Consider the following 70,808-nt stretch of genomic DNA (forward strand, 5'->3'; position numbering starts at 1 on the left):
GAACATTATTATCTTTTTACCTAAATTTTAAATTATATTGAGACCTTAAGAGACCTAATTGTGATTTTTGAATCTTATGAGACTAAATGAGTGTTTTATATGTCACAATAATAACTATTCAATTTAATCAAATAGTTATTAAGATTTTGCTAAATATAATATTAAAAAAGTATCAAATCTAAATTTTTTTAAGAAGACAATGTAAGCAATGAGTGTTTTGATTGTGAGTATTGTTTTAAATTTTTTAAAAAATATATTTTAATAATTTTTAAATATTCATAAAATCTAATAATTATGATCAAAATATTCATTTAAATGAGTAACCTTTTTAGTTTACTTGAAATTAAATGAGTGACTTGAACTTGTCAAATTCAAATCTATCAATTTTTTATTTATTTTAGGGGTAGAATATATAGATCCCGCTAATTAGGTGGAAAGCGGGATAAAAGTGTTGTTACATCAAAACATGCAGCATGATTGACCCTGCTCCACATCGTTTATCTATCTCATATATATATATATATATATATATATATATATATTCTAATTTCCTGTAGACCCGAAGGCCAAGCCAATATATCATTAACTAATATATTTGCAGTTGTCTCTAGAAAAAAATGTTTGCTGTCAATTCAAGTACTGTGATTAAATGAATAAAAAAAATGTAAGTAGTTGTAGAATGGATTTCATATCATTAAATGTATAACCCTTTTTTTTGGCCAGAAATTAAATATATAGCTCGAGATATGTGTGTATACCCAATTTCTATATTTTTTTGGGTCAAATTAAGTTAATTTTGTTAATCAACAAAAAGAATTACAATCACAAATAGCTGAAGCCAAAATAAACACTCAAAAAACCTAACATATAACTTAACACACAAACTCATCAAAAAAAGAAAACAAACAAGCAATAGGCAACAATTAACCAATCCCTATTAAACATTAAATATATTTTTTGAAATCAACTGTTATCATTTACGAGAGATTTTTTGAGAATGGATTTCATACCATTAAATATAGATTTACCATTTTTGAAAGCCACCCTCAAATGAGAGAGGTGGCAGGTTCGAATTCAGGTCTGGCGTGTGAGTGGGGAGCTTTTCTTTGAGAGAGTGAACTGTATGAGTAAAGCAACCAAAAAAAAAAAAAAAAAACTTCTACCATTCATGTATTATAAATTGTTAACCTAAATAGCAACTTTTTTGAAAATTTTTTGTATAGACCCAATATATTATGTCATCAATATTCTATTTAATAAAATAATATCAATTTAATTAAATAAGGTTTTATGTGCCATTAATTTTAATAATTTTATTTTTAAATAGACTGCCTTCTAATTTCTTCTATCTTCCCTCCATATTATTGTTACATCAGAATCAATTTATATTTAAAATTATTTATTTTATATATTTTTATTAAATAGAGAATAAAAGACGTGGTAGATTGAATCCTTACTGGAATTTCTTGTCTCATCCTAGTGTCATATATAGGATTTGTTTGAGTTTCTCTCAAAAGTTTATTTAAATTATATTTGAAATATATTTTTGCCAAATTTAATAAATTTTTGAGGATATAAACCAAAAACCAGTGCCCATATATTTTTTTTTTCCATGGCGGCAGCGCGCAACATAATTGAAAAATAGCGCCCTGAAAAAAACATAATAATAAAGGCCATGGTGTTGGGCAAGCAGGAGCATGGCTCCACCACTCCGATTAAGATCAAATAAATAATAAACTCCACTTAGACCCAACTTGTTTTTGTTTACTCTCTTATGCACGAATCACTGTAATGAAGATGCAGACGCAACATACAAGATGCAAGACGAACTTCCCAATATGGATTCTTCATTCTTGAACCTTGATTAACTTGGGACTCTGCCAACACAAGAAGAAGAATCGTGTGTTTCATATTAGCAGTTTATCATGGCAATCAAGATCCTGGAGCAGTGTCAAGTTTCAGCACCGCCAGGTTCCGTTCCTTCTGCCTCTCTTGCTCGCACTTTTTGGGACATCCCATGGCTTTATTGCCACCCTATTCAACGTCTCCTCTTCGACTTGCCACATCCCACCACCACTTCCTCCATACCCTCCTTCCCAGTCTCAAGCCCTCTCTCTTCCTCTCTCTCCAACACTTCTTCCCCTTTGCCACCAGCCTCGTTCTCCCTCCCGACCCTCTTTATCTCCACCTTTACATCCTCTACCGCGACGGCGACTCCCTCCTCTTCACCGTTGCCGAGTCCTCTGTTGATTTCTCACGCCTCGTATCAGACTCCCCTGTGAACATTACGGAGCTGCACCATCTCGTTCCGATGTTGCCCTCACCATCTACCTTGGAAAACGGCACGCGTTTGATCCCTCTCATGACCATTTTGGTCACGATTCTACCCAACTCTGGGCTGGCCATCGGGATCACTTTCACCCATGTCACCGGGGACGGCAGAGCGTTTCACCATTTCATGAAGTTTTGGGCCTCTATTTGCAGGGCGAGAAGGGATTTGTAAACAGACAAAACTACCTCATATGTACGTATGCATGTATATATTCTTCTAACAACAATTCCCCGTTCCTGAAAAAAAGTCGTACTTTTATTTTAATAACAATCAATTCTCACATTAACAATTCTAAAAAAATTAATTTAATAATAGATAGAAATAAATATTATAATTTAGTAAATAAGTTCCTATTAAAAAAAATAAGTGATATTTTCATTTTAGTAATAATCAATTTCTCCATCAACAACTCCAAAATATGAAATTGGTGGCAGAGAGAAAGTGTTGCTTGTCTTGTCTTGGTGAAAGTCGGTGAAAGTCAGTTTGTCACTAGTGCTACAATCTTAGTTGGCTTTGACTATTTGATTTGGTAGAAATTAGCTATTCGGACTGTCGACTTTGATTAGTCTTTCAAGTTTTTTTTTTAAATTTAAATATAGAATTTAAAATTTAAAATTTTACTTTAGATTCAAACAGAGGATTTTAATATTGTAATTTAAAATTTTTTATATAATTTTAAAAAAATTGACAACACATAAATTTTAAATATAAAATTTTAAATTTAAATTTATCCATTCAAACGCAACCCTGAAGAATTTTGATCTTTCTTTCAAATAATTTAATTTCACGGTCTTTCTTCCCAATCTCCCTCATACCGTTTCTTCTTTTTTCCGGCCAAAGTCAGCGTCAAGGGTACGAACACATCCGAAAAATTGGCTCGTGCATATTTTGTCAAGGTCCATGGTTCAAAAATTAACTTGGAAATGACACAAAGGCCTTTAGATCTGAGCCTTTACGGGCTATCAGCAGGTTTAGCTTCAAATGATTATCCAGATCAAAGAAAAGTAGAAAAGCTTCAAAAGACTAGAGACGACCTGTTTTAACTTTTATTTTTTAATATTAAATAAATTTATTTTAAAATAATAATATCATTAAAATTTGTGTTAAAAGTTTGTATTGTAATTTTTTTATTTGAGTTTGGTGTTCTTTAAACAAATTGAAGTTTATTTATGTTATTACGTTTTCTTAATTTATATGATGACAATTTAAACCTGAATCTCAAACTTTACAATATTTATATTTATTTATATTTTTATTCATCGTTAAATAATTGAAAATTTGGACTTTAAATGTTATAATTTATTTTGTATTGACTCATTTATTCTTTCAACATTCAATTATCTTATTTTGGATGATGATCAAGATTAAGGAAGATGATTATAATTTTAATTTTCATTATGATATTGTATCACTTCTGGTTAAAGTGGTTGGATTGTGCAATTTGAAATTTAAAACATTTGTATTCGATCCTTTAATTTGGATTTGTCAAAAATAAATGAAAATTGAAAAAAAAAGCATCCACCAAATTAAAGAAAAAGGCAATTGAGCTTATGAGCTCAAAAAATGAAAATGTCAGGCTTCACAAAATTAGTGAAATTAAAAAATAGTTCTTAAAAAATATTTGATCATGTTAATTTAAAAATAGCTTTAGAATTAAAAAAATTACTGAAGATTAACAGTGATAGCCTCTAGTAACGATTGACCATGGCTTACAATGACTGCTATCTTAAATGACAATGATAACCAATGGTAACAACTAGCTAGCCAATGGTGGTGACTAGGGTTGTCAACAATATATAGTTAGTAATAGTAGTGGTCAACTGTGATAACAAATGGATGGTGATAGCCCGTGATCATCATGGTTGTTGGTGGTAGCCAATAATGATTAATGATCATGATCAATAATATTAGTTGATAATAATCAATGATGGTTAGCTAGTGACAACAATAGATGTCACTAGTTGATTGTAGTGGCAATAACAAGTATCGACAAGCAACATAATAGCATAAAACTCGTGATAAAGGTTGACTTTGGTGGGCAACAACAAGCAGAGGCAATGGAGGTTGGTGCTTGGTGGTGATAATTTGTATTAGTTAAATGTGATGTATTTAATAACAGAAAACATATCTAAAATATTTTTATTTTCTTATTTTTAATTAACAATAAAAAAGAACAACATTGGAAATCACTTAAATTCAGAACACTTATTCCAATGAGTTTTTTTTAAATGAAAATAATTTTTTAAAATAGAAATCAATCATGCCCATGTACAAATTATGATTTGTTTTCTTCTTCTTGCCGCTCACATGGGCTTGTGTTTTGTCCTCCATGTCTTTCCCATACTTCCATGCACATACACACATACATACATACACGGTGCAGAGCCACGCATATCTGGCCAGCATCGCAAATGTCATGGGGGTTAAAATCCCGCGATCGACACGTCGAAGGAAATTGTTGGCGAGGGAGGGAAGAGGCAGTTTGCTTGCAGCGTGGACGCGGTAAAATAGAAGTCTCAATTCCTCGTACGCCATCACGGCATCACGCTGCCACCACGTGTTCCCTTCACCTTCCCTCTCTCCGGCTAACACCGCTTCCGTGCCGCTTTCTGATCGCTGTAATTTCCACTGGTTAGATTATTTTTTAGATTTAAAATTTTTGTTTCTTAAAAAATAAATATCGACGAGATATCTTATTATCTTTAAATTCTACGTCTTCTAAAGTAAAATAAGTATTCATAATGAGCAATTGAGCATTGGGTACGGAATGCCGTTATCCCGGCCGCCTCTACTTTTGGTAGCACCGTCTCATCCATTTGTCTCGCTTGGTAAAGTTGAAACAAAAATGTAGCTTTCACATTCAAAGCAATTCTTGACTGTTCCAATTTGATTTATAATGGTGTGTGATCGTGCTATAAAAATTCTTATTCTCATAATATTGAATATTCTTAATAATCACTAAACCTAAAGCATGGTACTTATCAAAAATCATTTTAATTCTTAATATTATTAAAATCTAACAAAAGAATATTAGTTTTGATGTGATCCATTTAACACACATGGATTGATGCACTCAGTCCATAAATTGTTTTTAAGTTAACATAATACCAAAATTATATATATATATATATATATAAACGAATGAACTATAGAGTCAATATATAATCTTTTAATGAATCAAGTAGGCTGGATTTATGATGCATTAATTTTAACATCTATCCCAGAACATTCTCATCAATCAATCCTGCAATGAACTGAGATTCAAAGTTTGTTGAAGTTTTGGACACCACACAACAATCACATACAGCAAAAAGCGCAGAACACATTATGGTACCAGGTGGTCAGCTCTGGGGATGACGATAGCTCACCGTTTAATTTAAGTCATTTCCTCCTGCCTTCATTCTTTGCCACTAATATAACGTGTAAACTTCCATGCAATGATTGTTATTTCGTTTAGAGAAAGGGTTTAAAAAATATATAAATTGCGATACGCTGACGCACTGCAGATATCCGGATAGAAACGAGTGGCTGATGTGGAATTTGAAGAATGAAGCCGGCAAGTCAAAGCAGCTACCTTGGGATATACTTTTTTGGATATGTTTGCTGGGAAATCTGGTGTGACAGGTATCATAATATTTTTGCACAAGAAGATGTAGACAGAACAAGATCTACCTTTGCAACCAACTCTTCAAAAGGCACAATCGGACTTGAACATGCTACAGACTTACGGAACCTCAGGGAGACGTTGATGCTTCTGAATGTTAAGGCATAAGTAAATGCGGAGGGGTAATCAGGGGCAATAACGCCAACTGGGTCTTTGGATTTAATTCTTGTATAGGCATGTTCCCTGTTGCTATGACTGGGCTGTTTGGTATTGCGTGGTCTTCAAATTTGTTGGGAGAGGGGCTTCCGACAAGTACGTGTTCATACGGATTGTGTGGAGCTTAGGATTATCATCTACAGGACTGACTGCGCCAACCATCCTTACAACTTACAAGGATCTCTATTATATAGAGATTGGAATATTTTGGTTAGCTTTACGTTTACACAGGCAAACCATTGTGCCCACTATTTAGCTAGAAATGTTGATGACTTGATAGGTAATTTCTATACTTTTGAGCAACCAACATCGTGCTATGTTATGACAGTAGATGACGAGAGGGAAACATCTTTTGAAACTATTTAATATTGTACTTCTTGGCACTGTGAATGCTCATCTTTATTTAAAAAAAAAAAAGAAAAGAAAAAAAGAAATCTGGCACTCCCCAACTAAGTAAGAGTAAGACGTGTTCCAAACAGACGGAAGATTTCCATTAGTTCAGACACGAAACGCAAAAGAAAGCTACACAAACACACACACACACACGCTTATTAAAAGTCAGGCTTCCATATGTTTAAATGCTTGGAAAATCACAGCTACTACATCTTTTCAAATCGCTGATTATCTGTATAGTGTATACACCAAACAAAAGAGGGGCAACACGATATCAATTGTGGCTGTATATATAGTATGTGGACTCAACAGAACTTTTTTTTTTTAAAAAATATCGTATCTTATAGATGCTCCTGTGTTTTGCAGATATATAACTGGGCCAACACAGCATACACGTATAGTTGAAAGCATTGAGACCTTACAATGAACTATAGGAAATACTTCTATAAAAAAAAAAATTATATGAAATAATACTGACACCAGTATTAGGAAGCAATTATCCAGCAGGCTACACAACTTTACAAACACCACTCTACATGTCCCTGCAATATATGTATAAACGTATTTCTTAATTCGTGGGAAGATGCAGCAAACTAAGAAGAAGAAAAAAAAAATTTTTTCTTGTAAAAAAAAGTGTATGTTTGACTTAATCCTACGGTGTTAGATGAAGGGTTGATGAATTGTGGCACCTGATTTTCAGTGACTCTTGAAAATTTTGGCCACGGGTGCTACAGCAGATTAAGCAACCACCTTTGCTTGATGCAGACGACATTTCTGGGGGCAGATTAGAGCATCGTTGACCGCACTCCTGGAACAACACACGACACCTGTCACTCTTGCTGCTTCCTTTTCTAGAAAGTCCCCACCTAGAAAAACCAGCCGCTTGCACGTAGACACGTCTTCAGGATGGTGACACCTCATCATCGATCTCTCTTTTCGTCATTTTGTGTGAGGGACAGAGCCGGGGCACATTGTGTATAATATATTGTTGGCTTTATATTTTTAAATAAATATTTCATTAAAATAATTTTACAATCTACAAAATTATATGATAACAATACTTTAAAAATACATAATTATATTTTGGTATATGTTCATATGTGTATATATATAATATAAATTTTAAAAATAATAGTTGAGGTTGATTTCCAAATTTTGTGAAAAAAAAACCTAACACATTAAATAAGCTGAAATGTAATTTTGGTCTTCTAATTTAATATAAAGATTTAGTTTTGTTTCTCTATCTTATAGAGTATCTTTTAAGTTTTCTAACATTAACACTATTTTTTTTTGGTCAAGTAACTTTGTTAATTTTAAATGATAATTTTTTATGTCAATTATTATTATCTTATAAAATTAAACTTAATAGGTTAGCCATTTGAAAATGTTTTGTTAGAATTTAAAAGTTTAATGTAAGAATTTTTTTAATGAAACTAACAGTGTTAGAAGATTAAAAACACAAATTTTTATTTTGAAAAGATTAACAGTGCCAGGGCTCCACTTTCCGCCCCTGTGTGAACCATGTTGTTAAAAATTAATGTAAACACCAAAGTCTGTTTGAACTTTGAATTGAGTACAGCGCCATTTTTCAGGTTTCGTTTCTCTTAAAGATAAATACATATTAAGAGTGCGTAAAACTTGAGTTTAATATATATATATATATGGCTAGATTAATTCGAAAAGAATTCATATAGTTAAAGTATTATAGAGCATAACATAACAACATCATGATTTTTTCCACAAGAACATGCAACTTAATTTGTTATAACCATTTGATCATCAGCAAAGCTTTAATTTGCTAATATATACCATGCTTGAAAACTTATTTTTACACAGATGGTAAGCATTACAAATCCTTGAATATTTCGTGACCTCGAATGTCAAACATATATATAATCTTAATTCCTCGTTTGTGGCGAAATTCAAAATGAGAGCCAAAAGCAAAGGGAAAAGAGAAAAAGAAAACCAATAAAACTGAAAAAGTGATAATTATTTTCTATGGTAGTTGATAAAGGGGAACTGTCAACCCTTACCGCCAATCATCTAAAATCAAGGTCAAACTGAAGTTTTAATCAACATTTTCTCTCTTTGATCCTACTGCAGGTTTTACAATTTAAAAAGTCAGCTCCGTCTTTACTCTTAACACATGTTCTTCTAATCACCGGCTATCGTATACGTAGAATTGCACTATAATCAATCATATATATGCACCTATCGATTAATAATCTGCGGAGTGAGATGAGGCCACCGATTCATAATGCAGCGTAAACGTCAATTGTTCATGCAATGCGCCGTATATAAATGTATATATGTACATACTGCATGCGTACATTATGTCAATCCTAGTCAAATACGGAATACGGTATTGCAGTCACACCGTGGTTGAGATTTGAGAAAGACGTGGTGTAATTATACAAGCTGGCCGGCGCCAAATCCTTTTGACTTGAAATATGTAACCCCTATTTTCATAACCCTCGGCTATAAAAACTGTGGAAGTGTTTGCCATCAGAAGCAACAAAGTTTCAGTTTCCAACTTCAGAGCCATCATCAATTCCATCTCAATTGGTAAGAAAACACTAGCCAGTTTCCTCTATCCTTCTGGAAAAATTATCCACGTCGATACTATCTGCTTCAATAATGGGAAGAGCACCTTGCTGTGACCAAAACGGACTCAAGAAGGGTCCATGGACCCCCGAGGAAGATCTAAAGCTTATCAACTACATCGAGGCTCATGGACCAGGCAACTGGCGAACCCTCCCCAAGAAAGCAGGTACCATTTCTTCTCTTCTCAGATTTCTTTTTACTTATTGACAATCATTTGGTTTTGGTTTTGGTTTTCTCGCTGATTAGCACATTGTTTAATTTGACATAAAGGTCTGCAAAGATGTGGCAAAAGTTGCCGCCTTCGATGGACAAATTACTTGAGACCCGATATCAAGAGAGGGAGATTCTCCTTTGAGGAAGAAGAGACTATCATTCAGTTGCACAGTATCATGGGAAACAAGTACGTCTTTTTTTCATCTCCATAACAAAGTTTCACTGTTTGTCATGAATTAAACTAAAACATAAAAGCCCAAACCTCTTTGGTTTCTGCGTGTTCAGATGGTCTGCTATAGCAGCACGATTACCAGGACGAACAGATAATGAAATAAAGAACTACTGGAACACCCACATTAGGAAGAGACTGCTTCGGACGGGAATCGATCCTGTTACTCATGCCCCACGCCTCGACCTTCTTGAGATGTCCTCTATTCTAACGTCGGCGTTGATGACCAATCGATCACTTCTGCATCTGCAAAGTTTACTGGGGGCTCAAGCTTTGATGAACCCAGAAACATTGAAACTGGCCACCACTCTGTTAGCGTTCAAGAATGAGAGCCCAGATTTAGTTGCACAGAATCTACAACAAATCCTGCAGGATGGGAATCACCAAGTAGACTTTCAAGCCTCCCCAGTCAGTCAGATGCCAACTCAAACAGCCAACATGCGTGAAGGCCTTTCAAGCAACATCGCAAGCATGTGCTGTTCAAGTCCGGTAGAGACTTCACTTCCTTCATATTTGTGTGAGAATCTTAAACCGCGAGAAAACGGAGTTGATTTGCAAGGGAACCCAATGCAGTGTTTGATAAACAATGAAAATGTGCAAAACATAGGGTATGAGTCAGTTCTGTCAACCCCTCTGTCGAGCCCAACCCCATTGAATTCATCGTCCACGTATGTGAATAGCAGCGCGGAGGAGGAAAGGGATACCCATTGCAGCGACTTATTCAAGTTCGAAATTCCTGAGAGTCTGGACATCAGTGACTTCTTGTAAATTGTATTTCAGTGCGCAACATTTTTTCCTCCTGTTTCTCGAACTTCGTTTGCCAGACGTCCATGTGCTTTGTTTTTTTTTTTTTTTTTGGCTTGACGTCCATGTGCATTGAAAAAAAGGGATTCTTTAATCTTTATAGACATCTCCCTGTGCTTATCATTAATATTATTGTTTGTTGCTTTTTTTTTTTTTGTGCGGCTATAACGTAATGTTTGGCAGGAGATAAAAATAGGGATGAAGGAAACGTAGGAAATGGAGAGAGAAAACAATATTTTTTCTGGTTACGAAAAAAAAAGAGAGAGAAAAAAATAACATATAATATTAACATATTTTTATCTTTAACTCTTTTATCAAAGTACGGAAAGATTTTAAAGAAAAAAATTTCATTTTAAAATTTAACTATCAATTTTTTTATTGCCTCCTCTTGCTTTCCTCTGTTTTCGTCGTAACTTTCTCTCTACCAAATTCTCATCAATGAATTTCATTCCATAAGATTTTGTAATTTCAAATTTTAATAATTTAATAATTTTAAATTGGATAAAACAATTTATAACTATGTTTTTATTCAATCAACGATAGAAATTATTATGTATAAAATATATTAAAATATTAAATTTTATTATATATAAATATTTTTATAAATAATAAAATTATTATTGTCTATATAAAATTAATAATTTTTTTTCCTTTCTGTTGGTTTTTGAGCCAGCCAAGTATGACGAAAGAAAATTATATCCCTCTAACTTTCTCTTTTTTCATTTTTTTTATTTTTCCCTACAAGCCAATCACAACATAAGGGTCAGAATTCTAGCACCCCCTCCCCCTCTTCGTCAATTCGAGTTATTTCGTTTTTGATGAATTCTTCTACAGCCCACAATTATTAGTTGTGAAGCTCTGAAGGCACATTGGAAGATAAATGAGACAATTATATTAAAGTTTCATGGGAGTTAATTACTGTAAAATTTATTAATGACTGAACTAAACTGTATTGACAACACAATCAATTGTTAATGCAGTTTAGTTTAATTATTAATGAATCTTATAGTAATTAATTTTTTTGTGTGAGACCTAATTATAATTTAGATAAATTTTATATGAAAATATTTAGAATTGTGAAGTAGTGGGAAACATACACGTCCCAGTTTGTTCTCATGTGTGTGCGCATATCTGGATGACTGGATATATTTAATGGGCATGCATATAAATAAGATTTGACTATTGATGATTTATTAATTGAATCATTTACTATACTATATTTTTTTGGCCAAATAATTTATTTATGTTTTAATATATTATTAATGGGCAGCCTCCTCTTCATAGGCATGGCTATAATACTTTTTATAAATCATGGATGGATAATATATTTTTTATAATTTATTATTTGCAAACCACGTAAACTGTACAGCAATTATGCCCTGTGACTCTACGCATTCTACTACTCTATTTTTTACCTGCTCTCTTTACTCTTTTGCTATTTAAATTTAAACTTTAACATTTTCAAGTAAAACTTTATTCAAATCAAATTGAATTAAGGGAATTTGGATCAACACCGAAGTGAAGATTAATCGGACGGCTTGTGCGATATCGTGAGTTGTTCAAAAGGCTCATTATGTACTATGGACACGGAGCTACAAGGATTTGACGCGATACCGAACAAGTAATAAATATGCAAGGGAATGAAGGAAAAGGTGAAGTGAAGGAGGGTGCCACCTGACACTAAAAGCCATTTAGCGATCATAATGTCATGATTAGTTTGTAAAGACACAGTCTCAATAACTCATGATTATAGCCACGTGGCCGAATTGTATCCCCTGACCCCCATTATGCTCGCACACTGCCTTCAACTACAGCTGAATCACGTCATCTTTTCAAGACATCAATCGTCCGGTAAATATCCATCTTCCTTGTTTCCCCTCAGCATCATTTCTCGGAATCATGAGTAGCAGAACAGAGGAAGATGCTTCGTGTCCGGAGACCCAGAGGAACCACGGCAGAAAAGTAGTAGCAAGTTTTCATTAAGCTTTATTCTTTTTTTTACTGTCTACTGTCCTCTGATGTTTGCCCATGCTTAATTAAAAGTTCTTAAAATAATATCATGATGGGAGAAAATAAGGTGCGACTATAAATAAGAAGTTGGCCCCCCGTCAACTGTCATGCATATGTATGTCTTCAATCACCAGCGGCAGCAATAGGAAAGTGGGATAACTGGCCAAAGCTGGCTCCCTGAAAAAGTCACGTATCATGCTTCACGCCAATTCCTTCCCACCAACACCCCCTGCTTTTTCAAAAAGCGTAATTATCTGTTAAGAATAACTAATACAATAAAACACAGCGACTTGTAATTAAATAGTAGATTTTGGGTTCTGCTTCTGTGCTCCTAGCTTGATTTTAGTTTTAGCAGCGAGGACACTCTGCCACATTTAGAGACGCAGGCTTTTCTTATCCAAGTCGGTCGTGTCTTCCACTCTCGCTCCCTCGGTTAAAAAAACCAAAACAAAACAAATCTCACTCTGTTGGTTGTCAAATCCAGTGGCTTTTTGCAGCCACATTGAACACAAGAAGACGTGTGAAATATTAATAATTAAATTACCGAAATGTGATATCTGAGCGTAGGCGTAGCTCCTCCTTTTCTAAGGTGGAGGGAGAACATCCCATCCCCATCCCCATCCCCCACCACCACCACGAGAAGCAGAAACCCGCGGAACATCAAGCATTGTCCCACTTTAATCCTTTATTGGTTCAAACAGTACCGTATGAATCACCCAAATGCCAAAAGGCTCGAGGTTTTGAATCCTCGCCTCTCTTTTTAGAGCTCCCTTTGCCCATAATTCCCAGCAAACATAAAAGTCTTCTTTTTCGGTCTTTCCCTACTTTTCCACTTACGCAACCTTTCCCTTCCATTGCTTTTCTCGAATGCCATTTGAGCCCAGAAGCTCATCCGTCATCATCAACATATTCATCTCTTTAGCTTTACAATAATAATAATGCAATCATTTAGGTTCATTCTCGCCTTTCTCATTTGCTTTTTCTCCATATTAACCGTTTCCCTGGCCGGTCTCCTCTCGCAGCCAGTCCACGGCGAGGATGCGTCCCCCAGCACTATCCAGGCTGCGCCGGTTCAAACACCGAGCCAAAATTGTCGCCTCGAGCTCTCTAAAGAGTTATTTGGCGGCGTCGACCACGCTTGCGGCAAGGATCTCGACCGTAGCCGGTGCTGTCCGGTGCTGGCGGCCTGGCTCTTCGCCGCTCACGCTCGGTCGGCTCTGGAGGTTTGGTCTTCGGCTGCTGCGACTGGCGGTGATCTTCCGATGATGCCGGACGACTCGCAGAAGTGTGTGAACTCGCTCCACGACGCGCTTCTGAGTCACAACATCCGGATTCCTTCGCCCAACGCCAGCTGTGACACTATACTGTGCTTCTGTGGAATCAGGCTTCACCAGATATCCTCCCTGACCTGCCCTGCCGCGTTCAATGTCTCTGCGTCTCACAATGCTACTCCAACTTCTGCCGTCACAAACTTGGAGAAGACTTGTCGCAATTCTTCCTACGTTGGCTGCACCAAATGCCTCGCTGCTCTCCAGAAGGTATCCCAATTACAACCCTTCCCCATTTTTGTCTATGTTCCTAGTTGTTTTCTCTGAGAAATTTAAATGACCATTAATTAACTACAAGGGTCTGAATTTGTATATGGGAATAGAATACAAATATGGAATACATTTTTGATAAGGTGAAGTCAGTGGAAGCCACTGAGCATTCCTATTGTTCTGCCATTGTTTCCCTTTTGGGTTGACCTCGGAAAGTGACATTCCCGTGCGCAATTCTCAATCAGGGCCTTCTTTTTTATTCGAACTTTGAATATATATGCAGTAATTTTTTTTTAAAAAAAATAAGTGTTGTACAGAGAGAAATTATGGTTGACAGGTGAAGGGATACAAGAAGGAGAGTGAGAGGGGAAGAAGCAAAATGCTGAACAGGGACTGCCAACTAATGGGACTGACATGGCTGCTGGCGAGGAACAAAACAGCGTACATACCGACCGTTTCGGCAGTGTTGAGAGCAATCATGTACAGCGGCCACACACAGGAATCCAAGTGTAGCCCCGATCAGGACAACATGCCCCTGGCCGTTGATTCCCTTCAGTTCGACAATGCCCGGGCCTCATCTTCCCCGTTTACTTTTTGGGTTCCTCTTCCTCTTCTCACCCTCTTCGTTCTCATTTCTGCTTTTCCATAGCCTCCTCTCCCCTTCCTTACTTTGTCTTGTTTCGTAGCTTATTTTCCCCCTTTTGACTCTTTTCTCTTCACTGTATATTTCAGTTTTTCTCCTCTCCCCTTGACTACATGCGTGCGCATACTAGCCTATTAGCATGCCATGAAGAGTAAATTATAAAATATTTTTAAAATAATTTTTTTATTTAAAATACAAGGCACTTTAAATATATTAAAATTTCATTAAATGCATTAATTTTAAATTTATTTTTTTCTTTCTTTTTAATTAATATATAATAAAAATTTTTAAAAGTTTATATTTTTATTTTGAAAAGATAACATTGTTAAGTATATCTATTAAATTTATTAATATATAAAATTTATCTAAAAGCACTTTATAATTTAAGATGAAGGAGTATTTCTATCTTTCTTTCTTTTTTGAAAATCTAAGTTCAATAACTTCCTACACCTAAGGAGCAATGTGAAGTTCTCACTCCGTTTTTATTTATAAAAAAATTATTATTTTTAATTTTTTATATAAGTACGATCATGTATTTTAATGAATATTTATTACATATTTTTTAAATTGCCTCTCATAATTTACATTAATAAAAAATAATTAATAAATGTTTATTTTGGTTAACATAATATATTTTAGTTTAATTTTTTATTTTTAAATATAATTATTATGATTAATTATATATATAAAAACGGAGGGTTCCAATCAAAAGAAAAGAAAAGAAACAGAGGGAGTAGAAAGTTTCATATAACATAATGATTGATTCTTGCCTTGTTTTCGTCCAATTATTTCACTGAATAGTCGCATATTTATTAGAAAGCAAAAGAGGATCAATCACGGTGCAGCAGAAGCTTGAAAAAGCTCACTCCAATTGCAGAACGCAGTTCTACAAAATTACCTATTTAATATTAGTTCGCTTGACAAAGGCCATTGCAATCTCCTGTAATCTGTTATTTGTTATTTCTGTGATCTGTCACGTGCCAATAATAATTAGTGCAGTACCCAAACCCGAACATACAAATTCTTTTCTTTTTCCTTTTTCTTTTTTGATAAAGTAGAGGGCAAAACCCAATTACAACAAAATAAAACTAAACGGCACTGTGATTCCAAACAATCATATCACTATGCACTAGGGTCCGTATGTTTTGCGGGACTGTGTCATAATAAGTAGAAGAGTTTTTTTTTTTTTGAATACAAGGATACAGAAAAATTGTGTAAAAGAAGAAAAAAATTAAGTCATATTAGATTCCATAAGGGATCTGCATTCTGGAGGTGGATGATTGTAAATAATAAGGTTGAGATTATCTCGAGATGCAAGGTGAGCAAGCATGTTCACACATCTGTTTGCTTCTTTGAATGTGTAGTCGAAGGTAATGATCTAATCTTTCATGATAAGAGTTCTGACTTTGTTGATAATTCCAGAGAGAGGATGGTTATCAGGAAAATTATGTTAGATAAGTGAAAGTGCTTCCACAGAATCAGAGCAGATGTTGATTTTGTCGAAATGGGCATTCCAACAAAGCTGAAGTCCTTCTAAAATGTCTAATAGTTCTGCTGTAGTGCTTGGATGACAATCGAGGTATTTGAAAAAACCCTCGATCCAATTCCTTTTATCATCTTGTATGATTCCACTATAAGTAGCAGCTCCGATAGAGTTGACAACCCCATCAATGTCAAGATGGATTTAGCCTGTTTCTGGGGGTGTCTAATATGCCTCTAGCCTTTTGCAATCGTGACTTAGGAGGTTAACTTTAGATTGAAGCCTTATGTCATTGGTGATTTGTTGGGTACTGGAGAAAGCAATGTCAACATTCTGAGAGATGTATCCGGAATAGATTTTTTTGCAACGTGTCTTCCAGGTGTTCCAGCAAACTTGAGCGAAAAGTCTCTACTAAGGGATCTTTCTTGTATTTAGATTTTCTGCCTTAACTTTTGCGTTCCAAATTATCCAATCCTGCATGGAAAGGGAAAAGAAAGTATTAAGTTTTGAGGGTTTCACCAGTTTAGTCCAAATGTTATGAGCTTCTAAGCAGTCTTGTAGAATATGGATTGAGGAATCAAGAGAATTGCATCCAAAAAAAGATCTTTGAAGAAGAGTACTCCTTTTGGTGTAGGTAGAATTGAGTTGTAGTCTGTCCCAAGCAGCCTTCTAAAGAAAGTACTTGATTTTTTTATCAGTAGGTCATTGTCAAATCCTAACCTAAATGTTGGTGTTCCTTTTGAGAGAACATAGCCTTGTAGGCCGATTTGATGATAAAGTTGCCATCAGAGGATGGTCTCCAAACAATGACATCATCCTCCCCATCAGGATTAGGTGGTCTTACCAGCACAATGAGTCTTATCAGCTTAGAAGGGAAGTGATGATTCATAAGACTAAAATTCCATCCCCCTACAGAATTACAAAGACCAGAAACACGAGCATGAAGAATAGGCTCCGCACTAGGGTAAGCATAAAATACAAGAGGTTCTGGAAGAGGGGACCACTTACTGTACCAAAAGGAGGTATGATCTCCCTTATCAATTTTCCAACCAACATGTGCCATGAATTTATTTTAGACTTTGCAAATACTACTCTAAGTGAAAGAGGAGGAGTTAGTTTGTAAACTATAGGAATAGTGGGACTTATACATTTATATTTCTCACGAAGAATCTTGACCCAAAGCCGATCTGGTTAAGTGATAAGACCCCAGCAAAGTTTCATAATGAAGGCAATGTTTTAGCTCTCAAGATTTCTGATGCCAAGACCCCCATTAGATTTATCCATAGTAATATAATCCCAAGAAATTAGGTGAGGTTTTTCGTGCCCATCGAAGGAGTCCTAGAGGAAGTTTCTAGAATTTTTCCCCAATTCCATAAGAACATTGTTAGGTAACAACATGGTTTGCATGGTATAGCTAGGAATTGCTAAAAGAATAGAATTAATAAGAACAGTTTTCCCAGCAAAGTTAAGAAATTGACTTTTTCAATTGGTAAGGCGAGAGCAGGCTTTGTTAAGTAAAGGAGCAAAGGTAAACTTAGAAGCCCTTTCATGGATTAAGGGAATTTTCAGATATTTGTTAAGATTACTCGTGAGGGGAATTCCTAATTCAGTGCTAATTTGAGAAGCCCTAGTAAAATTGACGTTCCTAGAACAAAAGAGCTTAGATTTCCCAATGTTAACTTTTTGGGTAGAAGCATTGCAAAAATTTAAGAGGCGTTGTTGAATAATCATAACTTGGTTAATAGATGCCTCTACAAAAAGTAACAAGTTAGCAGCAAAAAATAAATGAGAAATAGGAGGTCTATTAGTTGTTAGTTTAATTAGTTTTTACTCATTTTTATCAATGGAACTAATAATACAATGACTAAGATGTTCATTGCACAGAACAAATAAATATGGAGATAAAGAGTCTCCTTGTCTTATGCTGCGAGAGGGAACGAATTCTTCAATAGGTTCACCATTCCAAAGGACCCTCATATGAGAAGTAGAGATGGCAGCTCTAATCAATTTTCTGAGGTGAGTATTCAAAACAATGGAATGAAGAGTGTCGTCAATGAAATCCTAAGAGAGTCTATCGAAAGCTTTCTTAAGATCTACTTTAAGAGCTATGAAACCTTTCTTTTTGTTCATAATCCTCATAGAGTGAATGATTTTCTGAGTGATTATGATATTATCACTACTTTGCCGACCCTGGATAAAGCTACATTAAGAATCCCCAATAAGATTGTTCATACATTAACAAAAATGATTAGAGAGAATTTTAGTTATGATTTTGTAGCTGATATTACAGAGAGATATAGGCCGGAAGCCCTTCATACAAGTAGGGTTATCAACTTTAGGAATGAGAGTAATGAATGTGTCATTTATCTCACTAATGGTGTCTAGATTGATAAAGACCTTTTTAATGAGTTCGACAATGCTGGTTTTGAGATCATTCCAATAATCGTGGATAAAACCAGCATTGATACCATCCAGCCCCGGGGCTTTAAAGGCTCCACTATCAAAAGCAACGATCTTGATTTCCTCATCGGTAACCTCTCTATGGATAGAATGGAGTTGTAAAGCAAAGAGAGGTGGAAATCCCTTATCAGTGATGAGCTTGTCTTTTGCAGGAGCACCTTCCTTATAAAGATTTTCAAAATAAGAGACAGCCATGCTTTTCAAAGTATTAAGGTCTGAATCCAAGTATCATTGTCAAACTTGAGAGCTAAGATTTCGTTTCTTTTCCTTTTAATGATAGAGGTGGCGTGAAAAAATTTAGTATTCCGATGGCCCCAATTCAACCATTTGCATTTAGATTTCTAAAACCAAATCAATTCCTCCTACAAGATGACCTTGTTGAATTCTTCCCATAAAAAATTTTCAAGTTTTCTAAGAAAATAATTATCAAGTTTTTGGACAAATCCATGTGTATAAAACAGTATTCTGCATCTCTCAATTCGTAAGAAAGTCCACCGGATGAGCTGGATTATTCTCAAGAAGAGTTTTAATCAAAGCATTTCACAATTGAATTATCGTTTTGCTTAGGAGTCAACGTCGACGTGTCATATATATCTTAAGTTTTGACGCGAGGGGAGCGTTGAATGTATCAGTGACGGCGTTCCTGTTTCATAATTCACATTAACATTATTACGACGTTCAGTCTGAAACCGTACCGTTGGAGCAGAGAAAAATCAGTCCGTTCATTCTAATTAGAGGCTTCATTCGCATGCTTCTTCCAAGACCAACAATTGTGACCGACCAAAGATGTCTCTCCTCGCCTACATATTACTGTTGTTTTTAGTTTAGGAACCTTGTTTATCCACATTCGAACGCCTTTCTCAATGATGAGTGAGACCGTAGATGCTCATTATTCCACCTCAATTGATAATTATCCTTTTGATAACGGCAGGATTTAGAATTCAAAAAAAAAAAAAAAACAAAACTTAATCCTTGACCATGAGCAAATATAAGTTTACAGGCATGTGACTAGCTGCAATTCCCACCAAAATAGGAGAGATTCTCTCCAGCAGCAAGAGAAATCGGGTGGAGAGAAAAACAAAATTTTTTGATGGACCCCACGTGTTAGGTAGTTCTCACAAACCTCTTTTCTTTTTATTCTCTATTTAGACTATAGATTTACGTGAAGAGAATCAAAGCTCTACTAAAATACTAGGCAGGCAGCTAAATAGTAAATAGTCTCCTTTTTTGTGAAATTTATCATCATATCTTAACTGTTTTTAAATTGATGTTCACACCCTTAATGAAAAAAAATTCATGTAAAGGACGATGTCTTGGATTTGAGGCCTGCTTCTAATAATTCTATTAGAAGAATGATTTGATTTGATATATATTATTCACTGCATTTGCATGTAAAGAAAAGCATCTATTGGTACCTAAAGTGTCTTATAATCTGACAGATTACCCCCACTAGAAGAATGAAGCAGAAGAACACTAACAAAAAATGGAACAAAACAGACAGACGAATATGAACACACGAAGATTTCCCACCAAATAGTGGCTGGATTGGAAAGGAATCTCACCAACCTTTGCCTATCAACCACAACCAATCAAGCGTGACTCCTGCAAAAATACCTGCAAGAAGAAACAGCACCAATATATTTCCCAAGGCATTTTGTTCCGGTCCCTACAGACGCAAAATGACAAAAACCCCGATAAGATAAATGAAATCCTCGAATTCTAAATCATGCAAAGATTTCTGACTTCCGTGCATGTGTCAAACAAACAAACCTTGTAACCTTTTGGTGCAGCTGTGAGAACAGAGACAGTGAGGTATCCATTGGACAGCCCCAAGAAGGAGGTTAACATTATCATCCATCCCTGGTCACCATGCTTTGCAGTGACATAAAATGCAGGAATCAGTAAGAAGCGACTCAGAATTGCCGTCATGATTATCCTTCGGGATTCCAGCTTCAGGAATTTCGACAGCGGAATGTATCTTCCGATCAAATCACTCACGTTGTACATTGCAATTAGCACAAGAGCATACCTAAAATATTAGGAAATATCACCTCTTGCAGTCCCCATATGAATCAAAACGCACCAAAAAATCTAATCCCTTCTTTGGGTCAGGACACAAGGACCACAAAAATAGGTGGGGCAGTTTATGCCCGAAGAGAAGCAAGAATGAAGGAATCAAACATATTATACTGTAATGAACATACCAGGTGCCCAAACTGTGTGATCCAGTATCTTCTGACAAAAATCCAGGGAAAATAGATAGTGTTAGCACATAGATTAGGAACATATCAAGTGCATAATCAATGTTTTCTAGTAACAGCTGCTTGTTTCCCTTCCGCTCTAGTAGTTTCGGGTCCTCCTCATCCTGGAAAAAAGAAATGGCTTTATCTCATAAACTGATTAATCTTGAACAATGAGCAACTTACTTTCATTGGAAAGAGGAAAGAAGAAGCCATACTCTTTCAATGCTTGATGTCTGGATGCCACCAGCAGCAAGATCATCTGTAACAGTTTTGGATCCTTCAGCGGCTGCTCTTGAACGGTAGTACTTGACAATCGGTAGTTTAGGAAAGGCAGATGCATAGAGCAGAACACAAAGAAGCTCAAACAATATCGATATGGCAAAGAACAAAACTGCAATAACCGTATAACATGATTAGTGATCAGTGGCTAAACAAAAAAAGAACAGTATATGACCATCACATATGTTACTTAGTTCGATGGCCACAAGCAGGAAATGGAACGGCCATCACAGAATTCTGAGGCAACTAAGAATTTTCAATCACCTCTTCAAATAGAAAGGCAAATGCAATCAAACCAAAATGAAAAGAACATGAACAGATCTTGTCAAGGTCATGAGAAAGCGCTGCTAGAAAAAGATATCTTCTCCAATCTCTTTGACCCCCCCTTCATCTAGGGTGGTAGTTGACGAAAAATCTCTTTTGACTTTCTTTTTATATCTGCTTTTTCAGTTATAATACAATCTTTTCCATTCGAGGAAAAAAAAAAATCTATTCAAACTAAAATGAAAGGAACATGGACAGATCTTGCTAATAGGAGTACAAAAACTAAAACTATTTCCATGATAAGCATCAATGCATTTAAATTCTAAGTTAGCTGCCTACCGGAAAGCACCCGAAGTAATATACATTATCTACTAATGAACAGATTATAAGAGACACTGAAATTAGAGGAAGCAAATGACTTCTTAGAGATGTTGTACAGTTGAACTCACTTGCTCCTTTGCGAAGACCGTCCCTAGAATTCTCAAATGCAGCTTTTGTAATTAATCTCAAAGCAGAGGTTAATGCACCTGATGCTGCTAAACCAGCAAGAAAAGACTGCAACAATGACAAGCACAAAATCATATTATACGAATAGCCCATGCCAAACATAAAAATGAACTCCTTAAAGCAATTCTACTGCTAATACTGACCTGAATGAACTCTGGTCTCATGTAAGAAAGGTCTCCGACCATTCCACCTTGCACATGAGCATCTGCAACTCCAAAAGCGCCACTGATGGCACAAATACCAATAAAGGTCCCAATTCCTCCTTTGCCAGATGTTGCTAAATCCAACTAGGGAACATGAATAGGCAAAACAAAATCACAAACAACCCAAAGGAATCAAAAATCGCCAACAAGTGAGGGGGACTTACAATTAACACCAACAGAGTACTGAAGAAGAAAAGAGTATATCCAAATAGGTTCCGTGTTCTAGTGTTGATTTTTGCTTCATTATAAGCCAGTATTGCAAGTGTGCCAAGAGCAAATGGCTGGTATACAAGAGTGAGCACCCGAGAGGGGTGGTAATTCTGCAGAAAGAAAAAAAAAAGGATAATTTAATACCTTAAGAATCAAAACCAACAGTTTCAAAATTCAAACCAACGTTTCATGTTTAATTCCCGTGCCCGCTCTTGCAGGGAAAAGGGCATTATCCGGAAGTGTGTGTTTGTGGAAGAGACTATATGCTTCAAATACCTAAGCCAATATCTTGAATGTTGATAAGAGGACATAGGATTGGGTTAGCTAGCACGTGAAGTTTCATTCGTCAAAATTGAAATAATGAAAAGCTGTCAAAATTTTCAAACTTCAAACTCGTCTTCAAGCAGTTACCATCAGATCACTATAATGAGGAGGTATCTCAGCCCAAAAGAGAATCAATTACCGGAAACAAATACACGTAGTAGTCTTCTATAGTCAGCATACTGTTCCAAGAGAAAAGACAGCCATTGCCAAGAAGCCAGCAGACCAGTATCGCAGCATATTTTCCCTGTTGATGCGAATAATTAGAAGTGAGAAATAATTCGCATTCGCATCGAGGAAGAAATTATAGATTCGATCAAAAACCTCAAGATTGACCCGAGGTATATTCTCGATGGCCATGGCTGTTGCTCTTCAATCAGGTCCTGCAAAACGAAATAGCAGAAGCTGATTTTAGGAGAGCGACATGGATAACTTCAATGAGTCAATGGATAGCAATGCAGCCTCCCTATAAAATATATATATATATATATATATATATTATCCTGCAGGCATATGCAGTTCAAATAATTCAGAGCAGTCCCATAAAAAAAAAATAAAAACTACCAATAGGAGTCCAAACAAAGTGAGGTTGGTTACGTCAAACCACGCATAATTAAGACCAGTACGTAGCAATAAAATAGTGGATCACAATCCGTTATACAATTTCTGCGCAGCACCGGTGATGAGTGAAATACTTCCAATAGTTATATTTATAGCTATTGACAGACTGCCGTGACAGCTACTGTTCCAAAGGATGAACAGGAGGGGAAGAGGGGGCCGAAGACATGGTGATTCACAGAAATTTTAAATTTTTCTGAAACTGAAATCCCCGAGAAAGTTTAAGATATAATGAAAAGAAAAATTCAGATTCCGGGATCCTATATTCTATTTTCAAATGTTCGACTTCGACATGATTGAAAGAGAAGAAGCACCGATTGCGATAAACATAAAGGAAAGAAGAAACAGAGGCAGAACTTACTATAGGGAAGATTCTGCAGAGCAGGCATGCACATGGCGAATCTTTTAGACTTTTTGGATTTTTTTTATTGTTTTAATTTGATTCCAATTATAGAAGCTAATTTGTTGATCCGGAGTCTGCCGAAGTCATGCTCGCGTTCAAACTTGGAAATCAAATAAACATCCTTTCCGATATTACGGGTGCCGATCCTCTTTGGGTCAAATACCGATGGTTCTTTTTTTAAAAAAAAATATATATATTCAATATCAGTATGAATTATCAATTATTAATATCAACATCATAAAAAACATTGCTTCCACCATGAAAAGTGTCAACCGAAAAATCATTAAATAATCTAAACTTTTGTAAAATGAATTAAATACTTCTATAAAATGCTTCTAGTAATATTTAAATAGATAATCCCCCGTTCCACCATAGCTATGTACTATTAGATGTGGGAAGGAGATTTGGAAGTGCAGAGATTGCAAAGTTGGATCTCAACTTGTGTTGATTAGAAGAAGTAAAAGGCTTGACTAATTGTAGTAATTGTTTAGGATCCTCTGGAAGTTTTGGAATGATTGTCATCAAATTGTATGTCTTATAAGTCCTTTTATCAAGCTATTAAAAATTGTAGATGTTGACTAAAAATCATCTTTAGGTTATGTTTATGAGGGTATGCAGAGAGCAAAAAATTCAATTAAAAATTTCATTCGTAAAAAGAAGGAACAATACAAGCCTCACACAAGCATAATTCAAGCTTGGTGGGATAAGCATTTGAAGTATAATTTGCATGCAGCAGCCTACTTTTTAAAACCTGCATTCTTGTATGATCAAGGATTTATTGAGAAGAGTAAAGTGACAGAATCAATGTTGAATTATTTTTCAATATACAAGTCTACCTATAAATATTCTGACATAATTTCTGAAGTGCAAATGTAGGAGATGTTTGCATCTCATGATTTTCAATATACAAGTCTACCTATTTAAATATTTACAAGTCTACCTATTTTGGATTCATCAAATGCTATAAGAGTTGAAAGAAATGTTTGCGATCTTCAACATGATTTTGGAAGTTTAATTTAAAAGATTTATATGGCAGTTAAATGTTGTAGTTTTTTAGTTAAATTTGGACCATTGAATTGTATGAGAATGTTAGACTATAGTGTTGTGTTGTGCATGGCCATAAATGACTTTAAAGTACACCTTTGAACTTTGAAGTATGATAAAATTATCACTTTATTAGTAGTTAGTTATCTTTAAATTATCATATTTCTTAAAATTTTTAATGTATAATATTTAAAATATATTAATTTAATTACAAACAATCCAACTTTGATCAGTGTCTTTATCAGTTCAATGTTCGATTCGGTTTTAATAACATTGGAGAGGATGATTCGGTTTTAATAACATTGGAGAGTATGCTGTTTATGTGTGGATGCGTTGAATATCGTGTCCATTAAGGAGGCTCCACTCACGCATTCATACTAGTTTCTTCTATAGGAAAATTTTTAGGTGGAACCCCTGATCAAACGTCATGAAAAAAAAAACTCTTCAACTTTTAAAATTTCATTGCATAATCTAGCACTGAATTAAAATTAAATTTGTAATAGAAATAATAAAATTATTTTCATTTAAATGAATAACATATTATAGATAAGATGATTTATTCGTTCTTACATTATTTATTTACTTACGGAACGTTGTCAATTAACTAACGTCACTTGTTTATAATTCTAGTTTTACTTAATTTTATTTCAAGTGTTGATTTCATGATAAGACAGTTTATTCATTTTGATATTGTATGTTGTTCATTTATTTATGAAATATTATTTATTTTTTTACTTCAATTGTTTATAACCCTTAAAATGAAATTAAGTGAAAGTATGATTATAAATAAATGAAGTAATGAAATAAACAATATTTTGTAAATAAATAAATAACATATAATATATGATAAATAAGTTGTCTTACTTATGGTATGTTGTTCATTTAAATAAGGACATTTTATTATTTTTATCATGAATTTAATTTTATTCAGTATCAAGTTTTGTAGTAAAATTTTAAAAATTTAAGAGTTTTTTTTTTTTTATATTATGTTTGGCCAAAGTTCGTCATTGAAATTTTTCCTCCTTCTTCTACTTGTTCTTTTATTTTTTTTTTCTTAAAGGTATTAGACTAGACTAGTCATAATGTCATATAGCGTGGGAAAATGACAAATGATGTCACCGTTTCTCCTTTTCCTAAATAATAATATTTTAAAATCTCTCTGAAAGCGTATCCAATGAAATTCAATATCCCATTTTATATCTATGTTCAATTAATTATTTTTCTATGAAATGCTCATTCGGATTACTCAGGCACATGATCAATGTAATTTAAAATTATTTAAACTCAATCATCAATGATTTATGTATAATTTAACTTATCACTTTTTAAACAAACTATTGCTATGTTTTGAAGTTTGAATCCTCAAAAGCAAATTTACCAAATTGAAACGAGGAAGTGGAAGCGGCCACGGCTACTCCAGGCATGGCGATTGATTGTGGGTCTGATTCGTAGCTTTCTGTTGTCATATTTTCTTTTGCTACTCATTGACCAAAAAAAGAAAGAAAGAAAAAAAACTAGCCACAGCCATTTCTCATTCCTGGTGGCCACGGATTTCACTGCATCACTACTAAATAAAGGAAAAAAAATTAATAACCAAGCTATATCCGTGAAAGTGCGTGCAACCTCAAGTTGAAATTGTTGGATTTGGATCGGTTTGTGAGGGGTCAAAATATTTTGAGTCCTTTTTGGTTGTGTAAATTATATTAAATCAATTAATAATTAAATTAATTAGTTTTCACTAAAATCAAGAATATAATAGAATGTGATTTGATTCTTGACCAAAAAATCGCGAATTATCTTATTTGATTAAGATATTGCAAATAGTTGGATATGCCAATCCCAATCATTTTATTATTATACAATATAATTTTTGTTGATATATTTTCTAAATTATGACACATACCCAAGGTAGTCGTTTCGTTTTCGGTCTCTCCTTCACAGATCTCGTAGTTGCAAATTATTAATTAGCTTCCATTTCGGGCTTACATCCATATCCCTATACATGGGGAAAAAAAAATGGCTGAAACGACGGACAAGTTGGCAAAGCGTGGCGGTCCTATTTATTCCGCAGACGCCTCAGCAACTGTTCAAAAGGAGACGATACATCGAATGCGAGGTGACGCGCATACTCTTCAACCTTCTATCTGGCCACCCTTTTACTACTTCGGGTATTGATTCTTGGGATTAAATTATATAAATAAAACCAGCGACAAGATGGACAAAAGAATTACGGGCGGAAAAGAAAAGAAAAACGTGGTTCTGCAGTTTCCTTTTCATCTTATGATTTTCAATATACAAAATATTAACTACAATGAACATAAAATGCTCCCATGGATTTAGTACAAAATCCCATTGTTATGTTGCAGATCAAACCTGTGATAGATAAGGGACGGCTTCCATAGACTTAAGCCCACCATGGAGCCTCTCCTGTTCTGAAATCTGTTTCAACCCAAGGTACAAACACGACTTTCCCATCATCTATGTCACAATGCGCCAACGCCAGAGACTGTCCATCAAGAAGAATTAAACATTCTTAATCATATTGGAGATGATTAGAGCTAATTATAGATTTTACACTAATTATCAGTAAATAAACCAACAGTAACAAGTTGACATGCTATGATTGCAAACCATAAGCCAACCTCTACATGCCTCGGTTCTCAGCAATCATGGGCATTAGCGTATTCCTATGGGATAATCTGAGTTTCTTGCTATAACTAAGCTTACCAGGGGAGCAGGTCCTCTCACAACTCTTCCTTGGTCATTGTACTGGGATCCATGGCAAGGGCAGATGAACTTGTTCTCAGCTTGATTCCATGGCACAACACATCCGAGGTGTGTGCACACCGCATTAATCCCGTATGTTGCAAGTGTTCTGTCTTTCTCCACCACGAGATACGTAGGATCTCCCTGACAAGGCCAAATTTGTCAAAATAAACAATGATTGAAGAAGAGCCTTAAGGTTTGACTGCCAGAGAAATAATTTCATCCTCTTTTAATTAATTTCACCAGACTATTATAATTCTGTAGGTATAAATTCGTTCACAAGGGAACCACCGATCAAAATCCGTTTAAGGGTATCAACTATGTTTACTATCCTTGGGAAAGTAGAAGAATGAGAAGCTCACAGATTCACTGTGTTTAATCTGTAGTATCACCCTGCGAGCTTAAGAATTGTGAACGTACCTTCAATCCCTGGGTAAGGGTACGGTCCCCAGGGCCATGTGTCTTCAGCCATTGGTCAGCTACAACATCATTTCCTATGGCATCCTTGGCAATTGTGCCACTACTAGACGATCCTGTGCTGCAGTATTTTCTCAGTTGGTCAGAACTATGAAAGCTTCACAAAACTAGGAGTGAAGCATCACAAAAGGCATCTTTGGCTAGTTAAACAGTTAATCATCAAATGTCTGGATTCTAAATGCAAAATCCATCAGGTAATGGGCATTCTATTAGAATTTTATTTGATAGATTTGTAGCATCAGTAGAAAAAGAATAACATACTATAACATGTTAATCTTCCTTCGCCTCTCGCCATAAAATTCATAAAGTTGAAATAATAACAGAAGAAATTATCCAAGAATTAGTGGCAACTAATATAACACCATTAGTCTATTACTGAATTAAGATGTTGCACACCAATAGAAATGATGGCTTATTCAAGGTTTGTAGAGGAGTCTGGCCCCCCCAAAAAAAAAAAAAAGGTTTGCGCAGAGAAGACTTCTCCCACGGTGTACCTTCAACTATAAAGATCCTTAAAAGTAGTATTCTATTAGTTGAATCATATTATTTCACAAATACCCCAATTCTTAAGTTTGGTGAAGAGAGCTCCAATGACAGGTATTAGAGATGTTCAGAGAAAATACATTTTACAATGGCTCTGGTTCGACCGACAGGCCAATTCACCAAACTATGCGACTCAATATAGAATCCAGGAGTGATTAAGTAGTGCAGGAGCATTCAACTAAAACACACTACGCATAAAGGCTGAAAAGAAATCACTTGATGAATCACAAGAAAAGAGGAGAATAAGGAATTCCAAATGTTACCCCGGTGGGGCGAAGAAAGAGGCGTAAGGGACAAGCATTCCAGCAGTAGGAAGTGAAATAGCACCCAGAAGAAGAAGATTCATGAGCTGCCTTTTCCCCATATCTGGTACTCGATCATCCGCAGGAACACTGGTGGCCTGGCAAACTATTCTCCTTCCCTTGCCCTTCTCCATCGTCTGGGTCCTTATGGGCTTCATAAGAAGGGCTTGTGAAGAACACAGAATTCCATTCTTTCCAGAGCACAGCTGAAAGACAAGAGTCTTTTCCGTGAGACTGAACCTCAGAGTCAAAAAACTATCCTGATCGCTACATAAAATAAAGTAACTTCACCTGCGAGGGGGTTGCCGGAGGCAAAGTGGTGGAAGCCATGGCGGGTGGGAAAAATGATGCACAAGGTGTTGGACGATCGGTTTCAAGACCTTACGCACCATAACCAGTTGGTGGATAAGGCGCGCTGCCACGTTGGGAGGTATATAACCACATGTTCAGCAAATTTGGGATTACGATGGTTTTTTTTTTTTATCTTTTTGCGAAGGCACTGTCTTCAGATTTTTATTTTTATTTTATTTCGTGGGCCGAACAAGGCCGTCATAACTTCTGTTTTTGGACATGTCACGTTTTCTCTTGCGGGCAAGTACTGGAAATGCAGGCCGTAGGATTCACCGGGTATCCAAGTCAAAGATGGGGCCCAAATATGATCATGGACTTGTGGTAATGGACAATGGGCCTAAAGAAGGACAAGTCTGGTTGAGGGGTCAGGTGAAGGATAAAGTGATGGCGGAATCGAAGCGTTGGATTGGTTACATATTTGGCTGAAGTAAGAGTGATAAAGAGGGAATAAGTCATGAAAGTCAAGAGTATCGACTTGGAAATAAGTAATTAAATCTCAGATGGAAATTATGTGAGTTTAGTTGTGAACAAGTGCACAGACAGAAGGGTGTGAGTCTTTGGAATATAGAAACGGAAGAAAGGGTATGGCCAGAAACAAGAAGTGACGGGGGCAGAAGAGGGTGATAACAGTCCAAACGAACATAATTATGGATGTAGGCTTCTAACTTTGTCTGGGCGCAGGGGAAGGCCCACTCACTTGTCTACCGCCTCCGTTGCCAACGCTATGCATATAATGATGCTGCTCTCTGCATGGGGGGTATGGCGTGCTCCATCCACTCATCATCCCCCCCTTCCTCCTTCTTTCTATATAATTTTCATCCATTTCTCGGGTCCTCAGTAAATAGTAAATACGGTGATATCATTTGAAGCGAGAAGCGTGCTCTCTCTTTTTTCTCAGCTGTTAAAATAAATAAATAAAAAATCCAGCGCTGATCTTCAACAGTCCGCAAATTTTTTTGCGCGCGCGTGTTACCAAAAGGAAAGGAGGCGAAAGAAGAACAAAAGCGGGTTATTAGTCTTGCAGTTAATGAAAAACAAAAAACGGGTGTCTTTAGGCTTTCTCTTGGATCAAGACACAGAGAAGCGAATCTACTAGTTATCGTCAAAGAAGATAACACCCAACAAGGAAAGCAAAAGGAGTGGTCAGCTAAAACCATGTTATAGTAAAAGGAAAGGGCGTGGCACAGAGATGAAGCAAGCTTGAAGCAACCCCGCAAAGCAAACACTGGAACGTTTTTCGAAGACATTTCGGAGCGATCAAACACATTGAAAACCCAATTTGCATGCTGCAATATCCCAAAGCTTCTTGTCTCCCTGCTTTTTTGCTCCTTCCTTCTATCTCATGTGTAACATTTTTTTTTAAGCTTGATTTGGCCTTGAATGCAAGAAACTTCTAGAGCAATAACAGAATGAAAATTAAAGTAAATAAATTTATGTATATTTCTTGATGTACAGTATATACAAGTGCCCCCCTATGTGCAGGGAGATGAGCAATGGAGTGCGTTACAAATGAAACTATCTAGGATAAACTACGCGTGATGTATATCACATGAATTGTTCTGTATGCCTTTTCTTTTGGTTGTCTGATTCTGATGTTTGGTCTTTAGCTGACTTGGAAGTCAATGGTAGCTTATGTGGCTCAATAGAAACAAACAAGTGGTGATTGATGCATTAAATATTTGCGACATTTTCAATTACAACCTTCAATTATAGTAGTATTTTGTTCACGAGGCATCAATCAGATGCATACAATTAAATGAGGGTATTATTGACAAATAAATTTTATTTAGGATAATAAATTAAGAACCTCATTTATTTTCACTAGCTTTATTATTCCTCGCAAGTTAGTTAATCTAACCTAGTTACCTATGAAACTGGAGGGAACATAAATAAGAGCTTGAACATGTAACTGAGATACCCGTGCCACTTTGATTATACTTTTCAAGGGAAGAGTGATTGGGTAAGTGTTTCCTCTAATGCGGAGTCGTATCCCATTAGCTAGATATCATAGGACGGGAAAAAAAAAAAAATCATAAATTACAAACAATTATGCGGTGGCTTTTTGGTTAATCATGCAAAGGCAGTCATTGTCATATTACCGGATAAGGTGTTCTTGGGCTATCAAGCATTTCTTCTCCTGCTAGGTTTCTCTTACTCGATTCATTGCGCTCGACGGGTACAAATTTAAAACGCAAGCCAGCTAGCGTGTTCCATTTGAAAATGGTTTTTTTTTTTTTTTTCCTTTTTGCTGTTGACTACTGATGCAAGTTGAGATGGCTTACAAATTCACTGCTATGTTTGAACTATTTTATGCAAACTAAGATTTAGATTTTTAGAACATTGCCAAAATTTTCTAAAATTACCTTTTAAATAAATTGTAACCCTATCTTCTAAATAAAATTAGTGATGACGAGAACCGGATATCTAAACAGGTCAAGTCAAGCTATGTATATAATATAATACAGCCAAACAAAAAAAGTGTAAGCTGAGTGACCCATTGAATGCCTGGGTCATGGAAATCATTTGTCCTCGTTGACAGCGTGATGGATTTCTCCATCTTCTCATTACAAAACCACTCGTGTTCTCAATCACATATACGTGCATTAATTTGATTAGCATTGTTGACGAAGGATGCAGGGGAGAGAGGGAGAGAGACAGGCGTCTATATTTATAGTTGGTCCCTTGAAATTAAAGGGCCAAAAAAGTCATGAATGATGGAGAGCTCACCGTCATATGTTTTTTTAACCGCAAAGTAAATAAAATGTAACCCCTCCATGTGAGTTAGAGTCCCAAAAGTGAAAGGTCAAAGTCTAAAATATTGAATGGGCTTCAGAGTTCAGAGATAGGTGCGTTGAGAAGCGCAGTGCGGTGCCATTTCTCAGGTCTCAGCTCGCCCGTTACAGTGACTAGACGTATGAGCATATCTGCACTGGGCGGGCGGGACTTGGTTGCTGCCTTCGCTTCAGCTTTTAGCCCCTCCAATACGTTGAGGGAAAAAGCACGGACCCACCATATATTAGCGCACTTGAAGAAAAGCACCGAGATTTGGACTCAACATATATGTGCAAGTTTAGGCTTTTGCCCGTAAAGTTGTCAAAGCTGCATCGTGTCTCTTCTTCAAACAACCATCCATATATATTAGTCTCTGTAACGCCCGGCCAAACCCGAGCCCCTACTTTAAACTCTCTCTATTTAATTATATTTACGTTGAATACTGGAAATCATCCTCTGTAGTATTGGCAGGGCCAGCAACGAGAGCGAGTACAAATTCATTATGAAACACGAAGAGTCGTATCTGTTGGACCAGCAGTTCCTATATGTGGTTAAAACGAGGCCTCTGATTACTAATCCTCCCTTTCTTCTTCTTCTTCTTTTTAAAAATGATGATAATTAAAACGGGAGTACCGATACTTTAGTTCTGATGAGTTGTCACCACTGCAGTTTTAGCCAAGTGCTACTTGTTTATGGATGCTTAATTACATGTTACAAACCTGGGACGCATGATCTCTTTCATTTCAATGCTTACCTCTCTTTTTCTCATCAATATATACATCTAATTCGCCACGTGCGCGCTTAATGTGATTTGAAACGACGGAGGAAGCAGTCCGTCCAGTTTTTGTCTGTCGTGCTTTTATTATTGACTTACTTTACGATGGTGATTTGAAATTATGCATGCAAAATCTAATTTTATATTACGTTTGTTTTAACTACTTGTACTCCTAGTTCGATCCTTTCTACGGATTCATTCAGATTATATTAAGAAAATTAATTTAATTTCTATTTGTGATTAATTCATATGTCAAATATTTGCACCGTTCTAACACGATGACCCCTGCCATTATATTTAATGGAATATCTTGACCAATAATGGCTTTCTAGAGAGAAATTAAGCTGGACGGTTATTATTAGGGGTATTCCAGTTTAAAAACCATTTAATACTGGAGACAAAATGGATCTGGTGGATTTTATATAAAAAAACCAAGACAAATTACTCAAAAGGGTCCTGCGTGAATATTTGGAGCAAGAGGGAGTACTGCACAAACTTGCGTCATTTCGTGTAACATAATTTAAGGAAAGGGAGGTTTAGAGTAATTTGGAATTTATGGGATATTGATGACGAGTACGTAATTCCAAAATCCGGCGTTTATAAATGGGATCGGTTTCCATTTTGAAAGATTCCTATTCCTAATTAATTAATTGAAGATGCATGTTTCTGGAGAGGGAAGCTTTTATCAGCCTTAGTTCATTCAATGCTTGAGTTTTCTGGAGTCAAGTTATTTGAAATTTAAATCCTTAAAGTCCACAGCTGAAAATATTTAACTAATTTTCAGAGAATAGTCGTGCGCTATGCGTGCCCTTTCAACCCAGAGCTCCCTTGGCCTTCTTCCATAGACCCAAGATGAAGTCTCAAAAGTATACTAACAAGAATTTATAAAAGAAAGCAGACTAAAGACATGAGACGTATAGCGCGCGCGCGCGCACATATGCTTGGTTTAATCCAACTTAACACGTGCAGTCATTATCTTACAAGCACTTAATTATTGGCACGAGAGATGAAGCCATATGTGTTTGTAAATTTCTGTTGGAGCGAACTATTGGAATTAATTGAGAAACTGTCGGTGAACAATGGATATTAATACAAACAATCGTCTCATGATCAACATCCCAACATGGATCGAGTATGTAGTTAATGGAAAAAAAAAACACACAAGATTTAATAGTTTGCCCTGCTATATTAGTCTCTTTGTCTTGGAGGGTGTTCTTCATTTCATATACACAAGCCAAGCTATATATCACCCAGCCACGAACGTGACATTGAGAAGGCTGTCTAATTTGTAGTCATTTTGTTAACAGTTTTTTTACAAAGAAAACAAAAGGTTAAAAAAAGTGGGGGAAAGGGTAAAGTAGTTCACAGCATGGTTCGGTGAGGAGAAGCAGGATTTCAAACTTGTCACCGTCTTTATATCAAGAAATAATGCGCCGGGGGATCGTGGTAGCCCCACTGGGTTTTATTGTATTCCATATTTGAATCTTCTTCACCCTATATTTTTCCTTAATTATTGGAGAGGTGTAGGCACTCTCCAGCTTCTGTTATAAATCAAACCACCTCTGACTATATATTTTATCCGCGTTAACTTTATTTAAAAATATAACAAATTTTAATTTTATTTTTATTTAAATAAAAATTTTAAATTTATATTATATTCGTACTCATAGGTAATAAATTTAAGTATAAGTAATATCTAAAAATATAATTAATACTTCATCAAATCTTTTCTATTAAGAATAAAAAAAATCTTTTAAAAAAGTATTGTAATAAAGTTAGGAGGGAGTATCTACTATTATGTATGGGCATCATTAAATTTGATGCTTTTTTAATTTCGTCCTCGGGTAGAGTGTGCCTGTTTTTGGTTTTGCTTTTACTTAAGCTAAGCACGTTCGAGTAATTCTACTGCATTACATTTAATTAATTTCATTGCAAAGAATGAGGATCATGACCACGTGACAAACATTACCACAAGAGATGCAGCTGCAACAACGCTTCCCATGATCTGCCTGGCCGCATTAGTCGGGTACGAGTGCAACGATAAAGACGAATTATGTAAATTGCATTTTATGAACATTTGCGAGGTAACCTAATATCTCAATGAGCTCATAATGTAAGCTTTGCTTGTAAATATCAAATATAAATGCATGAACCATCTGATAACTCTGTAAAACAGAACATGCTTCATTTGTCTTGTAAGACAATGTATTTGAAACATGAATAGATTAGAGAACTGGCATTTTCAGTACTTTGCTCGATGTTTTTCTAAGAGAAACATACAGCTCAATAACAGGTGGAGGTGGGTGACTGGGTGTGTGGGTCACACTTAATTTGTTAGGAAATTAAGAATACTCTCTGCGATAAACAACCAGGAGCGTACTACTAGCGCTTCCTTTGTCTGAGTCCAGCGAGAGACGAACAACGTTTATTTTACTTACTGTTTTTTTTCCCTTTTTTCCCCCTTTTTTTATACAGTGGGACGTTCAATGGCGCATCTATTAGCGGGCGGATTTGTCACCAAAAACCAATTCCTTTTACTAAACTTAATTTTATTGATTTAGTTTTTTTTATATCTATTTTTATGTCTAAAAAATAAGTCAATTTTTTTGTGTGAATAATAAATTGGTTGCCTGATGGCTTACCTCAGCCTCCGTCATTTCTTTCAAGAGGCTTTTTGAGTTTATATTAAAGAAATATAATTAATATACTTGATTTTAAATTTTTTTATTTACCCTTGATTTATTTTAGTAATTAACTTGTCTTGAAATTATAAAAGAATAAATCCATAAAAACTGTTATTTTTCGAACAAGGCATGCAAAAGGAAGCGGATGACGAACAATATAATTAGAAAAGGAGAGTAAAATGTATGTTCCTAAAAAATAATGGAGAAACAATGAGAAAAATAGAATATAAGAATGTTGGTTAAGCTTGATGTTTACAGAAGAAAATAGGGATGTACATCTGGAAAACATCATGCGTGGAGTGTTGAGTGAGGGGTGTGGAATGGAACAAGATCATCAAAGGAAAAAAAACGAAGAAGAGAATAAGAGAGGGAGCCAGGGGTTTCGGGCATAATTTTAAAAACTCGACTAAATTGAATGGTTGAACCAATCATATTGTTGATCAGAGTTATTAACAATTCAGTTTTGACTAAAACACTATTTTTATAATTGAGTTGAATTAGACTAGAATTAAGCTATTAATAAGCCAAAAACTAGAACTGAATTAAAAACTGAAGTGATTTTTAAAAAATCAAACAGTTTTAAATATAATATTAAAAAATTTTAAAAATTAAAAAAAATAAAAATTTCAAAAATTATATTCATACTAAAAGTCAACTTTATTTTAAAATAATTTACAAGTATAAATTTTTATTTAAAATTATTTTTTATAAAGATATTAATAATTATATGTGTAAATAGAAATACTTTTAAATCTACTTATATCTAATTTAATTAAAATTTACTTATATTTAATAAATTATAATTTATAATATTACTAATTTCAGGTCATGTTATATCATTTTATTAATAATTAAGTACACTATAGGTTTGTTTCTTACAATTATTTTATATATGCATTTATTATTATTATTATATAGTTATTATATAATTGATTGAACTGTTAGTCTAACAAGGGAGACTATGAAATTACTTTTTCGGTTCAACATTTCATTTGGCTTTTTTTTTTTTTTTTTTTTGGAATCACCACAGTTGTTCGTTTTCATGTAGTAGCTTTTAAAACATTGGTTTAGGGTGAGGGGACCGAACTCTCCTGTGTTTGCCACTCGCCTTCTTCATTCATCTCTGCTCTTCCTTTACCTAACCCCATGCTCCCTCCACTGCCCCTGACAATCTCTCCCTCCCATGGAGTTTGACCTCGAAAACCCCTTCCAACACTCTCACTCCGTTTCTTCCCTCTTCCTGGCTGAACCTGACCACATCCCTTCCCGCCACTACTTCCTCACTCTCCACTCCGCTCACTTTCACCTCTCTCTGCGAACCCGTCTCATCTCTCTCATCTCTCAGGTACGCCCCCTCTGCATTCTTCTTTTTTTGTTTCCCTTGCTCTCAATGTGCATTGCTTCTCTTCTTTCAGCTGCCCTGTACCTTCGATCCCCTCCTCTCCTACCTGGCTATCAACTATCTGGATCGCTTTCTCGCCTCCCAAGTCACACTGGTATGCGCTTTTACTTGATTACCTTCACCCTCCTTAATATCCCCTTTTTCCCATGTTTTCTCGTGTTCACCCAATCGCATTGGTCCTTTTAGGCTTACATTCTATATCCTGTTCTTAATCATCAGAATTAATGGAGATAGAATAGTGTCTGGATTCCCCTCTTAAGGATTTAACTCCAATTGGATATGACAGGAGCAAAAGCCATGGACCCTCAAGCTCCTTGCAGTATCATGCTTATCTCTAGCTGCCAAGATGATAAAAACAGAGTTTTCCGTCACCGATGTCCAGGTAAAGCACTATGACTACCACTGTTATACTCGAAAGCAGCGAGTTTACGAGAGAGTATCGGTTTTCACCAGAGCTCGTTTTACCAGGCCTTTCTGAAGCAGGGTGACGGCGGTATCATCTTTGAAACACAAACAGTACAGAGAATGGAAGCTTTGATCTTGGGAGCTCTCCAATGGCGAATGCGTTCCATCACCCCCTTCTCTTTCATTCCTTTCTTCATCACCTTGTTCATGCTCAAAGACCCGCCGTTGAGGCAAGTTCTGAAGGATCGAGCCGCCCAAATTATATTTAAATCACAGAGAGGTACAATTGAGGATCAGTGGAACAGTTCATCAGAATGTGATGAATTCACTTGAAATATTAATTTCTTGAATATATCATGTCCTGTTTACAGAGATAAAGCTTTTGGAATTCAAGCCTTCCATAATTGCTGCATCGGCCCTCTTGTATGCTTCTCATGAGCTGTTTCCCTTTCAATATCCGTGCTTTCTCTCGGCAATTTCAGACTGCCCACACGTAAATAAAGTATACACCCTCCCCCTTTTTTTTTTCTCTTTCCATTTTTCCTGTTTCGCTTCGATAAGCTTCCGAGGTTTAGAACGATCGTTGAGTGGTTAAAAAAATACAGAGTGGTCAAACAATTTGTGGGTGATTGAGGGTACGATGATAATTTTGCACTGCAGGAAACCATGTTGCAGTGTTACAACGTGATACGAGACATTGCAATGGAGGGGTACGAGTCTGTGTTGGACATGGTTTCCAGTTCAGACACTCCGGTTAATGTATTGGACCATCATTTTCTGAGCTCAGAAAGCGAAAGAACCGACGGAAATCCCGCTGCTGCCACGACCCTTAGACAAGAGAAAGATCTCAAGAGAAGGAAAATTAACGATTGCGGTGACAATCTTACGGCTCACATCTCTCAGGCTTAACTGGCACGTGTCCTGAACGGAGTTAGATACGATTAATCCTCTGCTTCATCCTACAGCAACTCTGTCATCAGTCCTATTTCGTTTGAATTGCTTATCAAAAAAAGGGTAATATGAATGGGCGCAAGAAAAGGAAAAGAGAAGGTTGATGGACCATATCAGAACGTTCATGGACAAAATCACTGTAACATGATCCTTGTACGACCTATGAAAATCTGCTAGCAGAGGCTGAGAAATGGAGGGGGTAGAGGATAAGAGGGGATTTTTCTTTCTTTCTTTCTTTTCTTTTTTTGTTTTTTGTTTTCCTCTGGCTCTCCTAGAGACCAAACAAAAGACAAAATTTAACTTTGAATTGTAGGGTTGAATTTTCTTTCTGTGTTTTGTAGTTAAGTGTGGTCGTGTCTCTTAGCTTCTGGCAGGGAATAATAGTAACTATAATAGCAAAGAGACAATCTTCTTGGGAATAAAAAATCGAGTACTTTCATGTCATGCATGCGCGTAATATAACAACAACAATACATGTTAGTTTTATTCCTATTTTCTGGAGTGAGGTCAGGTCAGCCCAAGGCAAGAATGGTGAAGTCGCGGTATAAGCCTGAATCTGCGTGTACTTCTATGGACTAGACACGTTAATGTATCTTTTGTCTCACAGGTTTCGTAATAAACATGTAGGGGCCTAAAACGGTTATCAATTAATTCGACAGCTAAGACGACTGTGTCTCCCACCTCTCTGAGTATGTCTTCGCTTTTTCTCTTGCTCTCTCATTTGTTGTTTGTTTTTCTTTCAAGTGAGATCAGTGAGCGTCTTATTATTAATGAGATAAAAGCTTAATCCGTGATTTAATAATGTCAACCGTTGGAATGGTCCCCATGATTGAAACTTCCTTATCAAAGATATTTGTTGAGATCTCTGTTCTTGTACCTCGGTGATATACTACTTCACACATAAGAAATTTGGACCACTCATATTGCCTGATTTCTTTTTCCCATCCCCTTCTTTTCTGAAATTGTATTCTTTGACCTCTCGAATTCTTCCTTCACTTCGTTTGCTCCTTGAATTATTATTTATAATAATCGAAAAGGTTTTTTTTCCCCTCGGATTTCAGATTATCATCATCATCACACACACACACACAAGCATTTCCAATCACGTGTCGCGTAAAATCAAAACGGGGAAGAAGAATCTTAAGGGTGAAGGAATAGTATTTCTGACCTTTTACTTTAGTAGGTGCTCTGCCAAAAAAAAGGCTTGATTGCAGCAATATAGTTTACCCATTAATTCACCGTCAGATTCCTAATCAGAAAGTGATATTGTTGAAATTCTGACTTGACCGGAGACAAAAAGTATTGGATGAGGCATCTGTAGCAGGATATGGATGAAGATGATGGAATAGCGAACTTTATCTGCTTCTCAAGTGACATAGTCAAGAGTTTGGTATATCATTTGCTTTGTTTATTTCCAAGCCCTAATCCTTGAACTTGGTTCAAAACCAACCCCGATCCTTCAAGAAGCCACCTTCATTAGTTGGCCATCATTGGGTTTTCAGTTCAAATGGAAGCCACTCAGAGAACATTCCTACTCTTGTGAGACTTGGTCCAGCACCGTAGAGTGGTTGAAAGTTGAAAACGTACTATCTGAGAGGGCAAAACTACTATGCAAAGCATGAACCTAACCACGCATTTACGTTGCACAATCGGTGTAAAAAAGTCAATAGAGCCCACGCAAATCCAACAGGTTTAGTTACTCAATTCGCTGTTCTTCGAAGTGGTTGGACACGAAGAGATGCGAACATCACGTAACGTTTAGTAAAAAACTAAAAATTGCATCTCAGGTTTTACGGAACAAGAAGGAAGTCAAGTGATGAAGGTTTTAACTAGTAATGTTCCAGTTTACAGCAAAGAATACGGACACGAAACACGTGAAGAAGCTGCTAGGATACCTCAATTCTATAAGCATATTAAAGGACGAAAATTTATTAAATCCAAAAGCCAAGTCACAGTCGATGTTAGCTCGGAGCGCCCGGACCTTAGCTCGTGACTAATGATCCATAATTAAACAAAAGAGTACACAGCGTCAGAGTTATGAAAGCCTAAACTAGTTTATAGAAGAAGGGGACAAATAAAAATTGAGTGCCGTGTATAGCGATTGAACAAAGCAATTCGTGGAGTCGAATGGCAGATGAACCGAGATGAAGGAGTGAGGAACAGAAGAAGCAGGGGGAAGCAAGAGTAAAAGTCCAGTTGTTAGGAAATTTTTATTATGGAGTAACATTAATTAATAAGCCTAAGCAAATTGATTCTTATGATCTTGTGTGGATCGTAATAGGTGGATCACACAAGTGAGCCCAATGGACAGAGGCTCAACCCACAACCTAATAGCTATCAGTTATTTCCTATCTCTTAACTGACTGAGTCAGATATAATAAATAATAATTATTTAATTATTTAATAAAGCGGTTATCGATCTGATCCTTATAAGTTGATCAATCGATATCCGCAAACACATGACTCATTCTCTACTACTCTATTATCTCTGCACTCTTTAAACACTCTGAGGATTTATAGATTGTGTATCTTTCTATACTCGAGATAATTGAGATTTTTCAAACGCTTATAAATTCTTCAAATACATATACATTTTTTACTTGTTTATATGAATTAAGATATTCAAATACAATACAAGTGGGACCACAAAGAATCAATAAGGATAACGATAATGATATTCCCAGTCGTAATAACTGAAAATATAATGGAGCAAAGAACAGGAAGGTAATAAATAGGGAGGGAATAACATTAGGAATGAAGAGGACGGTGGTAGAAATGAAAGTGAGGGGAATTAAAGTGGTGGGAACCCGATTCTGTGGGAGCGAGGGATGTCACATGAATAGCGAGAGGCAGTGATGAGTGAGGTTATTAAGGAAGTGGTCACAATGATAAGCCTCCAAACTTCATAAATATGAGATGTGTTTCCTCTGTCTTGTTCAATGGAGAGAAGGTGCGAGCTTGAAATCAAGGAGAGAACGCAAACCCCACAAGACCAACTTTACAGCTGCTTTAACCCTTCAAATAAATGCTTGGGTGGCTCTCTGTCCCTTTATTTCTGGCAATCAGCTATGCCTCAGGCTTACACGCTACTGCTTTCTCTTTCCTCTTGTACCCATCCCTATGAAATCACTCTATTCCCCCTACCATCTTCCGTATCTCCATAATCCCTTCCCTTCCTTAAAATAAATTCATTCCTAGAGGACACAGTTTGTGCGTGTTTCATGGAAGGGTAGGTTGTTGTTCATCGACTATGGAGAGGATACATCAATTCTCGTTCGAACGCTAGGTCAAGCCGAAACTAAATTGTTCATCATTTAGTCTCAGCTCACAAATACCTCGACTCCGAGGGATGAGTTGGGAATTGAGATCGGTGATGTAATCATGTTGGGTTATAATTTAAGTTCTTGACATTAAAGATGATTGACCACTAGGATCTTGTTTTATCTCCTATGGAGTAGTATAAGAGGGATCAAGACGGGTACTCTATTTCGGCGGTAAACAATGGGCAGTCCGGGTCCGGGCCAAGTTGTGGGCTGGGTTTGTGTTCAAGATGCCTGGTCTTGGTTTCAATCCAATAGAATGGACTCCAAAAAACGAGAAATCCAAGAACTGTGTCCCAGCCTGTTTGTGTCTCCAAATGGTGTCTTGCATTCTTTTCTGGATAATGTCAAGATAAAAACTTTAGTCAATCACCCAAAACTATAGACAGTCTTATATGAATTAAACATGCTCTTTTCTTTCGCATATTATGCATGATTTGAGATAATCATGCTATAGTGTTGATAATCTGTTAATAATATATCTCGATATAAATTTTAGAGGTTTTTGCAAATATAGCTCACATAATATAATCAAACCAAATAAATAGTCTAACATTTATTGTATTTTACATTATAATTAATTTATTATATTTGTCAATGATATACAGTTGTATATCAATGATAAACTCTTTGTAAATTTTTAAATTTTTAATTATAAAACTTTATATATCAACACTAAACCTTTTATATATCAATATTTTTTGAACACAAGATTTTTTTGGATTAGTGAGCTAATTTATCCTAAATTAATTTTATATTATACAATTGATAATGATAATGATTGTCTGCAGACTCAAATAATCCGTATTCAAAACAAGCGATTCAAATGCAGAGTAAATACAGCCGTGTTCTGTGACTGGACCCGCCCGTACAGTATGATATTTCGTGGTATATAAAATTTCTAAATAAATGCACATGAATTGAGACACAGTAATTTTAGTAGCTTTTATTAGAATTGCATGCATATAAAGCAATATATCATCATTTCATTGAGGTTCGGATGTCAAAGTGAAATATGTTTTAGTCAAAGGGGACGAGAACTCGTGGTATGATGAAATTAAACCAGACGTGGACGTCGGATCAAATATCGGTGACGATTTCGAAAGTGTCAAGCCAACACAGATGCAAATATGCCATGACAAGACTGAGCTCCACCTCAGCAAAATTGGTAAAAAGGTGTGGGGAGAGAGAGAGAGATTTCTAGATTTTATAACAACATGATGAAACATAGTTTCTGTACACGTGGTAGAATTTTACTCTCTTTGGCGGTAGAAATATCATTGTACGTGCAGATTACTTGTGCGTTTGGATTACTTTGTAACTAAAGTTTTGAAGACTCTAACCTCAGTTTGGATAATTAGAACATGTTTGAATAAAAAAAATTTCAGACAAGCATTGATTGCAGAACGAGCGTTTCTAATGAAGCCAAATGAGGGAGCTTTTTTGATGCACGTTATAAATGTTGGTTGGCATTTGTTGTCATATTCCTCTCTCCAATTCTCATTCTCTCAACTCACCTGCTCCTTCTTCACTTTAATAAGCACCAACCATTACTTTTAGAGTCACTGCAGCTAACTGTATCTGTACTCACCACAATTGCCGTCCATGGAGGTTGAGGATCATCATGTCTGCTCCATCTTTGTTGCTTTCCCTCATTGGTTGAGGTAGAGAGGGAGACGACAAATGCATTGGTGGTGGGAGAGAGAGATGACGCTGGTGGTGGGGAGAGGGAAAAGAAGATGAGGGAAGGAGTGTTTGTAGAGACTCTTGCAAGATAAGAAAGAAACATAGGGCTTAAAGAAAAGAGGAGGAAGAAGGAGGTACTCGCAGTGCATGTTTTTGAGTGTGTGTGTGTGTGTGTGTGTGTGTGATGCTCTAAACTATGAGGAAGAAGGTGATTATGTGTTTCTTTAATTTTCTTTTTTCTTTTTACCAATATGTGTTTCATTATTTTATATTTAATTAAAATTTATGAATTAAGACAAATTAAAGGAAGAAAAATATTAAAATCTTGTTTCATTATTTAATTAAAATACACTCCATTTAATATAATCTTATTTGTGAAACATTAAATAGAAGGAGAAAATATAATAAGATTAGGATGAAATGAGGTTTGCAAACTGAGACCAAATTACAGATAATACAAATTAAATATTTTTTAATTTATGAATTTATTTTAGTCTTTTTGAATATTTTGAATTTTATTATTTAATTCTACCTTTTTAAAAATTAAGATTTTCTATTATTAATGAATTTTATGTTTTTAATTTATTTTTAAAAAATTGTAATTTTTAGCCTAACATTTTTTCCTAAAAATATCAAATTAGTCACAAAAAAAAAAAAATATATATATATATATAACAAGATTCATGTATATCTTATCATTATACATCTCAATTAGTTTTTGAATCAATGGTATCAATGTTGACAACTTCTTTCCTGAATAGGAGAGGTTATAGGATCGAACCGTAAGAGTATGCGTTACCCCAAATCCTTAGAAATTTGATCATTAAGAAGGCTTGGGTAAGGATGTATTATTAGTGTACCCTATCCTAAATAAATTGGACTTGGGAGGATCCCACTCTTCATTCCACCAAGGAAACTTAGGGGGTAAATTCTAAAAAGAGGGAGAACGAACAAAAAAATGAAGGTTTTTAATGTTCTATAATTTCCAGCATAAAATGCTAACTCCAATCTTCCAGATGTATCAACTTGGCCATCCTTTAGGATGTAGTTGAGCCATTTATCTAAGCTATTCCCATTGAAATCAGCGCGCATATCCTATGGCAAAACTTTCCTCCACACTACTGCTGCCAGGGGACAATCCTTGGAAGTGTGATCTATGCTTCCTAGATGATCATCACAAAGTGAGAATTTCTAGTCGATAGACATCTTCCTTCTATATCTCTCTAAATTGGTGAGTAATCGACCTGTGAGCAAAAGCCACATAAAGGTTCGAACTCTTTGGGCCACAGGAAGTTTCCAAATGTGCATCCATCTAGCGTTAGGGGTATTCCAATCCAAAGATAAAGCAACCTTGTAGAATGACTCAACAATGAACTTAACATTAGTGTTGAGATTCCACACACAGAAAGGGTGTTATGATCTTTGAGCATGAATTATGACCTAAGCAAGATCTTTGATGATATTATTTTGTAGGAGGTGTTGGAAAAGATACCAACTCCACTATCCATTGTGATCAATATTGTCTGAAATTAGTATCAGACTCAAATATCAGTGAATGCAAGAAATCGTAATGGGCCAGAATCTCTTATCCAAAAGTTACGCCAAAATCGAATATGTGTCCCGTTCCTTGGCGTCCACTTGACATGAAACATTGCTTCTTGACATATTGGCCACATTCTTCCAAAAGTATGATGATTTTCTTCTGTTAATGTCCTTCAAAAAATCATCATTGAGTTGGTGTTTTCCCTTAAGAACACGTACCTAAAGTAGATTTGGCTTTGAAATAATTTTATATGCAAGCCCAGAGATGAAAGCTTTGTTTTGAGTCTCCATATCCAGGAGACCATATCCACCATTAATTAAGGGTTTGACAAAGTTCCTTTCATTTCACCAAATTGATTCCACAATGATCATTCGAGTAGCCCCATATAAACTTCCTTATCAATTTTTCAATTTATTTGCAACAAGAGGAAGGAAGTAAAGTACTTTGCATGGTGCACAGGGGAGTAGAACTGAGAACAAATTTCACAAGGGTAATGCAACCCGTGAGGGAGAGAGCTTGACTCTTCCAACTAGCTAACTTGTGATGTAATCTTTCCAAGGTGTAATGGAAAGTGTTGGACGTTACTATGCCAATGATCAGAGGAACACCAAGAAAACGACCCAAGGAAGTTGCGTGTTATCCCAATTTGCTACAAATGTTATTGCAAGTGGAAGCATTGACATTCCTAGAGAAATAAACTTGAGTTTTTGCATGACTTATAGTTTGCCCAGAAGAATGACAAAATTGCTACAATACTCTTTGGATGACGTAAATTTGAGAGGCCAAAGTATCGCTAAAGAGAATCAAATCATTTAAAAAGAAAATATGAGAGAGGAAAACACCCCTATAACCCATCTTGATGGTATGCCATGTCGCTTTTGCAACTTCTGAGCTAATAGCCTGGGAAAGGCATTCCATGCAAGTAACAAAAATATAAAGTGAAAGTGGATCACCTTATCTAATGCCTTTTGTGGAGAAAAGCTAGTTGAGGTTCATCATTCCATGACATTTGCATGGTAGATGTAGTTAGACAAATTGTGATTAAAATAATCATTGGTGCAAGGAGGCCCACATTATTTAAAGTATCTTTAATAAAAATTCCTCCGTAGCTTATCAAAAGCTTTCTGAAGATCAACTTGGTCCCTTTTTTTCTTCATAGAATGCATTACTTATTGGGTAATAATGATATTATTAATAATACTCCTATTCTGAATGAAACTAGCGAGATTGGAATCGTGCAACCATGTTAGGTAGGACAACTCTAATACGGTTGGCAAGTACTTGAGTAACAATTTTATTTTCTTGATGAAAACTTGAGTAACAATTTTATAAACCATAGAACAAAGGCTAATGGGGCGAAATTCCTTTAAGATTTGGGGCTTACTCATCTTGGGAATCAAAGCAATCAAAGTGCGATTGAGCATGGCATCTAGAGTGTTCCCAAGCCAAAGGTATTTAACTAGAGAATGAAGACTATGTCCCACAACATCCAACTAGTTTTGAAAAAAGAGGGCATGTAACCCATCTACCCTAGGGGATTTTAAAGGCTTCATTTCAAATAAAGCATTTCCAACTTCAACATGTTTTTTCTTATCAACGTCCATAGAGATAAAAGGAAAAAATTATGATAAAAAGTTAATGACATAGAAGTATTTAGTATTTTGTAAGTAAAATGAAAAAAAATTATTTTATCTTTGTCTTATAAAAAGGATCATCGGAAGGATTACAGTGAAAATGTTAAATTAATACAAAATTAGTTTTCTCTGAAACTAGTAGAAAGAAATTTTACGCGCGCCGTGAAGAAAAGTAGAGCAGAGAAAGAAAGTCAATTAAACATAAAGTTAATGTCGCATGAAACTCATAATTTTTAAGACGTTATTTGCCGCACGATCCCAGCCAACTTGCTCCATGATGTTACTTGTCTATAAGGAGAGCTGCCCAAACAAATACAGTTAAAAGCTAAAACAAAACTAAGCATGTATTTAACTTTGGCCAAATTATTAAAGTCGCATGAAATTTAATTTAATTTGATTTGCTTGGCAAGCTAAAAATCTAATTTAATTTGTTTGCTCTTCTTTGCCACTCATCCATTAATTATGTGAGTAACTTCCCATGAAATTTCAATCAAAAAGAGATTCCATTCGACATGATATACCAAACCATTACAATATTATTGAGAGGATATCACTTCACTGTGGGATTACCGAACATCGATTACTTTGGCCGAATTATCAAAGTCGCCCTCTTCCATTTTCCCTCTGGAAAGGCAAGAAAAAGAGAGAACCTCTGTATACGCAACTTGCATCCGTATATTATTAACACTAAGTTTCTTTACAATTAAAAAAAAGAGTAACAGGTATTCAACACATCGGTTGCACTTATATTTTTGTGTACACACTGGGGATTCGAGTTCAAACTAATTTCCATATTAATTATATCATGCATACAGACGGCAATTCTGACTCTCGGCTCAGACGATAAGATAAACAAATAATTAACAATTTTGTATTTGCCAGTCTAGCAGCAGGTCATGACTCAAATCTGTAACCTCGTAAGGGTACCAAAACATTGAGGGGGGTGTGTCCAAACCACAAGTATTTTCTACTAAAAATGGTCTACTCCAAAATTCGCTGGTCATCAGTTCTTGTGAGGTTTCCCAGGAAGCTACACTGTCCTGATCTTCCCGGTAAGACTTGAGGGTGGATTGTTGGAGTGAAACGCTCGAGTCTGAGTGGTTCTCTTGGGTGTAGCACGTGTCCGAAGAAGTGGGCCGTGCCCATGAGCTTTCCAGAATATGGTGACTTCGTGACTCAGAACCCACAAACTCACGTGGGCGTTCGGATTCTTTATATTCGGCTGTCTTCAAATATTTTACCCCCTCTTCAGCGTCACTCTGGTTTAAGTTCTTCTTTAGGTGGCTGTGCCAGTGGTTCTTTATATCATTATCCGTTCGTCCTGGAAGTTTCTCAGCAATCAATGACCACCTGCAAGAACAAACCACGGGTCAGAAATAGAGCCCAACTTGACGGGCAGCCTATTTTAGCCTATATTTATGACAATTTGAGCTTTAAAAAATATTATTTTTTTGAAAAATATGACTTTAAAACTCAATTCTCAAAAGCTCTGAAAAAAAAAAAAGAGACTCGACTAACCTTTTTTAAACTCTTTTTCATTTTAATTCAAAAAATAAAATATTCTTATCTTTTAAATTGAATTTAAACTTTAACATATATATTTATACTTTAAATTTTATTTTTATTATTTATTTTTAATTTTTTTAATATTATAATTTGTATTTTAAAAATATATAAAATATTATAATTAAAATTTTTAATTTTAAAAAATATAAAAATAATAATAAATAACATATGATTTTAATCCTAAACTCTTTAAATAAAAACTGAACACTAAAAATTAAATTTATTTTTAAGAACCTGAGTTTAAGGGCTTAGCCTTTATCAACTCAGGCCCATAAAGTTCAAGTCTACATGAATCAGGCCTATCATTTTTCACCTATGGTCAGAAACATAACAGCAGATTCGGAGTACTATGCTGATTTGCACTTGTTTATTCTGTTTTTCAAACAAGAGTCTGTTTCTGTGAATAAAACAACAAAGAAAGAAAGAAATATAGATAGCTAGATAGGCAGATACTTATTCCCAAGTTGTCGGTGGCATTTGATGATTAGTTGCTCCTCCTCTGGAGTGTAGTTGCCGTGCTTTAGATTTGGGCGCAGGTAGTTCATCCAACGAAGTCTGCAACTTTTTCCGCACCTTGCTAAACCTGTTGGAAGATGTCAAAAGCAGAGCATTAATTCTGGAGGAATTCAGAGTAAGCTGATCATAATTAGGGAAACTATAATTAGAGAGAGAGGGAGGGAGAGGGAGAGAGAGACCTGCAAGCTGGGGGAGTTGACGCCAATTGGCATGACCATGTCTGAGAACATAGGTTCTGAGTTTGTGGTCCTCTTCTTTACTCCACGCACCTTTCTTAACTCCGTTTTTGTCGTAAAAGGGACTCCTCACCATCTCGATCTGTGCTTTGATATATATATCCTTTTAACCGTACATGAGAAAAACGGAGTGAAGGGCAGTGGTGCAGCTGGGCAGTGTATATATCACAAAATGGAAAGAGAGGAAGGGTTGTAAAAAGGATAGGTAATGCTGGGGGAAGATTCCAGCGAAATATATAAAAGGTGACGAGGGAGTCGCGGATGAATGTGAAAGCGAAGACTACTTTGTATCTCTCTCTCTCTCATCTCTATTCTTTTTTCTTTTCCTGAGCGCTAAAAGGAACGCTGACTGTAAAGCCTCGTCGTGGTTAAAGCCACAGGAACATCCTCCTGACTGTTTTTTTTTTTTTTTTGATAAAGATTAGTTCCCTCGTTACTTTAATTTAGCGATGGACAATTGGAGATAGCGCGCCAGGCTAAAAGTTCGCATTCTTGTCAGCCCACTTTACCCCAAGATTGTTCTCTGTCGGAACCATATTTAGGAAATGAAAACATTTCAAACTATACTCTTCCCCCTGTGATTCCCCCAATAAACTTTCGCACAATTATTTACTATAGCTTAAAAATAAAATTTTTTAATTAAATATATTTTTTTAATAAAATAATTATTTATCTTTAAATTAATATTATTTTTTTATATTTATCTTTATTTAATATAGTATTTCACTTTAAAATAAGTATAAAATAATTTATTTATTACTATTAGTAAAAAACACATTAATCACACCTTAAAATATTAAAAATATATTATATTTTTTAATAATCAACCCCATCAAAAATACTTTATATTTTTTAATATAAGAGTATAATTTCCTTCTATTTCATATATAACTCATCTTCTAACAGGGGTTCAACTGCATAAAAAAGATAAATAATTAATTATTTAATTTTAATTTTATTCTTCCACAACTTTCTATGAGTAGCTAGTGAAAAGTTACACCAGGGTAATTATATTTTTTTAATTTTTAGATAACATCATTAATGTAATTATCTTTTTTAATTTTGATGGGGTAGCTTTTGTTATTATATAATTAGAAGTGATTTATAGTCTTGTCTCCAATGGCCACAGTGTCAACATGTGTATCACGCCTAATCTATCTATGGTGTAATCCTGCGCATACGATGTTTGTTTGCGTAATCACCTGTGTTTTAAAAATTAGATTAGATTGAATTGGAATCCTGCTCTTGATCCAATTCAATTGACCCCTCAAAATTAATCATAAAGGAATCGATCAACAACAGAATAATGTGCTAAATTTGCATATATTTTTTATTTAATTATGATATATAAATTTAAAATATATTAATTTAATATTAATTGGTTCAACCACAATTCAACCGTGGATAAATTAATGAATTGTGAACTAATGGTTAGTCAGATTTAATATCGATTTAATTTTTAAAACCTTAATAATCATGCATAAAATTGTGTTCACTCGTGCAATCAAAAGTGATTGACTGTTTTATTTTTATTTTTTGGTATTTATCCGGCCAAGTTCTCGCTTTTCAAATTCACAAAAATTAAGTTATACTGGGCTATGTTATTTCTTATAGAATAAATCATACTATTTTTAATTAGTATTTGAGCCCTATATGGGCGAGCTATTTTTATTTAGACTGAATTAACGATAGTTAAACAATGTGAGTTGCTATTGCTAAACACTAGATATTTATATATAAAAAAATATAATATTTACTAAATTATTTAGGCCTCCACGCATTCGTTACTGAATAAAGAATCTCTTCTGGGCAAAAAAAAGCTGGGTGTTGCGCACGATTTGTTTAAAAAAATAAATGAAAATTATAATGTTCACATGTGAATACCGATTGAAAAAAAAAAAAAAAACATATTTACCAGAGTACATCACCTATAAAAAGGATCTGAAAAAGGAGGGCTAATTGCATCGGGTACGTTTTTAAATTTTTATTTGGCAACGGCAAATTGCAATCGTCAAAAGGAGCTGACACGTATGGAGGCAAGGATGAAAAAATCGGCAAAGTATGAGGGCATAAGCTAATTAATATGGATGACGCTGGGGAAAGGGCCGAAGCTTATGACGTCAAAGGCATGATGTCACTGCTAATGTAGGACTCAATCAACGATTTTGGTATTTATTAAGTCAACAAACATATCAGAATTCAGGATCGTGCGTATTTATCTCTTTCCTGGAACACACGGGACACGAATTGCAATCCGCAAATTTTGAGTGCTTTCCGTTTTGCTCGCTTATTTGTCCATGTTAAATAAACTGCAAGGACAAGAAATTGCAACAATGATTAGATCTGATAAAATAGTATTTCTTCGGTTTAAAAAAATATAATAAAATCTCTTTAAAATTATATGAATGAGGAGTTAATCTTTTAAAATATTATAATATTAATGAAGTCTTTAAAAATTTCTTTATCAATAAATTTTTTAAAAAAATATTATTTTATTTTTACTAAAAATAATAAAAATTAATCATAATTTTTATTCTATAAATCATAAGAGTTGAATAAAAACTTATAATTTATTAAGCATAATTTTTGTTATTAAAAAATAAGTCTTAATCATAACTTTTATTTAAAGAATAATAATTTTTATTCCGTAAATTGTAAGAGTTGAACAAAAAATTATAATTTATTAAATGTAATATTTATTATTAAAAAATAAGTTATCAAAACAACAAACTCTATTAATAACTTTTATTTAAAGAATCATAACTTTTCTTTACAAAATCATAAAAATTGAATAAAAAATTACAATTTATCAATCAAGTTAACATTTAAAAAAAGTTATTGACAAAGAGATTTTTAAAAATTTCATTGATATTATAGCATTTTAAGGGATCAAATTATCATTTATATAATTTAAAAAAATTTATTATCATTTTTCCTTAAAATATTAACAGTTCTATAAGGAAATATAAAAATTTTACCAAAAAAATTAGACCACTAAATAAAAGAGATGAAATGAAAAAAAAAACTAAACATAATACATTGCTTATATATATCGAACCAATATTACTTGGAGAAAAATACTTATATGGAGCACTTTATCGATTATGAATTATAAGACATTTTTTTAAAAATATTTGGTGTCTTAAAATGAGAAGCTTTGAGAAAATTAATGTTTCATTGAATAAATTTATTCTAATATTACCCTCTTTCTATTTAATTCTTGTCCTTCTCTCTATTTAGTATATTAAATGAATTATATTTTTCAAAGTTTATATTTTTATATTAAAAAAATAAAATTATTAAATATATTTAATGAGATTTATTCATATGTGAGATTTTGTTAAAAGTGTCTTGTAATTTAAAAAGAATAAAATATTATTTTAATTTTGTTATTGGATACAAATATCCTTTTCAATATAGCCACATTTTTGTTTAACAAGATTTAAAATTTGGTTCATCGTGTTGTGACAAACCATTCCATTTCACTAGATCAAATAATGTTTTAACAAGACCAGTTATTTCTAAAAGCGTTTATTATTTTATATTTTCGTATATGCAATGACATAAATCCTTGCAATTTATTCTTTTTATAAAACAGAATTAAGAAGATAAATTTTATTATATATTCCTTGTAAAATTCTTTAAGAGGAGAGTGATAAAATTTTAAAAAATAATGAGTAAGAAAATTTTCAATTTCTTATTACGAATTGCTATTCATGAGTGATAGATAATAAAATGAATTATGTCAAACTTAAAATAAAATGTAACATACAAATTAGTTTCTCATAGTTTAGAGAACCCTCGCGTTGTAATATTTCTTTTTTATAGATCTTTTAAAATTTAGTAAAAAAATTTAAAAAATATTATTAATATGTGAACTTTTAAAATTAATTGGTTCATTAAAAAACATTGAGTAATAATAGGTGATGTATAATATAGACACAAGGTTTTGAAAGAGAGTACCCAAACCTTTTAATTTTTTTTTTCAAATTTCATTTGAGTTCCAAACCTCCACTCGAAGAAGTGACAATAAAACCCATTTAAAAATCAATTGAAACTTTTAAGAATCGTTAAAATGTCCATTTTACAATTTTACCATCCATTTTATTTATTACTATTTACATTATAAAAAGAATATCGTTTATTGTAATTTGAACATTAAAAATTAATTTCAAAAAATTATTTAAATATATTCAATTTTATAAAATATTATTCAAATATTATCATATTTTGTTGATTAATTTTTTTGAATTTGAAATTCAAACACACAAACTCTCCTGCGGAAGGGTATAGGTTCCCAAAGCCCGGGCTGTTAGAGCTTTTACGTGGGCTGTAACAAGGTTGGATCACAGTAACAACGAAACAAAGAATATGATCCAAGATCATTTGGAAATTATTATTGTTTTTTTAAAAACATAAATGGAGTTTTACGGGAAGAGAAAATGCGGTGAGAACATTTGGTAACAGGCGTACAACTTTAATTAACGGTAAGAAATAGTATGTGAATCACATGCCATAAACTTCCAATCGGGATACACTAATGGACAGGTGAGATAATCAATCATGGCGGCTTTGAAATTAAAGCTGATCGTCTTTGTGACGCAAAATTCAAAATTTCTTTGGACTCCTCCGAGTTGACTTGGAACTTTCCGGGCAGTCACGTCCGCGAAGGCCCAACCCAAAAATAAAACAAGAAGAAGCGCCCACCGTGCTTCCTTAGTCTCCACTCCCCACTCTCCACAAGAAGCAGGTGTGCATATATTTGTTATTTTATTCGCCAACCTTATTCATCACGTGTTTTTTTAAAAACTGCATTTGTTCATTATAAAAACCGTACTACCCGTGTCAGTTTACTCCCATCGCTGTGATCATTGTTTGACCCCTATCCTCTTCCCCCTTCATCATTCCGCCACCACTTTTGGGGACAACATCTCCCAGAAAATAAAATTAGAATAAGTAGTGGCAATTCGCAGAACCCAAGTCCGATTAATATATTTATATTGTATTTGGACGAGATCTTTTGCTTGTGAATTAAAATTCTTGAAGATAAATAATTGCTGAAAACTTCTGTTACCGTGCAGAAATGCGTAGCACCCCTGACAGCTTATTTAATGGGAAAATATTAATTAAGATCTCTTAACCATAGTTAATAAAATAGAGAACCTCACAAACTTTGAAAATTCACTACAATTTAAGGACACTAAATTGAAATTAAAATGCTGAGTAAAATTATCTTATTATCCCTCGTCCCCTCTCAATCACACTCCCAACCAAATTTCAGACCCACCTCTCTCCTCTCTCCCTCAACCCTCGTCGCAAAGTCCCACGTCCACACTTTAAGCTGTGCCATCGTGGAGTAGATTGAAGAAGCTCAGTAGTTGCTGCCGTCTATTACTCGCATAACTCCTACTCGATTCGGCTTCGATGCACCTTCTAAAGCCTAGCCTCTGCCCTTCACACAAGTCCGCGTCTAGTCCATCGGCTCCTTCTTCTCTTTTCGACGCACCATCTCCTTCCCTCCTTTGTCAATTCACCTGCTCCAACTGCTTTTAGTCTTCAGACTCCACTCTTGCATGCATGAATGGCTTAGAGTAGACCGAAGATAGTATTCAATTCATAAAGTCTAAGCTTGTTAACAGATTTGCCTGTGATACATTGTATTTTACTTTTAATCTTTCTGCTTAGTTGTTTCTTGTCTAAGTTTGTTAATAAATTTGGAAAAGAAATTAAAATCTCCTATAGTATGCTTGTTTGTTTGTTTTCCTTTGCTAAATTCTTTTCAACACTATTCAATGCTCTTTTAACTTAATGCACAGGGGCAATTATTTGCTTATCTTATCTTTTATCTACTTTTTTCCTTACTTTTGGACATTTGTATGGCCTGCCAAACAACAAACAATGGGGCGATGAACAACGTAATGTAAGACAATGAACAACAGATAATAAAAAAACAAACAACTTATATTAACATGATGACAAACTTGGAATGAAATCAACTAAAAGTAATTGACAAATAACAAATAGTAAGGTGATGAATAACTTAATGTAGGATAATGAACAATAGTATGTAAGAAAACGAACAACTCGTGTTAGCATAATAACAATACTTGAAATGAAATCAATTGAAAGTTATGGATAAACAATAGATAGCAGGACAATGAATAACTTAATGTAAGGTAATGAATAACAATTTGTAAGGAAATGAACAACTCATGTTAGTATGATGATAATGAGTGGAAGGAAACCAATTGAAAATAATGGACAAATAACAGCTAGGTAATTTTCATCAGTATTTTAATTTTACTTTAGTACTCTTAGACTGAAATGAAATTTTGGAGTTTCTGGGCTTCTCTTTTTAATTAAGTTTGGTCAAGGGATCCTAAATGAAAATTTTCCTTATTTAAGAATTATGATGAAGAATTGAAGACAGTGTATATACATTTCGATGATTTCAATATTTTAACTTGGGTAAAGGTGCATTTTTATCTATGAAGTATTTTTCGAGAAGCATCTAGTACCCTAACATTTTTGTTGAAACAATTTTTTCTTTAACGTTATCAAAATGGAGTATTTTTTCCTTTTCATCAAATTTTCAATGTTGATCTCAAACATTGACCGTTGAAAAATTCGACGAAAAGGAAAAAAATGTTTCGTTTTGACAACGTTAAGGGCAAAATTGTTCTAACAAAAATATCAGGGTGCTGAATGCTCTTCAAAAAATACTTTAAGAATAAAAATGCACCTTTATCCTTTTAACTTTATTTAAAATTTAAATTACTTCCTTTAAAGAATGAAACAATGATTCGTTGTTGAGTACTCAGAGTCACAACCATGAAAAAACACTTAGTGGATAGACAAATAAGGAATTTTTTTTGGACCTGGCTTCTCTTGACTGCCCCTTGGTGAGAGAAATAAGAAAAGCTAGACAGTTCAAATTTAAAATTTTAATTTTTTATTTTATATTTATTAAAATAAAAATGTTTAAAAATTATAAAAAAATTTAATAAATATGTTAATAACCAATCTAAAAAATACAAATTTAATTTTGAAGGGTCTAATTTTTTTATAATTTTTATAAATTGACTATTTAAGTATATTCTGGACAATGTAGATTTAAAATTTTTAACTTATAATTTTTTCAAAAAAAAATTTTGAAAGTGTATTTTAGAATATTATCTTTTATTTTAATATTTTATTTACAAAATAAATTACAAAATTTATGAAAAAAATTTAGTATTGAATAGAGATAATCACATTCAAGGACCTGGTAAAAAATTTATTTGCAAACAAGGAATGGAGTGTTGTCGAAATGAGAATATAGACTTATTTTTTTTCCTTATAATATTAGTTCTTGTTTGTGAATACATTTATTGTTAGGTTCTTAGATGTGATTCTATCTATTAAACATGCACTGTCCAAAATATATTTAGATACTTAATTTAAAAAATTTAAAAATATTTAGTATTAAATTAAACCTTTTAGATTAAATTTGAGCCATTTATATTAAGGATGAAGAGATTTATTAAATTTTTTATATTTTTTTAAAATTTTAAATTTAATAAATATAAAATAAAAATTTTAAATTGAGACTGTCGAGATTAATATGGACGATCCATATTTTCTTCGACTCTCTTAATGGAGATGCAACAGAAAGGACCCCTTAATAGAGAGAAGCTAAGTACCCTTTATCTACAGTTAAGGAAAATGTTAGATGAATTGTGTTTTAGAATGTTTCCCTAATTTCTATGATTTTTCTAGGTGAAAGGTGAACCAGGAAAAATTTGCTATAATATTTTCATCTAATGTTAGTAAAGGGTTTGAGAAGAATTGTCATGATTTCCAAAGTTTAGTATTGTGGATGATTTTGGTCATTATTTAGGTATACCTTTGGCTTATAAGAGGTTAAAAATTCTTAGCTTTGATAACTTATTGGAGAAAGTTACATGCTTGAGTATGGTTAGAAGACTTGCCCGAGCGAAGTCAGTCTTATAATCTCTTCCTATCTATCTTATAATAGTTGCTCAGTTACTAGTTAGTACTTATGATGAAATTGAAAAAATCCAGCAACCCTTCACCTGGGGACACAAGGTTGAGGATAGGAAACTTCACCTGATCAGTTGGGAATGGATTCAATAACTAGAGGAGATAAAAGGTTTAGGGGTATTGAATTTAAAGGTCAGTGAATAGCACCTATATTCTTAAGGTTACATGTGTATTGAGATTAGAGAAGCATGGTTTATAGATTGAGATTTTGAATTAGAAGTATAATAGGGGGAGGTGTTTTGGTGAGGAGGTTGTGGTTAGGCATTATGAGTTTGCCTTATGGAAATATCTACTTCAATTTAGCCTTGTCTGAAAAGATTGTGGATTTGTGAAGTCAAGAATGGAATGAATACTAATTTTTAGAGGGACGAGTGGTTGAGGAGTGAGTGTATTCTTCTCAATGACATTATGTAGGATATTCCTGCATATATGTATGATTGGAAGGTGAGTGATGTTGCATCTAACTTTGGTGATTGGAGATGGGATGAAAGGGTTTTATCTAATGAGGCCCTTTTGCATATTCATTCTTATGCACTCCTTTAATTGATGGTGGCATGGATACTTGACAATGAAAGAAAGGCTTTGATAGAGTGTACTTGGTCAGGGAGGGTTGTAAGTTGCTAATACAGAACAAATGGTCTTAGAAAGATCCTTTTTAGATGTGTATCTAGCATTGACTTGATATTAAGAGGATTGAGGTATTTTTATGTATGGTTGCTCATCAGAGGCTTTATAATAATAAGCTTTATCATTTTTTAGAGGGTGCTATGAGGAATTGTGTGGTTTGTGATGAAAATGAGTCTATTTTCCATGTGTTGTGTAATTGCAGGGTGGTTAGGGAGGTTTAGAAGGGTTTGATATTGGTGGATAGGTAGGTTGCTTTCTTTTCTTTGGAGTTTCGATACTATCCATCAATCAACTTGAAGGATGGCTCTCATTCTCTTCATAACGTTACATGGTATTTGGTTTTTGGTATAGCCTGTTAGTTTCTTTAGAAGACAAGGAATAAAAGGGTGTTTAGAAGGTGAGTTGGATTTTAGGAATTTGAATAGATGGATTTTAATTTTCTCTATCAAGATATGCCAAGTGAAAGATAATGTCTTGAAGGATTCTAAGGGGTGAATGAAAGGCTTGGTAGGTTGGAAGCTATTGAATGAGCATTAGATCAAGCTTAACATTGATAAAGCTTGTAGATCTTGGCAACAACAGGCTAGTTTTGGTGGTTTTGTTCATGACATGAATGGTAATTGGATTCAAGGTTTTAGTTATAATATTGGCTATAGGACTACTTTTGAGGCTATGGTGTAGGGTGTAATGGTAGGGCTAGATCAGTGTTCGAATTTATGGCTTTGGATGATTAAACTTAAGCTAGATTTAGTTACTTGGGTTCAAATATTGAAGAGGTTATTGGAGGAGGTTGCATTTAGTGTTTTGCTATTTGGTAAGATTGATGAGATGTTAAAGAGAAATTATTATCTCAGCATCTCGCATATTCCACATGATGTGAATCAAATGGCTGATGCTTTGGTTGGGTTGAGTTTTGGGTTAAGTAAAGGTATCTTTTTGTGGGATCATGTCCTTGTCAATGTTGGGCTGCAGTTTATGGTAGATAAGTGTGTTTGTCCTTTTAAAAGGGGGTAATGGTTTGTATTAGGTTTTAGTTTTCATTTTATATTTGTTTCTTTTTTTGTTGTTGATTTGGGTTATGGTCCTTTTTATTCACCAAAAAAAAAAGAATAAGCATTTTGAGAATGCTCGTTAATTCCATTAAAGTGCTAGCTTGAAGGACTATTTTTTTTGTAATAAAAGGTAATAACAACAAAACTACAAGTTAGGACAAGTCCTATGGGTGGTGAAGGCATACATGCCCTTAGAGGGGATTTAAACAAGAGAAGCAGGAGGGTCCTTTAAAAAATGAATCCCATGATGTAAAGTTCCCTCCACTTGAGCAAGGTGATTAGTAGCTCAGTTTGCTTCAGGATAAACATGTTAAAGAATTACTTGCCAATCCATCTGGAAATTTTTTTCCATCTCTTAAACAATGCTTGTTGTTGCATTGAGGCTAGTATTATCAATAGTGAGCATGTCAATTGCAATTTTGCAATTAGATTCCACCATTACATGTTTGAAGGAGTAGTTTTTAGATCAGGAAAGTCTTGGTTGATCAATAATTCAATATATCTATGCAAATCTTTATAAATATAAGTGAAAGGTGGTATATGCGGAAAGAAAAGAAGTAAGAGCTCAAAGAGCAAGGAAAATGGGCCAAGCCTATGTAAGCCTATATAATAGGATGGCTAAGCTTAGAAATATGACTTTAAAATGGTAAATCAAGCTTAAATGGACTAGGCCTAATGAGCTAAGGGCAACTTATTGAAATCTACCTATATGTTTTTTTTTTAATTAATTCACATGACTGACCTGACTCCTCCTAGACCTAAAGAAAAATTTAACATGATATCTCCCATAATCCATATCACATGTGAGCCCATATCTGTTAAGGAGGGAAAGAAAAAATACAACTCTAAATCCCTTAATACATTTCATGATTCATACTTCATTTAGACTGCACTCACTCTTCAGCCTTCACTCACTCTCTTCAATTCACTTGTTACCTCCGCTCTGTGCCTCATTAACTTTAAAAGCAAGACTGCTCACTCTTCAACCATTGCCTATCATTGGCCCTCATCAATGTTGATAAGTAGGTATTTTACCTAAATTAATATTTATTTTTCACTTTTTATTTGCTAATTAATGTGTAAATTGGGATAAAATATCTCATTTGGTGATTTTAGGGCATTTAGAGGAAAAATGTGCAAAAATAACATATAAAAGGAAAAAAAATGCAAAGTACCATATTAAAGCCTAAGAAACAAGCTCAAAAAGAATTATCTACTTGTGAACAAGCAAAGAAGCAAGTCTCTACATGCATGGATGCACTAAAAATGAAGAAAAGCGTCTTTTGGAAGCATGATCGCATAAGGAGATTACATGAAAAAAAATCCACCACACATGGACATGTTAAAGCACGACATTCACGCTCACGAGGAGGAGGCAGATATGACTCTTACAACGTTTGACTGTGCACGGACACAGAGAAGAGTATTATGATTGTGTGTGGAAGTAAGAAGTGACACATGGCAATAGCCTTTTTAAAATCCAAATACAAAATTAAACAAAATCTTATCAAATTAGATAAGAAAAGATGAAAATTAAAGGCTAAATGAGCATGAAAAGGTTATAAAGTCATTGCAAACTTAAAAAATCATCCAAGTTTATGTCTAAAAGTGAGGAGGCTATTATAGAGCATTAACCAAGGTGTGAGAGGTGTTCTTGAATACTGGGAAAACAACTGAGTGGCTCTTAGGTAAATATTGTGGAATTCTCCTATTACTCTATCATTTTTAATCTTTATGTTGAATTTGAATTAATTTTCATACTTAGAGTCATGAGTTGCTAGTTTTCTTTTCATATATTTCCTTCTAATTATTGATGTTGATAAATACTTTAATGTTTAATATAATTTATTTTATTCTCATGTTATTGGATGGCCAACTTTAGTATGTGTTTAAATTTTGGAATTCAACTTTGACAAAAGAAAATCTCAATTAGACCATTTATTAAGTAACTTATGATTGGAATTAATTTAATTTGCACTTGAGATAGACATATATTCAAGAGCCTTAAGTAATCTTTTAAGACTTATGTATAATTAGATCATGATTTGCTTAAGACATCATAGTAATCTAAATTAAAGCTTCAATTTTAAAGGTAAATTAAAACACGATAACTAAAAGAAATTGAATTTTAAAATATAAAAGAGAATTAAAATTCTTAGGATTCTCTTTAATTACTAATCTTATCTCAGATATATTCTTTCAGTTTATTTTTCTATTCATATTTAGTTTCTTGTAAGATGACCTTGGTTCACTATAGTTTGTTTGAACCTTATACTTGTGATGTATTTAGAATTGTGTGTGTGTGAAGTGCTCTGCTGCTCAATGCTTGCTGTCATTGGTTGCCTAAGTTCTCCTTATTACTCATTATGCATTGTGATCATGACTTGCAAGCTAAGCTTGAAGCCTCAAACTCAATCTTTTTCCCTTTTTCCTCAATCTTAGTTCTGCTCCCCATTTTACTCAATCTCCTAGTCCCAAATCTCAATCCCTTAATCTCATATGCACACACGCAGGTTTGATTCCTCGCCTCTTAATTTTGCTTGATTATGGTGGGGATTGATGAGGGAAGCATTAAGGATACAAGAAAATTAGATCAAATACCAATGTAGGCTATTGCTGCAATTTATACTATTTTTATTTTAATCTCCATAGCTCCTGAGATGAGCCTTTACAGACTCAAAACATTACATCCTAAATGAAACTTCTCTTTAAATTTGATGTCAATCTCAATATAGAAAGGTGAAGAATAAATAATTCAACTCTTTTTTTTTGAAAAAAATGTATATCACTGCGTTGAACTAACTCTCTTTACGCATCTCTAGACACCAACAATAGCAAGCGTGTCTATTGAATTAAGTTTATTTGCTCAGTGCTATTTGTTGTCATTTGGTTTGTTGTGCTAAAATGGTCAAATGGATGTATCATGTATTGTATTGCTTTGCTCTTTGACATAGGTTTGAGATTTTGTGTTGGTGTAATGAAATATTTTTAGTTTCATAAAAAAAATAAAAAAAAACAAGTAAAAGGGTCTAAATCTTGTAGGGTATCCTGACTTAAAAGGACTATAACTTAAATGAGCTAGCTCTTTTAAGTTTGAGTCCATTAAGGGCCAACCTATTTGGGTTAATTGACCCATTTTTCTAGCTTTACAGTTCACCTATGTTTTTATTTTTCGCTCTCCACCTAGCTATATCTTAAGTTAGTTGGGAGAGAATCTAAATCACTTTCAATTTTAATTAATGTCATTAGACAATGGTCAAAACCAATTACAAAATGTCAAAAAGTTAATAGATGAGTATCATTACATAGTTACAATAAAAATTTATTAATTAAATATATATATTGATATATTCCTCTAGTCCTATTTATAGAGAAAAGAGAAAAGAAAAAATTTACAATATTATAGGATGGGCTTTTAACAGTGGGTGAAAAATATTTTTAAAAGTGGTTACAAAATCATTGTTATTTTAGATGTTAAAAGTTCAAGACGGTTAACAACGATTGTTCAACCGCTATTGAAAATAAACTTTCAATACTAATTCTAAGTTCGTTGTTAAAAGTTACCTATTGATTTAATTTTGGGGGGAAAATATGGATTTTTAACAGCGATTATAACTATATCTGCTATTAAAAGTGGTTTTTAAAAAAAATTAATTCTGTTTCTACTTATTTCTGTAATTTTTGCAAATGAAAATGTTCTATACAATTTATTGTCAACCAAACAGTTTCAGTGCATATAAATAATTCAAATTTCAATACAAAATTTTATAGAAATTACGCAAAACTCAAAATGTTTATACAATTTCTTAAAAATCTATCTAAACCTTACATACTATCCGCAAAATATTGTGCCCAATGTGTGAAGATGTCGTCAACCTCTTTCCAAGAGAATGGATTTGTAATGTCAAGCATCTAAATTAAAGTATAAATTACAATTAAAATATTAACTAACTAATTCAAATGATAATAAAATTGGCTTTTCAAAAAAATAATTACTTTATTTGTAAATTTAGTTATTTCTAATATGATGATTTTGAACATGTGCCTTATCACATATACGCCGCACAAATTAATTTTCTATGGTTGCCTACGACTCTATATAAAAACATATATATGAGCAATCGATAATAAATCTTGATAATTAAATAAGTTAATAAAGTGTTAGTTTCACTTACTTTTAACTCAATTCCGCACATATCATATATAACTATTATTTTATTTACATCTACTCCAAAATATATAGGGGAAAACATTAATCAATGCCTTATCCTTGATATATCTATGAAGTTTAACAAGATTAAATACATAGAAGAAGATACAATGCATGCCATTATCATGATAGGGATTTATCCCTTGATTTTTATACCTGGCATTCTGTCCCCATCAGAGCCTTCAAGAACTTCAAGGTAGTGAACAAAAGAGGGAACCACGGTTTCAAGCTTACCATCACTGTTAACCAAAAATAACATATTTTATTCAAGTGCAAGACTAAGTTGCTAATGTAGGTCCAACACAGTCCAAACTTACATGAAATGAAATTATACCCATATTGGAATTCAATCAACACAGAAGATTAATACAATTATAATTACATCATAAATTACAAATATAATAAAAAAATGAAAGCCATGGCAGCTTACACAAATAACACACGCGATAAGTTGGGATTATAACAATTTTACCTGTTAAATATCAACAAACCAAGGGGGTAGCATATATGCTGGAGCTAACTTCAGTTTGCCATCTTAACTCCAGATTCTTTTGGCATTGTGCATTTAACATAGCATCCTCGTCCCTAACAATGGATATCAAATATCAATTAGTAAGGCAAGGAGACAATCGTAAAGAAAACCAAGTATACGTTTCATGGAATTGAATAAAAAAAGGATATGGAATGGAGAAACGTTATACTGCAAATAATATGTAATTAATAAACAAGGATAATCAAGAGTAAGGCATGGATTACATGTTCGAATATCCCAGGGAGTCATCAGTAGCTTCTCGCTTCCGAAATGGTGACGGGGGGACTTCGAGGGAGGGGGGCCGAGGCTGAAGGAGGGAAATAGAGGGAGGGAACATGACGGGGGGAGGCAAGGGGGGAAGGGGCCAAGGAGATGATTCAGATGGAGGGAGAGGGATGGTCATGCTGGAGAAGACGAAGTGAGGGAGGGTGGGATTTTTTATACATTTTAAAATACATTCAACAGTAAATGTTACATCATCCACTATTAAAAATGAGATATTTTAATTTTTTTATTTTTCAACTTCCAACCGTGGGTGTCACCCCCTCAAGTCAACTTTTCAAGAGCAAGTAACATGGTACTCATTGTTAAAAATATAATTTTTTTTAAATTTTTAATGTAAGTGTAAATTACATCTAATGTTAAAAGTATTTTTTATAACCATTTAATTTTAACCAAATGTTAAAAGTCTTACAATAATAGTGAATATTATAAAAATATCACTATCTCTATTTTTAATAATGAGTGCCTTTTAATTGATGTTAAAAGTTTTTGTAAAAAATAAATTATGCACTAGTGTTGGTCTTTTTTATAGGACATTTGTTAATTTTTAATGTTCTTTTTTATATTTTTAATTTATTAAATATTTTAAATAAAAATATTAATAATACAATTTAAGAATATTTGTTAAAAAGAAAGGTAAAAATTTATTAAATTTTAAAATAAAATTAATAAAATTTTAAATTTTTTTATTTTAACATAATATGCTCAAAGTGATTTATAACTAAAATCAGAAGAATAGTTTTAGTCAATTATTGTGGCGAAAAAGTGCGATGGATCGCTCAGGCTTGAGGACAAGTCAGACTAATTATTGCTCATAAGTACTGTTAATTACATCAAACTAAGTCCACAACTTCCTCCGTCGCAGATTAAGATTATTATTATTATTATTATTATTATTATTATTATTATTATTAAATGCGGTTGCAATGAGTAATGACCTGCGGCCGGTTTGCAAGGTGCATTATACTACAAGCACTCTTCATCCAAAACTACATTGATTTCCCAAAGCGAATTCACTTTGCCCATTTGAATAAGCTAATAATATGTTCTTCCTCATTCATACAAATTACTTTGACTCCAGAGGTCTAGATCGTAAAGTGGATAAAGATATCCTAATTGATCAGCGCCCAATGGTGCTTGTGACTGTATTTGGGGGTAAGACACGTCAGCCATCTGTGTGTCTATCAGAAAACTTTCAAATGGTGCCTGGGAAAGAGAATCCAGGAAGAAAGCAAAATCATCCTCCAAATCCTCAGCGTGAGGAATCGATGAAGTTGGAGAAGTAGCGTGCATCGGCATTGATTCAGCTGGATCGCAAAAGATGTCATCCAAATTTAGGTGGGTCCATGAATTTTGGGACTCAGGCTCTGGAAGAGCGTCGAGAAAAGCCAAGTCGTCTTCCAGAGAAGAGGAAGCTGTATTAGCAGAGGAGGTTGATGACGACAGGGGAGACAATGGGCTAGAATCCAGGATTTCGATCCGGGAAGAAGCAGATTCTGGAGGAGAAGAACCGCCGTGTGGTTTGGAAGTGGAAGTATCCTTTGACTTTCTAGATTGATGGTGTTCACTCGAGCTGTGTTGCAATCGCTTCTTGAGGGTGGTGTGCCAGTGGTTCTTTATTTCGTTATCAGTTCTCCCGGGCAACTGAGCTGCGATCGCCGACCATCTGCAATATTTCCACACGGAAATGAATGAATCGGGCGGGCAGTAAAATGAATTGCATCTAGTTAATAAGAGAGCTTATAATGAAGCAGATATATATATATATATATATATACATACCTGTTGCCCAGCTCTTTGTGCAATTGAATGATAAGCTCCTCTTCTTGAGGAGTGTAGTTGCCTCTCTTGATGTTGGGTCTCAAATAATTCATCCACCTCAGCCTACAACTCTTTCCACACCTCGCCAGCCCTGAAACCCAGATTGTACAGAGGCCGTTTAATTCCGGAAACAGTCTCATGATGGGGCATGAAATAATTAAGTGAAGACCAATTACCTGCAAACCTGGGGAGTTGGCGCCAATTCCAGCAGCCATACCTAGTAACATAAGCAATCAATTTCCTGTCTTCCTCGGGTGTCCAGGTTCCTTTTTTCAGTCCGCTTTTGTCATACGAAGGTGTTCTCACCATTTTTGTGTCTTGGAGTTGGAGATCAGCTAGAGAGAGAGAGAGAGAGAGAGAGGTGAGTCTAAATTTGTTTGCCTCCGACGGTCTTATGTGGCATCTATATATCGGCGACGCGTCCAGAATCGCAATCGCGAAACGTGTTTCATGCCACGTAAATTAACCTTATCACGGGAGATGCACATAAACAAAAAGGTCCCTCTCACAAGGTTCACTTCACTCCGATGTACGATATGGAGGGCAGTGAGGTTAAAAACAGCCGCCACCTGGTGTCACTCATCTTCCGTGAATCAAACACGAAACTTCCATGTCAAGTGTTTCCTGTTTTCCCCGTTTGGGCCAAAAAGTCAAGTGTACTGTTCGTTGTTTTACATTATAACAAAGGAGCGCCACTTGCGTTTTCCCCCCTCAACCAATAATATCTCGATGATTCTCAGAAACTAACATGAGACCGAAGTTGACGTTTTTAAAAAAACCCAGGAACACATTAATGGGTGATCAAGACAGATGGGCTAGGCATTCAACAACCTCAGTAATGTCACAAAGTTATTTTTTGGGTGGCGGATCTTTTAGCTTGTTGATGTCATTGATTTGTTTCATTAAATTTAATTTTTTAAAATTTAACTCAATTATTGATTTGATTTTTATTATTTAAAAAAAAAGTAAATATGTTAAAATATATTTATATGGATATTAGAATATTAATGATAGTTTTGGAGATTATTGAAAAGAAATATAACTATTTATGTAAAAAAATAAAAACTGAAATTTTACAAAATAAACAAAAGAACAAAAAAAAAATTAAGTAATTAGATTAAGTTTAAACTAATTTAAAAGTTAATTTATTTTCATTTAGCTCTATTTGCATGTCAAATCATCAATATATTTTATATATTAGATTAAGTTTTTGACCGACAACATAATAGATTAATTTGAGAGTCAAATTATGCTTCAAAACTAAAATAATGATCTAAATAAATGTAAGGGATAAAATTAATAAAAATTAAATTTAAAAGACAAAATTGATAATTGAAATAAATTTAAAAAATTAAAAATTTCATTATTTTTTTTAAATCGCTTTCCAATTTTCATAAACTCCATTTTTAAACATACTCTTAAGTAAAAATCAAACGCTATATTTTGTTCTCAAATACTACTTACATGTAAAAATCCTTTGTCAAGAACCTTTGGTTCACTTGACACTAAGGCATCCTTGTGATGCTCACATAGCAGGTTCAAGCCCCACTTGGAAACATTTCAGCATTTGCCAAATGAAAAAAAAGAAGAAGTAAAAAGTTCTTTTTGAAAAAATAATCTACTCGTTTTTGCCCCAATTGGCTCTTGATATTATATTAAATTTTTTAATTAAGTATGTTTAAATATAATCTACTTTACTAAAATAATTTAAGCTATTTGGTTAGACACATATCAGGCTTTACATATTCATGATCTATCTCTTACTTTCTAAAGGGACTTCTTTTATCTTTAACAGTGGAGGCACGTATACCCGGCAAAAATTTCATTTTTTTAAAATTTTATATGTAAGATGTATATAAATGACCCTTAATATTTAATAATAGTAGCTTCAATACCCCATAAAATGTATGTACGTGATCATAATCATTCTAAACAAATTTCAAAAATAGTTTTTTTGAAGCAATAAAGTCATTGCTCATGCATTTTTAAATTGCACGAGCCATTTTTAATTATCAAAATGGTGATAGAATCAGAAGGCTCAATTTTAAAACATGATCCTTATGAGGGAGAATAACATTTATGACCCCCAAAAAAATTTATCACAATAAAAGCTTATCAATTTTGTATCAGATATTATCTTATAAAAATATGGATATATTATTATTAAAAACTGAATCTTAACTTGTTAAATTTATCAGGAAATCTTAACTGAAAAAAAAATTAAAATTCAGCTTTTAATAATATATGCGTGTTTGGACAAAATAATATTTGATGCAAAACTAATGGAGCCTTGTTAGAAAAAAATTTCTTGAGATGGCCTAAAATGTCATTCTCCCTTCTTATAAAAACAGAGAGATTGAATTATAATATTTTTAATAAATTGGTTGTAACTTTTACAAGCACCAATGATTGAGGCTCTAGAAAAAATCCCTAATTTTTAGTACTGTAATTCAAATATTTATCACCCGCCCGAGTGTTTCGGTAAACTTTTGTTGCACGTAGTTGAATGAACAAATCGAATGGCTACCCAAGCCCGACTCCAAGAGTCTAACTGGAGGACACTGAACTTGACAATTTGTTTAATTTGGGCCACCAATTTCACCGTGACCTAATCATGCCCCTCAGCAGTAGAATTTGTGAGGCGCCCAAAAAACGGAGGACAAAATTAAACCCTTTCCCACATGGCCCGGTCAAGTAATTGACCGTACACATGTGATTCACGCAATATGTACATTCAAAATAACAAAGGACATGAGAAGGAGAAACTTAATCTGTAAAGATTCTCCGGAATAAATAATATATTCGACCTTTGCTCTCCCCCCCCCCTTCATGCAAGCAATAATTAGTGATCATGAGATTAAATTATTATATGTACATTCATCTATCAAACTTTAAATATAAGCAGGCTGGCCGAATGGACAGCACTCCTTGCCATGATTATATACACACACACACACACATATGTCGAAGTTTAATTTAATTAATTGCGTTCATCGCGGGTCCATTTGGAGGTATTTTGAGTACATATAACTAAAAAAAAATGGTGTTTGGTAAATAGAGCATTGGACTGACACTTGCGTGGTTGTAATTGGCGCAAGTGTGACTGGAAAGAGAAATTAACATCTACAGAGTCAACCGGCATCAAATGTGGCTAAATCGACACTGGACAAGCAAGAGGACATGCTACAAACATACATGATCCCCCGTCGGATATACCATGGCTTGTGCAAACTTAGATTCATATGGCAAGTTAAGGAATCACGGAATGAAGCATCTTATGAGTTATATTCATGATTCCGTATCGTATAACTGTGATGCTTGTATTTTTTTTAATTTATATGAGTTTCTGAATTTCCTAGCTAGTTAGAGATACAATTGTGGTTGGACTAAGGAAGTTATACTTCTAATTCTTTCTTTCTTTCTTTTTTACTTTTTTTAGGATTCTCGTATTATATTTATATTTTGATTTTAATTATATTTATTTTACTTGAATTTTATCTAGATATTATGCCTGACGGACGTAGCATTTAATTTAAGGATAAACTTGATGGAATGATATGTAAAGAGTGAGATTAGATTTAAAGATATACAGATATATATATATATATATATATATGTATGTATGTAATTATATGAAAGAAAAATTAGTTATAGAAATTAAATTTGTGGGGATTAGGTTATATATAGTTTCGTGATAGGTGATATGGTAGCACCAGAGCGAATACAACACTAACTGGATAAGAACTAATTAACTGATAAGTGGCTAATTAGGACATTTGGAGCTTTTTTTTTTTTTTTAAGGAAAAAGAAAGTGAAGGCGGGTGCATGAGACACATGGATGATGTGCCACTTGGAGAAAGTTTTTTTTTTTTTTTTGACCAAACCACTTGGAGAAAGTTTAGGGCAGCGAAGACCGGGGAAGAGACCTGGAAACTCGTGGCGGAGAAGGGCGTGGCCCTTTAAACTGTGTCCGTCACAATCCTCTTCCATGGCATGTTTAATTCGTTCCCTTCAATTATTCAATCTCATTCAATTAAGATTACAATATTTTGTGTTCACAACTCCTCACCTACGTCACATCCAATGTTGTTCACACATCTCTGATCTGTTTATACGTTGGATTCACATTCAGCTCACAAAGAGCATTCCCCAGTCTTGTCACACCCTGTATCTGAACACTATAATTGATCGACATCATCATGTGATGGTGCTAATTTGGCTCTTATGCATTTGTATAGACACATATACATGTATGTGTGTGTGTTTTGCAAACTGATCATAAAACGCGTCATGTTATTTAGTACGGGTTTGTCAAAGGAAATAAACTAGTTTAAGAACTCTTTACGCGTCCTTGAACATGACCAAGACTTTCATTCATTTTAACCAGTCCCACGTAACCAGCATAATGCGGACAACTACGGATCCTTCAAATTATATATATATATATATATATATCAAGCATGTGCGTATAAATTAGGCTCTAGCATAATCAATAATACGCATGTGCGAGGATTTTATATTGTTGTATGATTACGTAAGTACTCGAGTGATCAAGTTTTAAAATCTTGCCGAAAATATTCCACCTTTGTTGGTAATCTTGGGAACTCGAAACGATTCTAGTACGCCAGTGCTCTAATAATTACCAATCCATCTGTCTCTCCGCTTATTTAAGTGGATAATGAAGCTGAGCTCATTTTGCATAGAGTTACGTTTAAGTAAATGTAAATTAATCTAAAAGTCCTCCTATTTTTTATTTTTTATTTTGAATTAGGTCCATAAAATTTATTTTGTTTTAATCAAACTCTTATCATTTAAAAGATTAAATATATTAGTTCCTAATGTTTAAAATTATTAATGAATAATTAACTTTTTCAAAGTAAAGTACTCTTAAAATTTATTTTAAAAAACATGATTTAATGCTTATGGCCAAAAAGAAAATTTCACTTTTTTAAGGTTTAAAGAAATGTTTTATGATACTTACAGATGTGTGTGTATGTGAAGAGCTTAGAAGCATATGGGAGACAATAGGTTGTCCTTCTTCATTATTTAAAAAAATATATATATAATTGCTGAATGTGTTGGGTAGCCATTTTGTCAGTTTGCCGAAATCGCCTCGACTCCAAGGATTCCTTGCATTATTAGACCAGTGAGTCCACGTATTGAATTATTGATGCCCCCTGTCTTCTCTCTATTTTATTTTATTTTATTTTTGGTTCAAAATTACGCGTACGTACAAGGTATTGAATTATTAGTCTGTACGTACGTACCTTATGGGGATACACAAGTAAGATATAAGGTCAAGGTGATTTTTGCCCCTAAGTGATATGCAAAAATTTATAAATGATCCTAAATTTATCATACAAAAGAAAAAAAATTTTAAATTTAATTAAAGATCAATTTGGTCCTTCAACCTCATAATTTTACTTCCTCCATACCCTTGGTGTTATTTTTTTGTTAAGTGGGTTTCACATTTGATTTTTAAATATTTTTTAATAATAAAATATATCAATGGGTGTCACATATGATTTTTTTAAAATATTTTTCAATAATAAAATATATTACTGGGTCCCACATTTTATTTTTTAAATATTTTATTATAAATTTTTTAAATGTAGGCCCTACATATAAGGTCTTTTTTACTAATCTCTAATTAACTCCATATTCAAGGTAATCATGAAATTATCTCTAATAGGA

The 70,808-nt window shown here is 34.2% G+C and overlaps 7 protein-coding genes across 10 annotated transcripts; 3 read left to right on the forward strand and 4 right to left on the reverse strand.

Moving 5' to 3' along the window:
* The first annotated feature begins 9,080 nt into the window (after positions 1–9,080).
* On the forward strand, positions 9,081–10,522 carry LOC129315774 (transcription factor MYB41-like). Its single transcript, XM_054959812.1, has 3 exons — positions 9,081–9,315; positions 9,420–9,549; positions 9,648–10,522. Exons 1-3 carry the CDS (start codon positions 9,183–9,185, stop codon positions 10,357–10,359), a joined length of 975 nt encoding a protein of 324 aa, XP_054815787.1. The 5' UTR covers positions 9,081–9,182; the 3' UTR covers positions 10,360–10,522.
* Positions 10,523–12,799: 2,277 nt separating this feature from the next.
* LOC129315775 (uncharacterized GPI-anchored protein At4g28100-like) lies at positions 12,800–14,698 on the forward strand. Its single transcript, XM_054959813.1, has 2 exons — positions 12,800–13,943; positions 14,281–14,698. Exons 1-2 carry the CDS (start codon positions 13,344–13,346, stop codon positions 14,590–14,592), a joined length of 912 nt encoding a protein of 303 aa, XP_054815788.1. The 5' UTR covers positions 12,800–13,343; the 3' UTR covers positions 14,593–14,698.
* Positions 14,699–19,844: 5,146 nt separating this feature from the next.
* LOC129316026 (equilibrative nucleotide transporter 3-like) lies at positions 19,845–23,692 on the reverse strand. Of its 3 annotated transcripts, none has more exons than XM_054960256.1 (10): positions 23,533–23,692; positions 22,878–22,936; positions 22,696–22,800; positions 22,187–22,342; positions 21,963–22,106; positions 21,762–21,867; positions 20,985–21,160; positions 20,731–20,891; positions 20,297–20,555; positions 19,845–20,192 (listed from the first exon to the last, which is right to left on the reverse strand). In XM_054960256.1, exons 2-10 carry the CDS (start codon positions 22,911–22,913, stop codon positions 20,085–20,087), a joined length of 1,251 nt encoding a protein of 416 aa, XP_054816231.1. In that variant the 5' UTR covers positions 22,914–22,936; positions 23,533–23,692; the 3' UTR covers positions 19,845–20,084. The 3 variants fall into 3 exon arrangements, with proteins under 3 accessions (XP_054816231.1, XP_054816232.1, XP_054816233.1); XM_054960257.1 differs by lacking the exon at positions 23,533–23,692 and adding an exon at positions 23,118–23,380; XM_054960258.1 differs by lacking the exon at positions 23,533–23,692 and having other exon boundaries at positions 20,305–20,555; positions 22,878–23,033.
* Positions 23,693–26,845: 3,153 nt separating this feature from the next.
* LOC129315826 (cytochrome b6-f complex iron-sulfur subunit, chloroplastic-like) lies at positions 26,846–29,156 on the reverse strand. The gene is made up of 5 exons (XM_054959903.1): positions 28,998–29,156; positions 28,668–28,912; positions 27,805–27,922; positions 27,346–27,528; positions 26,846–27,124 (listed from the first exon to the last, which is right to left on the reverse strand). Exons 1-5 carry the CDS (start codon positions 29,034–29,036, stop codon positions 27,023–27,025), a joined length of 687 nt encoding a protein of 228 aa, XP_054815878.1. The 5' UTR covers positions 29,037–29,156; the 3' UTR covers positions 26,846–27,022.
* Positions 29,157–36,374: 7,218 nt separating this feature from the next.
* On the forward strand, positions 36,375–38,490 carry LOC129316233 (putative cyclin-D6-1). The gene is made up of 6 exons (XM_054960548.1): positions 36,375–36,633; positions 36,704–36,784; positions 36,977–37,072; positions 37,159–37,375; positions 37,467–37,597; positions 37,756–38,490. Exons 1-6 carry the CDS (start codon positions 36,472–36,474, stop codon positions 38,002–38,004), a joined length of 936 nt encoding a protein of 311 aa, XP_054816523.1. The 5' UTR covers positions 36,375–36,471; the 3' UTR covers positions 38,005–38,490.
* Positions 38,491–46,883: 8,393 nt separating this feature from the next.
* LOC129316405 (transcription factor MYB13-like) lies at positions 46,884–48,730 on the reverse strand. Its single transcript, XM_054960810.1, has 3 exons — positions 48,491–48,730; positions 48,249–48,378; positions 46,884–47,579 (listed from the first exon to the last, which is right to left on the reverse strand). The coding sequence occupies exons 1-3, from the start codon at positions 48,621–48,623 to the stop codon at positions 47,090–47,092; spliced, it is 753 nt and encodes a 250-aa protein (XP_054816785.1). The 5' UTR covers positions 48,624–48,730; the 3' UTR covers positions 46,884–47,089.
* A 15,580-nt stretch (positions 48,731–64,310) lies between these two features.
* LOC129315287 (transcription factor MYB13-like) lies at positions 64,311–65,585 on the reverse strand. Of its 2 annotated transcripts, XM_054958891.1 has the most exons (3): positions 65,291–65,585; positions 65,076–65,205; positions 64,311–64,959 (listed from the first exon to the last, which is right to left on the reverse strand). In XM_054958891.1, exons 1-3 carry the CDS (start codon positions 65,421–65,423, stop codon positions 64,347–64,349), a joined length of 876 nt encoding a protein of 291 aa, XP_054814866.1. In that variant the 5' UTR covers positions 65,424–65,585; the 3' UTR covers positions 64,311–64,346. The 2 variants fall into 2 exon arrangements, with proteins under 2 accessions (XP_054814866.1, XP_054814865.1); XM_054958890.1 differs by having other exon boundaries at positions 65,076–65,414.
* Positions 65,586–70,808: the final 5,223 nt, after the last annotated feature.

Source organism: Prosopis cineraria, unplaced genomic scaffold (genome assembly GCF_029017545.1).
Source record: "Prosopis cineraria cultivar Desert tree isolate PC_DT_omini unplaced genomic scaffold, ASM2901754v1 PC7, whole genome shotgun sequence".
NCBI classification, from domain to species: Eukaryota; Viridiplantae; Streptophyta; class Magnoliopsida; order Fabales; family Fabaceae; genus Prosopis; species Prosopis cineraria.

What these genes read in the sequence shown, in the direction of transcription:
- LOC129315774 (XM_054959812.1), top strand. Translation starts at nt 9,183, where the DNA reads ATGGGAAGAGCACCTTGCTGTGACCAAAACGGACTCAAGAAGGGTCCA. An exon ending in AACCCTCCCCAAGAAAGCAG is followed by an intron (nt 9,316 to 9,419) that starts GTACCATTTCTT and finishes TTTGACATAAAG; the next exon opens with GTCTGCAAAGATGTGGCAAA. An exon ending in CACAGTATCATGGGAAACAA is followed by an intron (nt 9,550 to 9,647) that starts GTACGTCTTTTT and finishes CTGCGTGTTCAG; the next exon opens with ATGGTCTGCTATAGCAGCAC.
- LOC129315775 (XM_054959813.1), top strand. Translation starts at nt 13,344, where the DNA reads ATGCAATCATTTAGGTTCATTCTCGCCTTTCTCATTTGCTTTTTCTCC. An exon ending in GCCTCGCTGCTCTCCAGAAG is followed by an intron (nt 13,944 to 14,280) that starts GTATCCCAATTA and finishes TATGGTTGACAG; the next exon opens with GTGAAGGGATACAAGAAGGA.
- LOC129316026 (XM_054960256.1), bottom strand. Translation starts at nt 22,913, where the DNA reads ATGGCCATCGAGAATATACCTCGGGTCAATCTTGAG. An exon ending in TGAGACCAGAGTTCATTCAG is followed by an intron (nt 21,868 to 21,962) that starts GTCAGTATTAGC and finishes TCATTGTTGCAG; the next exon opens with TCTTTTCTTGCTGGTTTAGC. An exon ending in CTGCACCAAAAGGTTACAAG is followed by an intron (nt 20,193 to 20,296) that starts GTTTGTTTGTTT and finishes TTGCGTCTGTAG; the next exon opens with GGACCGGAACAAAATGCCTT.
- LOC129315826 (XM_054959903.1), bottom strand. Translation starts at nt 29,036, where the DNA reads ATGGCTTCCACCACTTTGCCTCCGGCAACCCCCTCGCAG. An exon ending in TCTTTCTTCGCCCCACCGGG is followed by an intron (nt 27,923 to 28,667) that starts GTAACATTTGGA and finishes AAAATACTGCAG; the next exon opens with CACAGGATCGTCTAGTAGTG. An exon ending in TGAGAGGACCTGCTCCCCTG is followed by an intron (nt 27,125 to 27,345) that starts GTAAGCTTAGTT and finishes CTTGATGGACAG; the next exon opens with TCTCTGGCGTTGGCGCATTG.
- LOC129316233 (XM_054960548.1), top strand. Translation starts at nt 36,472, where the DNA reads ATGGAGTTTGACCTCGAAAACCCCTTCCAACACTCTCACTCCGTTTCT. An exon ending in TCATCTCTCTCATCTCTCAG is followed by an intron (nt 36,634 to 36,703) that starts GTACGCCCCCTC and finishes CTCTTCTTTCAG; the next exon opens with CTGCCCTGTACCTTCGATCC. An exon ending in ACTGCCCACACGTAAATAAA is followed by an intron (nt 37,598 to 37,755) that starts GTATACACCCTC and finishes TTTGCACTGCAG; the next exon opens with GAAACCATGTTGCAGTGTTA.
- LOC129316405 (XM_054960810.1), bottom strand. Translation starts at nt 48,623, where the DNA reads ATGGTGAGGAGTCCCTTTTACGACAAAAACGGAGTTAAGAAAGGTGCG. An exon ending in TCAACTCCCCCAGCTTGCAG is followed by an intron (nt 48,379 to 48,490) that starts GTCTCTCTCTCC and finishes ATCTTCCAACAG; the next exon opens with GTTTAGCAAGGTGCGGAAAA. An exon ending in CACCGACAACTTGGGAATAA is followed by an intron (nt 47,580 to 48,248) that starts GTATCTGCCTAT and finishes TTGTTCTTGCAG; the next exon opens with GTGGTCATTGATTGCTGAGA.
- LOC129315287 (XM_054958890.1), bottom strand. Translation starts at nt 65,341, where the DNA reads ATGTTACTAGGTATGGCTGCTGGAATTGGCGCCAACTCCCCAGGTTTG. An exon ending in CACAAAGAGCTGGGCAACAG is followed by an intron (nt 64,960 to 65,075) that starts GTATGTATATAT and finishes GAAATATTGCAG; the next exon opens with ATGGTCGGCGATCGCAGCTC.